Source organism: Dermacentor albipictus, chromosome 8 (genome assembly GCF_038994185.2).
Source record: "Dermacentor albipictus isolate Rhodes 1998 colony chromosome 8, USDA_Dalb.pri_finalv2, whole genome shotgun sequence".
NCBI classification, from domain to species: Eukaryota; Metazoa; Arthropoda; class Arachnida; order Ixodida; family Ixodidae; genus Dermacentor; species Dermacentor albipictus.
The window spans coordinates 76,665,796-76,717,567 of NC_091828.1; the positions used below are offsets into that span (position 1 = coordinate 76,665,796).

At 44.4% G+C, this 51,772-nt stretch overlaps 1 protein-coding gene across 1 annotated transcript; it reads right to left on the bottom strand.

The window, feature by feature from the left end:
- Positions 1 to 31,948: 31,948 nt before the first annotated feature.
- Positions 31,949 to 51,511, bottom strand: LOC135921068 (uncharacterized). Its single transcript, XM_065455388.1, has 8 exons — positions 51,365 to 51,511; positions 45,132 to 45,218; positions 44,438 to 44,623; positions 43,405 to 43,589; positions 40,846 to 41,167; positions 37,614 to 37,949; positions 35,404 to 35,619; positions 31,949 to 32,420 (listed from the first exon to the last, which is right to left on the bottom strand). The coding sequence occupies exons 3-8, from the start codon at positions 44,531 to 44,533 to the stop codon at positions 32,226 to 32,228; spliced, it is 1,350 nt and encodes a 449-aa protein (XP_065311460.1). The 5' UTR covers positions 44,534 to 44,623; positions 45,132 to 45,218; positions 51,365 to 51,511; the 3' UTR covers positions 31,949 to 32,225.
- Between the last annotated feature and the right edge of the window lie 261 nt (positions 51,512 to 51,772).

Here is a 51,772-nt window from a genome sequence, read left to right on the forward strand (position 1 = left end):
AAAAGCTTGCTTTCAGCACTCGTAAGGCATTCAAGGAGCATATTCACGAAAGATTTTAATTCACAATTTAGTGCTCTTTGCCGTAGGCCCCCCATTTTCCCTAATAAAACATCCAGCATCTGGATTGGCTAGAATTTGCTCTTACAAGTTCTCTCGCGGGATCCTAGTGCAAGAGCTTCTTGTCATTATGGGCGGTTGCTTCTACTAAAGGCAATAAAGGTCAAACAAATCAGTGTTTTAGTGCGATTGTAATTATATGGACACTGCAGGTGAATTTCTCCTCGTTGCCATACACACGATGGCGGTTTGTGCGACATCTTTGACATAGCGTATTGATATAAGATTGGGATTCACAATTTGAGATCCAGTAATAAGAACGAATGATTTGGTTACTTCAGGAATGTCAGCAAGCACTGCGCAGGAAGCGTTTTTTTTCAGTCATACATCTGCTGACAGGAATAACGAAATATTTCTTGTATTGAGGAAGTGCGTACAGCCTCAGACTGCTCGGCATGTGTTGCAATCTTGTTCGCCCCTGTTTTTGCTTAACTTGTCAACATGCCACAACCGATATTTACAAACATACATAGTTTTCACTAATTGCCACTGTTCTGACGCTTTCACTTACAAACATAGTCGCGCTAAGCATATAGTTTAGGTTACAAATCGCGTTCAACATCAACGCAGTTAAACCCTTGTGGCACGGGTGCTGTACTTAAGGCGCAGGAAGCAGTGGGCTCTTTGAAGCCGTGTCACAATCACCAGTGCTGCAACGCTTTAGGCTGGAGTAGTGTTTTTGGATTGTTACGGAAGCCGCGTATGTCAACGACCGTGGAAGAGCTTCTCCTACTTACCACCATTACTTTCCGTGATGACTGCGTGAACAAAGATATATTTTCACTATGCATACATATTTATGTCCTACGTGCATTTCACTTTCTTCGAGCAAGGTGGAAACACGAAGGGGTTTATAAATTTATTTATTAGCAAAATAAAGCGGCACCTGCGTTATGAGTATTGGTGGCGCAGGGCAAGGGAATGTCGCGTTGACATTTTGCACAGAAGCTAACCACTAGTGCTGCATCAGTCGGCGTTACATTGCCAATGCTTCCCAGTGCGACAAGTAGAGACAAACAAGACACACTCATCTCGGTAGCAGGCTTCCGTTGAACAGCGTGAGTGTCCATTCTAATTTCCCACGTCATTCGGCCGGAGAAACGGGCCGCGTTTTTTGTCCCCAGAGGAAAAAAAATCATGGGTCTGACAATGCCGTTCCACGTAGTGAAAAAGAAAGAGTAACTCGTGTTTTTTTTCTTGTGCTTAGAAATAACTGTCTGCCATCTGTCCTCGACGCTTATACCTAGACGAATTCCACCTTTTGTCAAAACACCGTTTCGTTTGTCACTGCAGAAAACACACATCACAGAGGACTATTCTTGAGAGCAAGCTGTGCCATAAAGCGGTTTCTTCGTCTTTTTATATGAGAACAGGAAAAATAAAGGGTTTATTTATCCGTCTTTCTTTTCTAATGGTAACCTAAGTCTGATATTATCGAGGTGGTGAGATCATCGCTGGAGTCTTTGTTCATCACAAAGGAATCGTTCTTGAGAGTATATGTAGTGTTATTAAAAGGCATGTAGGAGGTATTCGAAAGTGTGGAAAGAATTGGATTGCTGCCTGGCTTTTCTTTTTCGGCAAGCATAAATAATGATATGTTGAGGTAAAAACAGCAATGAATGTAAAATTTGATGACACAAACTCTCTGCAGAATGACATATGCTCGCTCCCATTTGTTAAAGCAAACATGGTTTTAAGATGCGAAAAAGCATAGCCTTCTATCGCCATCGCGGACGTACTTACCATAGAGCTGCATGGCAACAGAAATAAGAGGTCACTAAAGCCTGAAGGAGGGCGTCCGTGGTTGAATTTTTTGTCCACTACACCAGGGTGGCTGTTATTGGTGTAGTGCACAACGTCGCACAATAACTCGCATCAAGCTCAAAGTTGCTATGTATGCTCACGATAACGTTTGAAGGGGAGCTTTCCCTGCCAGCTCTCCTGCACCTTTCTCAGCGTGGCTGCTCAGTGTTGCTGTTTTGCCCACTACCAGACAAATTTAAAAAAAGCCCTTACGTTTCCCCAGTGGTGTAACTCCTGATACGGAACAGTGGTACGCTGTTGAGTATAGACAACACTGGTGAGGCGATATAGTAACGTGCTTCTTGCACTCAAATTTCTTTGTTCAAGCACCAATAGTCTATCCGGGAAATCGCCTGTTCCCGCACAGTGCATACTCGCAACATTCCGGGTTGATACCTTCCCTCGTAGGTATCTTTTTGCATCGTGGCTTTGCGCGCACCTTTCCGCACCTGAAAAGAAATGAAATACTTGAAGTAGCCAGAAACAGCGACAAATTTTTACTACACCAATGTGATCCGCGCAATAATATTCTAGGGCTTGTTATTCTGACGTTCATATTCTTTTATTGCACTAGAAATAACGCGGACACTCAAGGCGAATTTTCGCCGTCGGCATCTGTGTTGCTGTGTGGATACTCATGTATATGGGCATTTGTATTTTATATGTTCAGGCATGTTGTATATGCAAGGTAGATTTCGCTACTGTTCAGCCCCAATGGTTCTTCAAACCAGGTGTTTTATTTATCTCCAAATTATTACTCAGGATTGTGAGAGTGGCTGCCCACAATCAGACGTCATTAAGCATAACATTCACTGTGCATGTCTTATATTGTAAACATTCTCAGACTATTACATGTTTATGTTCAAAACAATATCAGTGTTAAAACCTGAAAGGTATGTAATTTACTTGTGCGGCACTTTAAGGGCATAATGGTGCCGATTATTCGAAGTCATTACCGGCCCTACGAGGTATGCTAAAGCTTTTAAGCGGAGAGGCAGATAAATAAGAGCCCAGGGTTCGCCGGCGCTCTGAGCCTCTTGCGGTTAAGCGGTTTGTAACGTTTTTGCCATTTTCATGATAGTCCTTCATCGAGGATGAGCAAGAAGACGTTCCGCTCACACAGCCTTCTAAACAAGGTCAGTTGTCTGCTGCAGCGCTCATTTTTTGGACGACGTGCTTTTGAATGCTAGGACAAGCTCGGTTGCTGGGAGAGCTCAACGCCGGAAGTTATGGATTCTGACAAGAAGTAAACTGTAGCCATGGGCTGCCGTATGAAGATGCGCCGTATATCGACTGAGAAGGCTTCTCCAAATCAGAGTGAGCAGGAATCCTTCATGGTTTCTTACATGCCGCTCTCTATGTCACAGAGCATCAGCTCCCAAAGCAGGCAACTTCTAACCGAATGTACTGAATGTGTGGCGCCTGGTCGAGATCAGTATTAGTGGTCGCAAGAACATCCTGACGATAGATATGAAAAATAGAGCGAAAGTGAACAAGTTCAAGACCATTCCGCAGTTGAGCGCAATCCCTGTCCGTCCTTTATTTCGCACGGGAAGCCGGCAATGACTGGTGCGATTTCCGACGTGGAGCTTGAAATCAAGTATGCCGACCTGAACAGTCTTCTGAGGTCATCAGTGCGAAATCTCGAGATTCACTGCTTGGGGAACTTCTGATGCGTCAAGTTGATATTTGCTTCTTCGACATTTCCAGCGTCTGCCAAAGTGACTACATATGGTACACCGTGTGCGCCGATTCGCTCCCAGTCCTCTTCAGTGCCGACGATGTCTAAATATAGGACACGTGAGCACTATTTGTAGAAGTGAATACACAGTGCTCGCGTAGTGACGGAGGACATAATACCACCGACTGTGATAAGTCTTCATTTAAATGTCCCAACTGTACCGGCTCTCACGAAGCGATTTCGAAGGAGTGCTTAAAAATGATACAAGAACTTCGTATTCTTCGAAGTAGGGCAAGATATCCAATCGTCACGTAAAGAGGCTACTCATTCTGTTAGCCAGAATGATTAACGCTAGCAAAAGTAGCGCCACAAAACCATTTCGGAAGACCTACATAGCGGCGGGTGGACGCCACGAGCACCTCTGCCTGTGCGTGCGTCAAATATTCGTTTCCACCAGCTGATAGAGACACGGAATGGCCTTTGCTGCCCTCGAGGCCAACGGCCATAGCAGCGGGCCTTATAGCGGTCCTCTGCGCCATGAAGCCTAGAATGATAAGACCAACGAAACCAGTGACACAACGGGCAAGCAAGGAGATGGACACAGTGAGAAGCGTTCAGAAAATTCAGAAGCACCTGGTCAAATTCATTCGCGTGATTCGCTGTGGTCTCACGAATCGAGCCGCTAAAAGTGCCCTGCAGAGGCTCACCGCCCTGGAGGCGCTTATGGTAGCTCTTGACATGCTGTTAACTGTTTGTGGATTTTTCTTGGCGCCTGGGCTTCTCACGCAGTGGAGGCCTCCACACCAGCTTCGTCTTAGCGCCTTTATCTGAAGGTTCACTTGAACTAGTGACTACAAGAAAGATATGGAATATGGCAGTCGCTTAATGGGTGACATTTCTGAATGTTTATAACCGGAATGTTGAACTTGCTTTCACCATTGTTCACCCATCTTTTTATGTCATCATCATCCGTCAACACACCTTTATGACCCCATTCCCCCTCCCCTTATGCAAAGTAACATGTCGGAGTGCGATGGCTCAGGCCGGCCTCTCTGCTTTCTTTCAAATAACTTCTCGCTTTTTCTCTCTTTAAGAGTGCCGCAAATTTTGTTGCAGGCGCGTATGTGACGTCCGCGTTATTCGGAGCCGCGTATAATTAATAAACCGCCCCAGAAGTTCAAGCGCATTGCTAAAGCATGCTTTTGTAGTCCAAACATTTTGTAGGTTCTTCATCACTGCCACCATTTGTAAACATTCTTCGTTTTTTCCTTCCTTTTGTGATCTCTTGAAAGGTAAATATATTCGATGACTAGAAATAAGAATACAACATCATGCTGCATTCGTTTTCACTTGGCATTGTAAGTGGTAAAAATGTTTCAAAATAAATTTTAATTCGCAGCTCTCATTTTTATCTCAAAGTGAAGAAGTAATATGAGGCATAAATTGAGCTAAGCAACAAAAACCGTAAACGTGGTCCGAGCATACTTTAGAAATAGCCTAATATTTAAATTGTATCTTTGATATTTCATTGACTCAGCGACTATTCTTACAGTCCACCGAAAATATCTTTGCACGAATAAAGCTAATGCGAGCTTGCCTTCTTATCCAAAAGTGAAGAGGTAGCATTCAGTGTAGCTTAAGCTAAGCAACAAAAAGCGTAAATAAGGTGCAAGCAAACTTTAAAAAGAGCTGAGTATTTAGGTATTACCTTTGATATTACAATTAACGCAGCAGCAATTATTATATTTCACAGAACACATCTTTGCCCCAGTATTGTTCTCAACTGCAGCCATATCGGTACGAATAAATCGCTCAGGCAATCCTGTGTTTGCGTATAGGTGAGTAGTCACTACAGTTCTATGATAACATCACGAAAACGAAAGCTGACTGAATAGAGATCGCCACTTCCTTTTATGAGCAATTAGAGTTTCATTCGTTTTAAAATGTGTGATTAGAAAGATTTGAGCAACGGCTAAATTTAGTGGAATCAAAGTAGGTTCTATGTAATAAAAGAAAAGAAAAACTAAGCTTTTCCTAGATGGCCCATTGCTTTATTTCCGTGCTAGAAATGGAGCTCTCGTTGTTGAATTTTTGTATATTGAACAAATTATTTATCATAAATTCTCGTATATTTGAGCCCAATGTATTGTAACTGCAAAAGCACTTTAGTTGTTTTAGGGCAGGCTCATAGGTATGCCGAACAAAACGTGGCAGCAGCAGCCATGGCAATAAAGAAACGCCGCTAAGCCAAACATTTCGCTGCGCAGATGGGAGCACGGTCATTCGCAATCGCTGATTTACAGCACTGTTGTATTCACAAGCATTCAGACATCCTGGCACGTGGACTTCACTCTCACCAGCACCGGCAATCAACATCACCGGAGACACCTGGGGACATCTCACAGTGCCACCACTAACATGGTCGCTTCGTGGCGCTGCTACCACTAGGAAAAAGAAAGGATCTAGATGGCCCCGTGCTTGACTTGGTAGCAGCAGCCGTAGCAACAAGGAAACGCTGCTAAGCCAATCCTTTGGTTGTGCAGATAGGAACACGGTCATCCGCAAGCGCTGATTTCCACCATCGTTGTGGTTACAAGCATTCAGTTATCCTAGAAGGTGGACTTTGCGCTCACCAGCACGTCAACACCACCGGAGACACCTGGTGACATCTCACAGTGCTACCACTGAAATCGGGCGCTCTTTGGTGCTGCCAGCACTAGAAAAAAAAACGGATCCACCTGGCCCCGTGTTTCACTTGGCAGCAGAAGCCGTGGCAGCAAGGAAACTCCGCTAAGCGGAAGTTTTTGGTTGTGCAGGTTAGTCGTCACACTCGTACGGCATCTGCCACTTCTGTTTTGTGACGTACGTCTGCAGCTGCCAAGGTACTCCCGCGTTTTTTTAGCGCTGCCTAATAAGTGAGAACTTACTCGCGATGTCGAAGCCCTCCGGCAAGAGACTGCACGCATGGGGGATAGTTTGCGCATGATCAACCAGTTTTATGAAGAATCTAGGGGAAATTCGACGCTGTGAGTGCAGAGAACAAGACGCTCACAAATAAAAACCAAATGCTGGTTACAAGGGTAGCGTACTTCGAACAGTATTTTTGCACAAACAATGTCGAGATCAAGGTTGTGCGGTGCACACAGGGTGGGAACTGTGTCGCTATTTCGCAAGAAACAGTTGACAAGATGTCGCATAGGCACTGTTCACCGCGTCTCTGCGAAGAATGATAAACATAATATAGCACGCTTTTGTTCACGCTCTAAAAAGCGGGAATTCATAAGTAAAGCCCGCGGGGTGTCTACCAACCGGGAAAAACGGTAACTCTCAGATACCTTTATTAGTCTGGTAATACTCATCGAACTTGTGCTTCTATAAGGGAAAATCAGCTGTGAGTTTATTGAAAGGAAACGAAGTAACAGAGAGAAATCATAACTAATCGTCTTTGATGCCGTCTGGAGGAGCTGCCAGGGTACATATAGTCAACGACCGTTTTTCCGGACGTCTAATAATTCGGACTGCTTTGGGGCACGGCCAGGTACCCGGCAGGGCCTATGCAAAAGAAACTCTGAAAGTTCGGATGCAAGAACGTTTCGCAGTCGGGTTTGCTGGACTTTTTGCAGTGAGCACAGATGTGAAATGGCATTAATCAAAGCCACCACCAGCTTCGCCTTTTTGATGACCTCGCCACCTCGAACCGGCGCTCTGGCACGCAGGTCCGCGGGCAGCCGTAGCCACTACCGCCACAAGGCTAGGCCTGGCTGCTTAGAGGTTCGCCCAATAAACTTCTTGCCGTTCTGTGCCGCGTTTTTCATTGCAAGAATTTGCCGCTGTGAGCAATGGCACCGACTCCACCATTGTGGTGCTCGCGATTGGCTTCGAAGCCCGGAAAGCATGGCGCGTTGCATAATGCCGGTTCCGAAAAGGTAGTTTTGCTTCACAACAGTCCTGCTAGACGGTGAAACATGCGCAAATGTATTGTGGTGAAGCATAACAAGCGTGGGATGAGACAATTGTCATGGAAAACAGTTTGTATTTCTTAATTATGCAAGCGTGCACCCGTCGTCTTTTGTCGCAGCACGAGCACCAATATGCCTAAGGAGTCCTCAGTGTTTTTTGTATGTCCCTGCGGCAAGTTTAGCCTTTAAGGGCGGTAAAAGAAATGCACTCATTTTTTTCCAACTGCCTGATTTTTTTAACTTTTCGAGGTCCATAGGGAGCGATGACTGTACAGCTGACCAAGAGGATGCTCCAAATGGTTCGTGGGGCGAACGTGCGGTGGACGCAGGAAGTACCGACGTATTGAGGAATGAACGGAAAAGGAAGCGTGCTACCGCTTCGTTGAAGGTTCAGCTAAAAAAAAAAAACGAAGTGTTGACTGATACCGAGATGCAAATATTCCTAATAGAAAGTAAAATAATCTCTTTATATCAGTGAAACCCTAATCTGAGGCATTGTGCGCGGGCTGAGAATATGTCAGGAGAGTTGAAGTTACCATCTGTTTAGAGAGAACCTCACTTGTGACAAAGTTTTCGGTCTCACTCCAGTGAGCTTGCTGTCAGTTGATAGAAATACCTCACCTTCGAAAATGTTTCCTTCTGTGTGCATCTTCTTTTTATTAATATTTGGGTACCTGCGACATAGGCTTTTACCTCTTTCTAAAATATTCTTTTTTTTCGATGTGCATTTTACTGACCCTTTCCTTGTATATTATTTTCGAATAACAGGAACACTAATCTTTACTGTTCTAACTAGATTAAGTTGTATTGTTTTATTTTTTAACAACCTTACAAGAGAGTGACACCATAGGCCAACAGTGTCAGCCCGTCTTGACATAAAACAGAGTTGTGTGTCACCCAGACAATTTTGCAAAGGCACTGAGAGGAAACTTTGAGAAATCAAGAAATTTAGAAGTGTCAACTTGGTAGACACCCTCAGCCCGGAAAGCACGACTAAGCACTACTACTCTCGGCTTCCCCCCACCTGCAGAGACCAAAGTCTTTACTAACGACCATTTAACACAAGACAAGACTGGTTGATTAGGCCCTGGACCTAAAAAGGCAGCACAACTGGAAATTCTTATGGACGGACAACTGCCGCATCAAAGCACGAAAGACAGAAGGGAGCTGCGTGTACGTCATTTGTAGCACGTGCGACATTTGGCTAATCGCCTCGCACCTGTCCAAAACTTTTTTTGATATCCAATCAAATAAATATTCCAGTGAATGTATTTTCTTGAGAAGAACTAAAACGTTCGCTAAGTAACACCAGGCTTACCCACAAATCCCTGATAGAATTTAGCATAGGTAGCCTCTCAAAGAACTATGATAACATAATAAATTTCTTTTCTCATGTAAATAATCCTTTCACTATCATTTTTCTCTCATAAATATGGCTTACAAGCACTGATAGTAACTTATTTTGTATTCCCGGATACACAATGGAAGTATGTCTCCGTAAGCAAGTTCGGTATTGTTGTTCAGCGATCCTCGTCCAAGACAACCAGCCATGTCCTCGTCGCAATGACCTGTATTTCTCTCGCCGTAACGCTGAATCTGTTTTTTTTTTGGAATTTGATAAATGTTTTTCAGTTAACGCTACAAACACAATAATTGGATCAGTGCAGCATCCCCCATCATCCTCTTCCGTTCGTTATTGTTCCCAACTAGATGCTATCTTCAACATAATTGCAAACGAAAACAAAAATGTCGTCATCCCTCGTGACAATTACATAAATAATACTAACCACTTTGATAGTCATTGCTCGAATTACACCAACTGCTATGCAGGATATGGCCTAGATTCATTATTAACCGTCCAAACAAGATGTCATCCGTCCGGATCTCACTGATTAATAGACCTTGTATAATCAAACTTACACCTAGAGCAATGTGCTCGCGTAGTCACTATTCCCTGTATGGACCACTATCTTTTGTTCATTCTATTAAAATGTGTAGAGTCACCGTACCATGGAAACATAAAGATAGCTAACCTTCGCACCACTATGTTCAATAATCAAATTGCGGAAATCACCTGGAACTCAATTCCTTCTAGGAAAGACCCAATCCTGCTTTTCCAACAATTTAATAACAAGGTTAGAAGCGTGTACTGAGAGTGCACGAGACTAACACAGACTAATCACTGGTTCTCCGCCCCTAGAAACCCCTGGATAACAGGATCCCTCTTAAGAAGTACAACTAAACGCGATAAACTTAACAAAAGACATTAAACGCCAAGCCTTTGATGTAATCATAAAGTCGCGGTACATAACTTATTTTACTACACTTACCAGACTCTTTAAAGAAGCCAAGCACTCCTACTTTGAGAAAGTGAGCGTTGAACACGAATAATACCCGCAGAACCTGGGGTACCATTTAGGGCCTTTCTTCACCTGTCTTCGCCAAACCCCACTCTGAACAAACTTCATGCAGGAACAACGGCAGTAGCGAAAGCCACTGATATCGCAAATGAATTCAATGATTTTTTCCTGTCCTAGACATGATCATTCACCAGACAGAATACCAAAGCCAGTATTCAGGCAAACGCTTAATTATGTTTACTTGTTCTAACACCACCCAAAGCACTGTCGGTTTCAATCGCTTGTTCACTAACTACAGGTCCCGGCTTTGATGATTTTTTAACCCTCCCAAATCTAATTTATATTGCTACGGAACAGTATTTGCGATGACGAAGGGACCAGCAGTGTGAAGACGGCGACGACGATTAGAGGCTAGCCAGGGCTGTTGCCTCTTGGAGACCGCCCACGCTACGGCGTATTTCTTTGTAAATATACTTGTATTTAGCTTTCTGTCTGCGTCTTCCTACGTAACTTATCTGGCGGAGGTGGGTGTTACCTGTACCTCGTCACGGAGCTTCGCAGTGGACGGTACGTCGAGCCTTTTTTCATGGCTCCAGGCGACGAGAACTCGACTCAGCCTCCTCCGACACTTGCTGCCACTTCGACGACCTACATCGCTCTCCCCGCTCCCACTTATCCTGGCGTATTCTCGGGCAAAGATGGGGAATACGACGAGGACTGTACCAGCCTGTACGAACACGTCAGCCGCAATAACCGGTGGGACCCTACTAACGTAGTCCAACGTAGTACTTTTACCTAGGTGGCACACCTCGAGATTGGTTTCGGACGCACGAAGATGAGCTCACCAGTTGGGATTCGCTTAAACAAAAGATCGGAGACTTGTTCGGCAACCCCTACGGGCACCAACTTGCCGCGCAGAAGACGTTATCCGGCTGTGTGCAGACGTCAACAGAACCCTACGTCACGTACATTCAGGACGTCTTGGCTCTGTTCCGCAATGTTGCCGCACACGTGACTGAGTCAGACAAGGTTTCCTACATCCTCAAAGGCATTGCCGATGACGCCTTCAACTTGCTCGTTTTCAACAACGTGGCGACGGTGGATGTGGTTATACAAGAGTGCCGCCGCCTGGAACTCGCGAAAAGCCGACATATCGACCAGCAGTTTGCCTGTCTGCCCAACACCCCAGCGACATCTTCCTGTGCCGACGCTCTTCGTCCAAACAACACTGGCGATGTTACCAGGATTGTCCGGCGTGAGATCGAGGCCGCCTATCCGGCTGCCTTTAACTCCAGCTCCTCCAACGCCCCGGCAGTCACGGTTTCCCTGACCCAGGCAGTTGTCCGCTAGGAGTTCGCAAACATGGGTCTTCACACCATCTGCTTGGCCCATCACCCTGATACCCACCCGGCTTCTTTGATTCCGCCCCGTCCCGCATCTTATAACCCACCACGTTTCCGCGACCCATCTGAATGGCGCATTGCTGAAAACAAGCCAATTTCTTTTCACTGCCGTAAAACCGTTCACATTTCTCGGCACTGTCACAGTGAGTTCCCCGACCCGGACTAATTATACTGGCTACTCTCGCCCCCCAGGTGGCCCTTCTCGTCCCTATGCCGCACACTCCGATAACGCCGCCATTGATTCTCCTGCGCCTAACCGCCCCTATTCTCGTTCGCCTTCGCCCCAACGACGACAGTCTCGCTCTCCCCAAACCCGTTGCTCCTTTTCGCCGACTCCCTTCGGACGCCGCTCCCAGTCGGAAAACTAGACGATGCAGCGCCTCGAGGTGACGCTGCATTGCTCCCTATGCCGCCAAATTCTCTGTTGACGTTGGCCACGGATCTGAACCTTCTTGACGTGCATATCGACGGTGTTTCTGCATCTGCTCTTGTAGACACGGGCGCATTTGTCGGTAATGAGCGCTGACCTTCGTAACCACCTGAAGAATATAATCACGCCGCCACGACGACTGTTGTCCATGTCGCCAATGGCGAAACAGCCCCGGCAATTGGTATGTGTGCCGCCCGCGTCTCGTTCGCCGATCACTCCACTATCGTGATATTCCCAGTCATTGCCTCCTGTCCCCACGACATCGTCCTCGGCTTAGACTTCCTCTCCACCCATCCTGCTCTCATCGACTATTCCGCCATTACTCTCCGCCTTGACCTGCCTGCTCTGGATCCCGCTGAACTACACCCCATTCGCCTCAGTTCTGTCGACTTCGTTCGCTTGCCACCTTCGGCACTGACATACGTTGATTAAGTGTCATCTCCACTAGTGCTCGACGGTCACTAGATCGCAGCTACTATGCGAGACGTCCTCCTTACACACCGGATCACAGAACGTCATACAGTTTTTTCTATTACGGCGAATTGCGTCTGCCTGCCAGTGGTCAATTTTGGCTTAACGACACAGGTGCTGCCACGCGGGATGTCTCTGCCCAGCTTTACTCAATCGAGCATCACTCAGTAGCATCTATTGCAGTAGACGACAATTCAGCCGATCCTCCTCTACCATCGCTGTAGGCAACTTGTGCCATCGCCGACTTACAGAAAATGATTGCGCCCTACATGCCGTCCGAGCACGCTCGTGAGCTGTCCCGCGTTCTCTTTTCCTACCACGATATTTTTTTACTTTAACGATCGTCCTTTGCCCCAAACTACAGCTGTTAAACATCGCATTATTACAGGCGATGCCCCTCCTATTCATCCCCGCCCGTATCGAGTGTCACCAGCTAAGCGTCAAGTTATTCACGCAAAAGCTCGCAAAATGCTTGCCAAGAACATTATTGAACTGTCATGTAGTTCATATGCGTCACCTGTTGTACTGGTAAAAAAGAAGGACGGCTCATGGCGCTTTTGCGTGGATAATCGGCTCCTAAACAGGGTTACCAATAAGGACGTGTATCCCTTACCTCGGATTGATGAAGACCTTGATTGTCTCCACGGCGCTCGCTATTTCTCCTCTATTGACCTTCGCTCTGGATACTGGCAGATTGCCGTGGACGATCTCGACCACGAGAAGGCTGCTTTTGTGACACCCGCCGGTGTTTATCAATCCAGTATGATGCGATTCGGTCTATATAACGCTCCTGCCACTGTTGAACGCATGATGGACTCCCTTCTTCACGGTTTCAAATAGTGTACGTTCCTGTGGTATTTGGACGACATTATAATATTCTCCGCAACGTTCGCTACGCACCTCGAGCGCCTCTCAGCAGTCCTTGGCATTTTTCGTCGAGCCAGTCTGCAATTCAACGCATCGAAGTGCCAATTCGGCCATCACCAGATTACCGTCCTTGACATCTCATTGACGAGAACGGAGTGCAACCGGACCCAGGCAAGATCCATGCTCTTACGCGCTTCCCTTTTCCAAAGTGGGTCAAGAATGTGCGCACCTTCATCGGTCGTTGTTCGTACTTCCGCCGTTTCGTGAAAAATTTCGCGGCCATAGCACGACCCCTAACCGACCTTTTGAATAAAGACGCCCCTTTCCAGGGGGCGATATTGAGGCCTCTGCATTCTTGCATCTAATCGACCTTCTCACAACGACTCCCGTTCTGGCCCATTTCCATCCTTCTGCGCATACCGAAGTCCGTACTGATGCCAGCGGTCACGGAATTGGCGCAGTACTGGCACAACGCCAGCGCGGCAACGTCCGTGTTATGGCTTGCGCCAGCAGCTCAAGATAAGACCGCGCGACCGCGCTTAGTCGCCACATGCGCACTTTAGCGGGAGTAGAACGCACTCCCCCCTTCTCCCGGTGCCTCGCGCGCGATGGGCTCCTCTCACCCTCGGAGCGCAACTAGTCGATCACTGAGCGTTAGTGTCTGGCCGTAGTTTGGGCGTTTCCGAAGCTCTGCCCATACTTATATGGCCGACCCTTTTCCGTTGTCACAGACCATCACGCGCTTTGCTGGTTATACTCAGTGAAAGATAGTACAGGAAGACTTGGTCGCTGGGCTTTACGACTCCAAGAGTATTCGTATTCTGTCACCTACAAATCTGGCCGACCACACAAGGACGCTGACTGCCTCTGTCGCTACCCGGTAGACGAGCCTGACGACGCTGACAGTAGTACCGCCAACGGTATTTTCTCTGTGTCTGCCTTCGCTAACATTGCCGATGAGCAGTTCCGTGTCCTACCGCTGCGAACACTCATCGAACGTCTGCGCTCTACACCTACCGACGCATCCGTTCGCCGATATGTCTTCCATGGCGGAATTCTGTGCCGAAGGAACTTCCTCCCTGACGGATCTGTTCTTCTTGTCGTGCCAAAACACATACGACAGACTGTGCTCTTTGAGATGCATGACGCACCCACTGCAGGACATCTTGGGGTAACCCGCACGTACGACCGCGTCCGCCGCCGCTTCTATTGACCTGGTCTCGCTCGCTCCGTCCTACGCTATGTTGCTGCCTGTGATCTCTGCCAGTGTCAGAAAACAGCTCAGGTGCTACTTACCGGTCATCTCCAGCCGATCACCATGCCTGTGGAACCGTTCTTTCGTGTTGGATTAGACCTCCTCGGTTCCTTTTCCACGTCATCCTCTGGGAACGAATTGGTAGCCGTCGCAACTGATTCCGCCACCCGATACGCTATCACGCCGGCTTTCCCTACGAGTTGCGCCACTGACGTCGCGGACTTTCTCTTGCGTGACAGTATCTTCCTTCGTCGCCCCCCGCGACAGCTGCTTACTGACTGACCGTGGTCATAAATTCTTCTCGAAAGTTATCGCCGACGTTGTGCGTTCCTGCTCCACTCAACGCAAGCTGACTACCTCATACCATCCTCAAATCAATGGCCTAACAGAGCTATTCAACCGTACTCTTACCGATATGCTGTCCAAGTACGTTTCCAAGGACCACCACGACTTGGACATTGCCCTTCCTTACGTCACATTTGCGTATAATTCTTCCCGGCATGACACCGCCGGATTTTCTCCATTTTATCTTCTGTACGGTTGCGAACCAATCTTGCCTCTTGAGACGGCACTTAATCCTGCTGCCATCTAAACAAGCGGGTATGCGCGCGACGCCATCGCCCTCGCCGACCATGCACGCCAGCTTTCCCGTACTCAACTGGCGGCCTCACAAATCACGAATCACCGTGACGTACACTTTTCACTCGGTGCGTGCGTGCTCCTGTCCTCACCCACTAGTCACGTCGGACTTTCAGTAAAGCTCCTCTCGCGATACACGGGGCCCTACCACTTGCTGCGCCAGGTGACGCCTGTGACGTACGAAATCGCTCCTGTGAGTTCAACCTCGTTCTCTACTCCGGCATCTAGTGATGTCGTGCATGTCAGTAGGCTCAACGCCTACAACACTGCTTCCGAGTCCGGTCCTTAGTCGCTCCGTGATGGCGCTATTGCCGCCGGGGGTAGAGCTACGTAACAGTATTTGCGATGACGAAGAGTCGAGCAGTGTGAAGACGATGACGACGATTAGACGCTAGCGCAGGCTGTTGCCTTTTACAATGTTGCCGTACAATGAACTCCCAAAGTACTTTTATCTGTGAAGGCGGAAGTATCCACCAGCGCAAAGTAAATTGAACAAGCCTCAGGCATTGACATTGAGACTCGTGCAAGTTGAGGCGTGCCCTAGTCCCGCCTTCTTACAACGGATCTATGCCTAAATTCAAACTTCAAACACTTGCACCCTTTGCTCAGACTTTGCCAACTTAGACCATATGCCCTGGCGGTGCCCCGCATTACCGGCTGAAGAAGTTGTTACGTCGTCTAATTGTGAGGCTGCCCTACACAGTCTCGATTTTCAATCCCTACTATCGGCTGTCCAACGAGCCTGCAGCGTGGCGGAGAGGCTATGTCTTTCTGTCGCAAGGTGGGAGCAGCCCGCTACGTGCTGGTGCATGTACCGATAGACGTAAAGTTTTTCTATCCAACCATTAAATAATAATGAAGCTACCCTCCTTCGGAGGGGATTAAGTGGATGCTGTTAGGTCATGGTCGTCTTCGGGTATTGTCAATCTGCATTCGTCATCAAACTCCCATCATCAGGCCATCGTGGTCACTCTATTGTTGTCACTCGAGCTTGGTCATCGACTTGTCGTCAGCCGTCGTGATTGTGTCATCGCTGTCATGCGATATTTGTAATAGGGCCGCCACCCCACTATCGTCGCCGTACACTCGTCGCAGCCCTGTTGTCGCCATGCTGTCGTCATTCCATCATCGTACCACCACCGTTTCCTCAACGTCATCCTTTTTTAGTCATTTCATCATTGTCGCTACGTGCTCGTTACGGTCATATTCATGGCAACATGTTCCTGTCAAACATCCCCTGTCAAGCATTCGTTGGTCTGACGCCGTTGTGGCCGCTCCATTGTCGTCATTCTATCTTCGTCACCTCTTTCTGGACATGCCGTTGTGGTCGCGCCATCGCCGTAATACCGTGGCGTAATTTCATTGCAATGTGGTTGCCAAGATGCAGTCGTCGTTATATCAATGTCAATAATTTAGAATGAGCTTCCCAATGTCATCATGCCGTGATCGTCATACTACCGTCTTCGTTCCATCGACGCAATTCCTTCTTCGACACTGCGTCATTGGCATACGGTCATTGTTACGTCACCATGCTCATGACGCACCATGTCATAGGAAAGCCGGCCGATAGCGGAAAGAATGTATGTCGCAGCATACGGCGGAAGCAACGGAAATCCCAGAATGACAGCTTTAGATTCTACATAAACGAACTTTCTTAATGCGGTGTGTCACTGCATTGTTTGAATACTAATGAAATTACCACGGACAGTCATCATGAGGTGTGTTCGCCCAGACTTGGTTGTTCAATCGCCCTGGTTGTGTTCCTTAATTTCTTCTCAAGCTTTTTGTTAAGCTCGAAGCTTCTGTACTTTATAGTAATACGGGTAGAATGCTAAGATTGAGCAATTTGTTTTAATGATAGCCGCAAAATGCCAACAATGACTTCGTAATACCTGTCGTATGTTATCTAACTCACTTTATTATTCTGTAACTTTTAACCTGATGATGCGAGTAATCTGTGAATAAGTGGGCTAGATAAAGGTACCCTTTCACATATGCTAATGGGTGGCTGCCAATTACGAATTATTGTATTCTAGCCAATTTGCCTGCTGCATAACGATTTTCAGCCCTTGTTTTACATATAATGCATTTCTAGCGCTTTAAAGAAAGAAAAAAAAAGAATAGGGAAAACGCAAGGACAGGTAAGGTGCTGGTATCTGTCCTGTTTTCCAGCGTTCTACCCTAGCGTCCTACGCTGGTACTTCTGCTGTTTTATAGCATCCTACCCCAGCTTCCTACATGTGTTTGCTTTTTTCCTGTTCTCCAATTTGTACTATAACAGTAAAGGGGTTGAAATGCATGAAATGTCGATTTTCCAACTTTCCCAACTATCCGCTTTAAGTACTACTCTTACAGTTTGTCGGCTAAGACTCTGACAAATTTGTAGCAAGAAATCTTCGACGTTGATAAACAGGGCGGCAAGTTTATAAGATCGCAACTAAAGGTCACTAGTAATGGTTCCCAGTCTAATAGCTTGACAACTTCTAAGCATGTAGTGTATTTTATTGGATAGATTGCATCGTAATGCTTGATGGCTCTGCTGATCGGTATTTTTAGGTGTGAAATCTGTGTAGATGTTCGCTAAAGAAGCCCTTAACCACCCCTAAGGCTTGGTGAAGGAACCTAGTCCGCGGGTAGCATACGCTTTTGTGAACATCTCAGCCAAGTCTTGCTGTCGTACGCGGCGCGTGGAGCTCGCAAGTGGATACCGAAGTCACCTTTCACTCAAGCGTTCTCTTTTCAACAGGAGCCTGCCTCCTTACTTTCTTAAGGAGGCGGGTTTACGGTTAATTTCGTAATAAAGCAGATTCCCATGCGCGCCTGCTATTGGCAGCTGTGGTCGACTGAATAACGCATATAACGCAGCCGCCGCAGGTTCCTGCCACAAGTCCACTGGCTAAGCGAACTGCGGCTTGCAGAGTACAACCGCGCTTGTCTCGTGTTGAGAGTGCTGTAAGCTCATAAATCGGAAATCGTGGCATCTGCGGTAACATCCAAAGTGAAATTTGAACTACGCACCACGATGACAATTATGAGAGCGGAGCCTTGGGAGCACGCCCTACTGCGCTGTAGCCTTCGCAGTGCAAGGCACTGAAGAAAGAGTGGGAGCACAGCAGAGGCCGTCTTTGACTGCCAATAACTCCGCTTCTGCTGAACGCACTCAAGTGCTTTTAGCTTATTTTACTTATTTCTGAAATGGACTATTTTCACTTCAAATGCCTTTCTCCACTTCGATGAAAAGTAGTTCAGAGGCCCTTTAACTATATTCAACTACGCTTCGCCTCTAGTCGGCTGTTATTTCTACATAATCGAATGTATTTCGTTAATAGATGAACATCGTATAGAGAGGCCTGTTATACTTCGCCGACTCCTGAATTGACGACCTGAATGTGACCCACTGTTTATTATCCCTTCCTAAATCTAATCACTTTTCTCGCTTGATTGAATTAAAGTAAGGCTTTGATTCTAATGGAGGTAGCTTTGCTGAATAATTTTACAGTAGCGAACGCAAGCCAACGAACCTTTAAAATTACATTGGTATATTTTTTACCTTTTTGAGTAATAATATGATGTTAGCACTTAACCGAGTCTGTCTTGCACTTGTCTCCTGAGGCGTGTAAAAAGGTCGCAACCTTTCGAATACAATATCCCTACCATTTTTCATCAAATCAAGTGAAATTTCATATTATCGTGCTATATTGTAGCACATATATGGCAAAGCCATTCAAATCTCATCAAGAGTTACACTTATAGCTTCTGTACCCTGTCTGCATGATTGGAGCGAGCGATATGAATCGCATTTACTGCCGGTTTCTTCGCAGACGACACGCCGCCGGCTAACCAGCGCCTCAGCACCGTTCATTGGAGTCGATTTTAATTTCTGTCAGCGTAACTGACACGCGTTTACGATAGAGCTTTCTCCTTTTCCGCGGAATCTTCTTTATGCGCATCTTGTCCATAGCACTTCAACTGTTGTCGCAGTCTGAGCGTACGATAAAGTGGCGGCAATGTGCAGCGTGGCGTAAGAAAGGAGAGACACTCAAGCTGGTTGGTCTTAATAAATAAAATAAACTCACAGGCTTTTTGTCTTGCCGGACTGGTGTAGTTAGACAACCATGTATCCCGATCGTGCGGTAGGCGTTACACTTACTTGCGCAAGAGGTACGTTAAAGGAACGTTAAAGGAAAACACTAAACAAGTCTGGACTGCTAACGCATACTCCAGCAACGAAATTATCGTTAGCTTTGAGGTGAGAGGTCGTTCACTAAAGGAGGAAATGAGCGTAAAATTTTAATTTTTTGAATAACGCTCCAGAACCCCAGCGCTGGTACGTCAGGGGTACGTCACCTTTTTATTTTTTTATATATTTGGGGTGTTGCGGCTGAGTAAAAGTTCCGAAAACATGCTTTTTGCAGTATTCAGCTGCTTTGGAATCCAATGAAGGTGCTCTTCTCAGACAAAAAACACAAATTCTAGGCTCAAGCAGACGCTGTAATAATTCACGAAGTCATTGTAAACTGATCCGTGAACTTCATTGCGACCTGGAGACGCGTTTTTTGTTGCTGCGTCTTTTCTGGCGTTTGACGCCTGCTCTCACAGGAACTGTTGCTTTAAAGATATCAAATGCGCGTAATATGCTAATACCGCTGAAATTATTCTTCACTGCCCTTTTAACGATAGCGTGGGCAGTGGAGAACCTATACATCTTTTGTGGGAAGAGTGTAGTGCAATTGGTCAGGGAAGGGCAGGGGGAGGGAAAATAGAGGAGGGACGCGTAGGCCGTATACTAACAGGGAACTTTCGTTGGGGGCACCTGCCCGGTGTGTCACACCCTGGCTAGGTCACACGGTGCGAGGGGGCACTGCGGCAACTGCAGGGATTAGTCGTATCAAGACACCTCGGCAATTATTTGAAGAGACTGCAGTGCACACTTAAATTGAAAACAAACTAATTTTGTGGAAGCAGAAATGCACAAAAATGTGAATTGTCACAGGGGGCATAGTGTACTAAAAATGAAGCTGTATAATGTGCGATTGGTGCATCTGTCACACTGTCAGGTAGAGGATCCAATTTTCTCTGTCAGTGGCTGTGTACCTACGCACATGCAGCGTTCTACCTTAAGCAAACAAGGAATACGTCAGCCAAGAGGACGCGTTTGAAATACCCCTTTATTAGGGTCTAAGTAGGGAATGTATAATAAATACAATATGTTCCGAAGGCCTACATCTTGTGTCATGCTAGCATCTGAACTTTCTTTCAACAGACATGGTTGAAGACATGTGTTTGTCCTGCCTCGTTTCCTTCTTTACCTTCTAAAGTATACCCGAGCACTGCTCAGACACACAATCACCTTGCAAGTATGCTCTTAAAACTTTTTTGTATGCTACGCGTGGGAAAATACCTTTTTACATACCTCATTTAGTCTGAAAACAGCATCTCCCACGTACGCCGACAACGTAAGCTCGTGTCATAATAAAAACCACTTTAATTTGCCCAAAACCCTGGGCTAAAGCTGGAACATCGTGTATTTTCTTGTACCTCGAAGTACTAAAAACTCACTTAGCGAGTGATTTCGTCGTGTGTGATAACATACCGTTCTAGGCTCAACCAGGCCAAATATGTTTAAGTGTCGACTGCAAGAATGTGATTAGGACACTTATGCACAGTTCTTCGTACACCTAACATCACCACCGCCTTATGCATATTACGTAATCTTTTCGATGGGTATTTACTAAACGCACAAATTTGATGAACTTGATTGCGCACGGGGCACCTTGGAAAGCAGAAAACAGTGGACATGTTTTGTGAGGCTCACCATCCTTTCGTTCAAGTAGTAAAGAAAAATGATGGCCATCAGGAAGCAAGCGACGAGGACGAAGGATAGAAGCACAGCGTGCCATTGTGTCCGAGTCCGGGCTAGAATCTTATGCCGCACTTGTCCGTAACCCTGGGGATCCATTGAACTGCTGAAAGTGAGATGAAGTAGTCAGGTCAAATGGCAGAAGTAAGCTTTGCCATATCATGCTGATTTTCGATCGGTACCCAGAAAAGCCATTTATGGGTACCGATCGAAGCCATTTGTGGAAAAGCCACGCCATTTAAACCCTTAGAATAAACCCACCAACAAAACCCGGTGGGGGGGGGGGGGGGAGGGATTCACGGACAGCATGGTCAGACCAGGAACTACGAGAAAGATGATGATGCTGGTCAGCATGCTTTGTCTAGCTAGCAAAGTTACACGACTTTGCTTTCATAAGAGGAGAGAGAATGGGCAGCAACATTTATTTCATTGCGGCCCCTGTCCGGAGTTAGTGCAGGACATTTCAGACATGGAGTCGCAATGAAATGACTTTCTTTCTGTCATGTGGCGCGAGAAGAGCGCGTGTATCTAATCACCTTTCACATTTGCACTTACAGCGACTGGAATGTTGCAAACATCAAAAACAAACTTTTTGTTTGAATCCTCAGTTGTATGCCAAAAGCAGCGTCTGCATGTCCGTGGACAAAGTAAATGTCTGTTGGCAATTGTTCACGCAAAAACAGTATTTCTTTGCCTAGATACAGAGCTGATGTTCTATAAATGTGTGGTTAGTTACAATGTTGATGCTTAATTTTGGATCGAAATGTCATATCACGGTATTCCAAATGCACTTCACGGCTGCATTTCATTGCCTGTGATGGCAGAGTGGTCTAGAGCAAATAAGTGTGTGTTTTGTTGACAGTTCACGGCACGAATTAGATCAGGTCACTTTCATACAGTTCTAAATGCATGAGAATTTGTATGTGGGGTGAATATATTACGTATTTGTTTGACAGTCCTTCAGAGGAAAGCTAGAAGGCAATATGCGATATAATGTACTAAGAGTCTCAAGCGGATATACCCTGGAACCAGCCTTCAGGTCCAACTTGTTTCACATCGCAAATCACAACAAATGAGCGATAGACTTTTCTACCAATATTACCAAAGTAAACTGTGGTGCTGTTATTATTGACCAGTCACGATAATGATGCGTACTACATGAACATGTAATATGTTGGAGTTATTGGCTTCTTTCTCACTTAGTGCTTTATTTAGAAGGCTTTGTTTTCATTTTATATTTAACCTCAAGGCCTTCATGCACATTACATAGAGCCGAGGAAGGTGCAGGTACAGATCAAGTAAAAAAAACAATTAAGTAAAAAAACACTAATAGTTACAAGGTAAGTAAACGATTTAGATACCCGTATTAGAAGGGAATAAATTAAGGAGATAAAATCAAAGTAGATACATTAAATTGAGCAGTGTGTACATAGTGGGAATTAACGGGCAGTGTGAGGCATATCATCGTGAAAGTACACTAAATATTCACCACTACTCTTTTGTACATATTTGTCGGTCACCTAATTATTTTCGCATAATTTAGGTCTCCAGTAGCGTTTTCATTGTTAGGAACGGAAATATTTCTGCATTGAAATCTACTGCAGTCGCGAATCGCCGTACGCTAAGAAAAGGAGACTCTCAGGACGTCTCTGCCTGAATAGGCTTTTAAGTGGGGAATCGTTTGCTTAAGAGTGACGCACGCCTTGGGCATTTTTTTAAATTTTGTTTTAAACAGGGAAATAGTTTTTTTTTACAAATCTTTAATACTCCACAACTACTTAGAGTTATTTGACATATTTAACATATTTAGCTTGATGAGACCACACGTTTCCACCTAATCGGGTTTTTCTACACGGCTTGAGACTCGTGGCACCTATGGTTAACTCTATGGTTAACTGCATCCAAGTGGCGCTATCTACAAAACAAGCTTGTCATTACGGTAAACAATTTCCAGCACTCAATAAAGCACTGGAAGTCACGTACAGGCAGCTTCAGACGGGAACCTACCCATGCCCGGCCTTCCTGCACAAAATCTTTCGTGACGTACAACCTCACAATGCGTGTCGCTACAGTAAGGATATAATATAGCTAGCCTTGCTAGATGGATGGATGGATAGATGATATGAGCGTCCCCTTTGGAACGGGGTGGTGGGTTGCGCCACCAAGCCCTTGCTATTATACTGCCTAATGTCCTAGTGAGGTTAAACAATAAAAAAACACTATGAACTCCCAAAACCAAATTTTCTGATCCCCTATTACGAACTGTGCTTTTGTATGTCGCCGCTTTTTGTCGCTTCCCTACTTTTCTTCAACCAATCCTCCATTCGCCTCTTACTAATCCCTATTGCGGACATGTTTACTTTTCCAATGCTCTCGCTGAACCCAAGGGCTTCAAGGAGGCCAGTGATGCCTAAATCGACAGCTGTGTAGACGTCTTGACATTTTAATAAAACATGCTCCATAGTTTCCTTTGCTTTACCGCAGCAAGCACATGCTTCTTCCTTCTTATATCTCGCTTTTTAGGTGCGTGTTCTAAGGCATCCCGATCTGGCTTCGAAGAGCAATGAGCTTCCCTTTCAGTTTGTTTCTTTCCTGATTTCGATTTTTTCTTCTTAAGTAGTTACTCACGGCAGGTTTCTTTTCCATTGCCGCCGCCCATGAAATTATCTCAGCCTCTCTGACTTTTCGCTTGACGTTCTTTGTTGCCATGTTGCCCACTCTACAGGCGGCATACTTGCTCGTAAGCTTCCTATAGCTCTTTTCCTCCGCTATGAATCAATGTGTTTCCTGTATAGATACCTCAACACTCTCACAGCTCATTTACCTTCCATATTGCTTAGTCGTTCTTCATGCTCGATTTTACTGTGAGCTTCCCTCACTTCAAAACTAGTCCAGCGCATATCACCATGCACAGCTTCATTCAGTTGTAGTTTTCCCGTGAGCGCCCAATGCGAGGCAACGCACTGACCTTCGGTTCTCCTCGAGTCCTGATTGTACCCCTGATTTAAAGCAAACAACCGTATTTCCAAAAGTAAGTCCTGGAACCATTACACATTTCCACATACCTCGGAGCACCTCGTACCTATTGTATCCCCATAGCACTCTGTGCTTCATTATGGCTGCATTTCTGTTCCCTTTCACTGTTATTGTTTTTTCCTGTGTCTCCATATATCTATTCCTTTCGTTTATCCATAAACCAAGGTATTTATATTCTGTTGCCCGATGTATTTCCTGGCGCTGTATCACCACTGTCCGTTCACTGTTTTCATTGAATACAACAACATCTGATTTTCTAACACTAAATTACAAACCTAAATTGCTGCTTTCCTGTTCACAGATATTAGGCAGGCGTTGCAAATCAATTTGCTTATTAGCTAGCAACACAATGTCGTCCGCATAAAATAAACCTAGAAGCTGCTGCTCTACTACTGTACCCGCCTGTTTTATGAGAGATAAAGCCGATATTACTTCCTTGTAGCACCCTCTCTGTCTTCACCATGTACATCACAAATAGCCCTGGTGTTAAAGGGCACCCCTGCCTCAGTCCCTCCTTGATATGAACTTTCTCATCGTTCCTCATCGCTTCCCATTCAACGCTAACAGTATTTTCTAGGCAAATATTTCTCAAAAGCTGTAGACAATCGTTACCTAAGCCTGCCCCTTCCAGAATATCCCACAAAATGTTGCGGTCTACGTTCTCATAGGCTCCTGTTGTGTCGAAAAAGGCCACATATAACCATCTGCTTTCTACTTTGATATTTCAATACACTGAGGAAGAACAAATAAGCTATCAGCTAAACACCTATACCTATTCTGAAGCCATTCTGAAGTCCTCCCAAAATGCCATTATTCACTGCCCATGCTTGAAGCTTTAATTTGATTGCCTGCATTGCTAGTCTGTATATTACCGATGTAATGGTCAGCGGTCTAAACGAGTGAATTTTATCTTTCTCCCCCTGACCTTTATGAATTACATTCATTCTACTGTTCACATGCTCTGGGGTTGCCCCCTGGCGTCGGTGGCCAGGACCCCCAAGGAAGAGGGGGACCGAGCTCTACGCAGCTCGGACGTTGAGGCACCGCTCTGGGCTGTCCATCGTGGCCGCGATGCATGGGCGGGGCATGGCCTCTCTGTCCCGACGTGGCAGCGGCCCGCTGCGCAATAACCGCGCGCCCTGATGGACCTCAAGAAAGGTATTCATCGATCCATCCATCCATCCCGAGAGATGCTAGCACATATCCTCCTTGAACAAAAAAAATGCTACCGAAATTCTGAGAATTGTCTACTAACGCGTAAGAATTCTTTAGCGTGGTTGCTACATACCTAATAACAGGTCGTCTATAGGGTGTAGCTAAGAATTCTGTGTCCAATAACGCTAAACTGGAAGGATCACAAACCGGTAATCCGCTACTATTTTCTGATGTTCGTATCTGTACCTACAGTTTCTTTCGAAGCTTCCATGTCTTGCAGCTCCTGCACTGCCGAACCGACCAAAACATTTGATAATACTTTAGCTAGCCATAAGTGACCAGAATCGCCACACCGATCCTTTACTTGCAATTTGTTTTTATATCAGAGTAGTATAGCCATCTCACATGATGAATGTGGCTATATAAAACAAGGAAAGCCCTGCTACATAATAAACGTTCTGACATGCAAACAAATAACGTAATATCACGGTTGCTTGTGCTGCCCAGATTGTAACACCTTACAGACCACAGAACATCTCATGGCTATTTCTTGCGGTGATTTCGCGTAGGAAGTTTTCTCGTTATACGAAAATATTTGGTATCAAAGGGTTGCTTCGAGACTTGGCACTCATGTGGATGTTCGTAGTAAGACCGGCAAATGAATCACAAAATAGACGCTGCCGTTCGCACAATAAGTAAATTAACAACTGGCTACTACATGCCGTCCCGCAAAGAAGGTTAGCTTACTGATTGACTTATCAATGGGGCCGTAAAAACAGGCGACCGGAAAATAGTGTCCCGACGCAAGCCGTGAATAGCGTTTCTCTTCTAAGCCTGTGTATAGGCACTAGGGGCAATGTTATGAGTCGATAATTTTCTAGGATATCACTTTTACAAGACGCGAATTCGTTACGTCAGCAGGCAGAAGAAGAATCATTCGAATGATGCATCGAACGGGACACTGGTTCACGGAAAACCAAACGCGTTCTCCAAATTTATTGATGAAAAACGCGACAGCCAGTTGCACAAGGGAGGGTGTTTAAGAAAACTGTGAATCTTGTTACATGGCGGAATCAAGATCACTCGAGACTTACCTAAGCGAAATCAAAGACGCCGACCGATAGGGGCCACTGCAAATGAATGAAATGTAATTCGTTAGGCCGTCAGTTATGCCAACAAAGGTGCTATTTATGATACTAGTTGAGGAGTGGCTTGGCACTTTCTGATGAAGAAGTCTGACTGCTCTAGAAGATCGATATTTTAATTGCTGATGTTGAGAGGTATCGTCGCCGTCTCTAAAAAAATATGGTGCAGAAATTTGAGTCCTGCAGAAGTTGAACATTTTAATCAATCATGAGTGTCACTTTTAATGGTACATGTTGCCCAAACAAAAAAGAAACCGTCTGTTTTTGTCAACAATGATATTATCATGAAATTTACACTGCAATAAGACGACACAAAGAAGACTCTTTAGCCGGTGACAGGCTTTTACTGGCCGTGGCTGCATGTTTTCGTTATCAATATACTTTTTACGTATGTGTTCAGGCTAAATGTCTATAATAGAAAGCAAGGTGTTAACTTGACCTTGTTATTGAAATAATGTTGAGAAAGCAGCGATGGAAATAAAGAAATGCTGCACCTGCGTGTGTTTTCCACAGATTGCCTATTCGTGTTCATTTATCTTGCGCTTTTTCCTTGCCAGCTTTTTATAGCAGACTCCCCGTGGTATCGCTTATTGATGAGAAAAATGGTTTGCAAGGTATATTTGTGCGGACTATGTATATGTTTTATAATACGAGAAGTGTAATGTATACAACAGAGTAGACATGATGCTTACCGGATGTACACATTACTAAGAGAGGGATGAAATCTCCTGTGAAAAGCGAAAGTTACGGAGAACAATTGTAAAAACAAAACGTACAAGTGAGCAGGTCTAAAGAAATCAAATTCCTCGTGCAACTGTTTTATGTACCACAATAGCAATGGCGCCAAACACCAGGAAAAGTCGCCCTCGTAACAGTATATGTAGTGCATGATCCCATGGAGGTATACTTATTGTACTGTGTAGGAAAGGGAGAAGTGAAGAAATATATGCGTTCTTAAGTAACAATTATTGCAGAGTGTATCGGCTAATGACAAACGACCTGACGCTTTCATTTTGCAAAAAAAGAACTCCGTTCCTTCTCCGGAGCGATTCAGTTATATGTCTGAATAACATGCCAGAGACTTCAACAGTGTGAGGTAGGAACGTGAGAGCTCTTTAAATGTGGCAAATCTACGTCCTTGCAGAATGACTGCACGCTCACATTGAATGTTCCAAAAAGGTTTAAATGACACGGTGATATTACGGAATATGGCAAATGAATGCAATAGATCACAAAGAGCGTTTTGTATATCATTCCCCAGATAATCATGTTAACCGAGTACTGGCATCAGCATATTAGAGTGCAGATCGCTGTTTCGTCAGGTAATAATTTCCGTCCTGTAATGTTAACTTTCAAACTAGGTTTCCCTAGTGTCTATGCTTGGATACAGGAGGACCACTTGTAAGGCTGTACTTTGCTGCGCACTCTAGTGCATATTGACTGCTTTGGTTGGCATAAAATTATACAGGCACGACACAAAGTCAGCAGTAACAGTGCTGATTAACTACTGAATATTATTAAACAGACAGAAAAACTTCTACAGCAAGTACCGTAATTTTTTTGTAGTTCTGATGTTTTCTGCATCGCTATATAATATCCGGCGTTTCGTCAGTAAAACTCATTTGTTAGTCAGCCGTGCTATTCTTTACTTTCTCTCGTCCCTATGCAACGTTTCACTAGCCGAACCTGGTCTACTTTACTTCCGGGGGTTAGCCCTAATGCAGAAATCGATATAAATTCAGGCAATCGCAGGCAAAATATCTGGATGCGTATTCATGAACCTTCAATTATTTAACTGCTTCCCGCAATTGGTTTTTCTGGCGTATAAGGTATCCCTACAACCGCGATCACTTGCTCGAGGCAGCGAAAGAGGCCCGGACCGCAGCCCTAGTTCCTTTGGGACTAATACATTTGTTTCCTCCTGCTTTCCCTGTCAGCGTTGCCTCAAATACCACGCGGTACCTTTATTCCAGCAAGCGAAGTTACAGCCACACGATATGGTGAAAACAACGGCACACAGAAATAGCGCTCTTAGGTGAACGCAATAATCGTTGCAACACCGCTAATACTTTAGGAAAACTGCGCACCGAGGATCGAAAAGCGAACTTATCGAAAGAAATTGGCGCCAACGGCTCTGATCCTATTATTGCGAAGTGTGCCAACAAAAATACCTGTTCGTGGAACCTTCAAAGGACGCGCGGTGGGAGGAACAAAGTCAGTTTGTCGATGCTAATACGCTACTATTCAACACTATCTGTAAACCGATAACGCGAAAAAATAGACTCGTAAGAAACTGCAAAGAGTTTGGCGAACTTATTTCCTCTAGGGAAATGCACTGCCCTGCGGAGGCAACGGCAACACGCGTGGTCGGCGGTCGCCGAGCGGAATCACAGCCCGCCGGTGTCTCGCCGATTTGATCGTCGAACCTGCGAGGGGCCGTAATTTCGATGTTCTTTTCTATTACTTGCGCTCATCGCCCATCGCCACTGGCTCAGACACGAGTCGTGATCGCTAGGATTGGGAGCTTCGTGCGTCAAGTGACAAAAACCGAAAAATGGGACAATCAAACGAACATTACAAAAGATTGGTCTCGAAGAGCTCCCCGAGGCCAGGCACGTAGCTGAACTTGTCGCTCAAGTCTGTGAATACGTTTACAGGCACCCGAGAGGGGGGGGGGGAGGGACATAAGTAGGGCCCGATTCGAAACCGTTCACATGAACTCGTATCTGGCGGCTCGATATGCTGGCGACAGCCTGCGTCGAGGGCGGAGACCAGTCTGGTTAATTGCCGCTGGCTTCAAACTACCGGTCCGAGCCGCCCATTATATGAGCGCCTTATATGGGTCAGGATGGCTAAATGTGCCGGGTACAGCCGAGTTGGCTCAGCCGGTAGCGTTTACATGAGCGCGACAGGCAGCTCTCAGCCCGACAAGTACACTAGAGGCATTTTTGTGTAGGCCGCACATGTGCTTGCCTAGAAACTCGTACGATGGACCCGTCTTGCTGGAAAGAATGACAACGTTCAAGGCTATTCCGTTACCCAATACTACGAGCTCGTTTTCGCGTGACAACACATACGTGATTACGAAGCTGTGCCGTTAAAGCGAACGACCGAAACTGTAGATGATGTTCGCGCAGGAACATATAGACGATGCAGGTCAAATATTTCAAGGCCTTGGAGCACATCCACTTGTGTGACTATCTTCGCAAAACCTAAATAAAAAAAGAGAGGCAAATCGTATTGACTGCATGACAGATTATTCTGGAGCCTGAAGAAGCCTAGAACATTTCCCCATTGCCTATAATTATGGATCGGGACTGTAAGCTTACCTTACTGGTAAGATAAATGGCGACCTGTAAGACTTACCCACGCAGGACAGATACTGGATGAAAGAGACTGCGAGCTGAAGATGTCAAAATCGTGACAAGCAAAGCTGTTGTAGGCTGCCGAGGCCTTTGATGCGTAACTAAAATTGATTAATTCTTTCCACTTGTATTGGCACAACCAACTACAAGCGAATATGCAAAAAATCGTACGGTAGTAGGGGGCATATCTAAAACTTCATTTTTATAAGGATAATAACATTATCGTATTAGTAAATTGATCGATAAATAAACACGAGATAGGAACCTGGATAGTCAGACTATTGCATTGTGAATACTAAAAAAGTAAGGTAAAGAAAGAAATTGTTCGCACCACTCCTAGAGAAGAGTGTCAAAACGTTAACGTTGAAATATTTTTTTATCTCACAAAAACATTAAATATGATGCACACATACGGAGTAAAAGAAAAAAGGCAAAATATCCCATACACCAAAACAAAGCTCGAGAACAGTGTTCTACTTCTAACAGTTTTATTTGAATTTCACTTGGAGAAGGAGCACTATAAAATTATGACATTTGGTGTGTATGCTTATAAATGCAAACCTTTTCGAAATAAGATAGCTGGACTTAGAACGCTTTGGCATCAACCCCGACTCTGTGTCCACAATGCTTATTTTTTCCTGCTTTCACAATGCGGTACCAACAACGCTGAGCATACGTTCTCATGCATGTACGTTCCGAGGTTGTGACGAAATGTCGATGTGAAAATCGTCGCCCGGGTGTCCTGGTTGTGGTCTTTCGTAAAATGGCTGGCACATTTCATTGAAACTTGCCCGAGAGTCAGGTGGATGACGATAATAATGAAGATTAGGAAGATGAAGAAGTTTATTCCAACAATTCCGTAAACTCACAACAATAACTCACTCCTGAAGATAGGCCAACAAACGGTTGGTAATATGCGGATACAAGGACGAACATATACTCCAACATACGTAGGAAACCATTCATAACTGAAATCAGGGCTCGTTTTGTGGGCTAGAAGTAGCTCAGACTTATCTGCCATCGTATTTACGTAACGGTAGCAACTAGGTTGATATTTGGTCGAATTATTGGCATGATATCTTAACAGAATCTAGAGCGGAATTCAATAACCTAATGAAGCAATAATCCAAGAGCGGCCTAACTCGCCGACTAGTACATGGTGTGGTAAAAAGTAAACGCCACTCCAAGGCAGCAAAACGGCAATGTTTAGCGCCTGATGTTTCGCCTTGTTAGTGTTAGCAATAATCCGTGAAAGTGCGTGATTGATTAGCCCCAGGAAGCTAGTCGACTATTGTGATAGCCGTGTTCCATAGGGGATGGTAATATATCGGCATCACTCGGTGATATCACGCTGTGTAGTGCTTCTCTCTCTCTCTCTCTCTCTCTCTCTCTCTCTCTATATATATATATATATATATATATATATATATATATATATATATATGACGCTTCGGCCAAGGGTCCTTTCAGGGCGGTCAGGGCGGTCCTTTGAAGGCTGGTTTCACGGAGACAGCGTCAAAATATTTACATTGTCTCTTTGTCTTTTTCCAATGTGCTTCTGGACTTGCTCTTTGTTCTCTCTCTCTTCTTGTTATATGACTAATAAATATTGGGACCTTCGGTTTCTTTTATTACTCGCTAATTACATAGCGAGATTCTCGAATCTAGCAGCGTTGATGCCTTCCGATCGCATGTGTAAGTTTAATAACCAGTTGCCTTCACCCAAAAAAGTTCGCGGAGATATGACGCCTGCGGCAGAGAGGATGTTCGATACACGCCGCTAAGGCCACGAGTGTTGGCGCTGGCTGAGACACCCAGGGCTAGTTGTAGCAGGTAAACATAAATACTGCGGTAGCTCAATTGGTAAGAACATCGCAAGCGTAATGCGAAGGCGGGGGTTCGTATCCCACCTGCGGCCAGTAGCTTTCTTCAGCGCCCCCTTTCCAGTCCATTTATTTATCATTTCTTCTATTCAACTAGTAAGTACAAGAAATTTCTCTTATGCTATGCTATGCTTGCAGTCGCACTCTCGAAGAAGCGTGAACCCCAGCCGAAACGTCAGTGCGGTCCTGATGCTTTTTCTACGTTCTTTAACTCCTTGAACCATTTCTGTGCCAAATCCTGTAATTCTGTGCTTCGCTGATGAACACACACACACACACACACACATATAATGTTAATGAGTAAGTGGTTGCGTTCGAAGTTGCCATACAGGAAAACAACTAATAGGTAGGCAGGAAAAGGAGACTTCAGCGCAGACTTGCCATTCGCGAAATAATGCACTGTCAGCAGATTTATCAGAGAAAAAGCAGACAAAATACGAAAAAAATTTACTCTTCATCCGGCCATCCCGGCCATTCACATTTGTTGACATGTATACACGTCCAATTCTAATGATTTTTTATTCGTAATGAAACATTTTCATCACAATTTCTATGTGTAGCAGGCGTCACAATTTCAAAGGATACACTTGTCATTTACATACAATAACATATCAAGTTCAGAAATCACATATATATAATAAGTATCGGTGGGCACTAGCTCCAAGTTCCGACTACGTTCAGGTTTCCTTGAAACACTCTTGAAGGAAACAGAAGACAGCAAGTCTGTTCACAGGAAGTTCTCTGGCTTGGAAAACAACTCAGCGAGGCAATTGTAGGATCACCCTATGGGATTCCTTCAAGCTCGCGGGCCTGTCGTCGCGATGGCAGCCACCAAGGACGAACTGCTGTGGTGACCCTCTTCGGCCTCACATTCCCCGCTGAAGTCGTCTAGCTGAGAATCGAACAAGGCCACGGCAGTGTCTCCCATAGCGTCGTCGAAAGCCCGCTGCATCCGCAGCTGCATTTGGTGGGGCGAGGTGTACGTGGCCAACTGCGTAGCCGTCCGAATGACATTGCGTTTTATGCACTCGTCAGCTCTGCGCACATGCGGTACGATCTTGAACAGTTACACATGTTTTCCGCACAATGCTTATGGAAATCTTGCGCAATGAATATGGAATCGCTATCGATTCTCTTAAAGTTTTACACAGATAATACAAAATTATTACGAAATCACATTTCGTTGAGGAATGATGCAGAACCTTGCACGTATTGTGAGCGTCATGATAGGGAAGCTGCATCGTGACTTTTCTGTGGACCTTTCTTACACAGCTTGTCCCTAGAAGTGTTGTTTATTGTGAACTACAATATGTGAAGCTGAGCAGAAGTGCAGCACACATTTCATATTATCAATACGAATTGTGCCTTTCTATCGTATGACCTATAATAGTAGCGTTTCACATCGTTTTTCATCACGTTATGAAGATAGCTATATAAACTTACTCTCCAATCCTCCAACTATATCATCATCTATCGACCACCGCCATAAAGGGTCCTTATGTGAACGTAAGTTCTTGTAATAACTAATAATAAATAAAACACAACAAAGCTATAAAATGAACCTTCCTACTTGCAGAAATCAGTGTTGTGATGAGCACGGCGAATAGCAAGTTTATGCAGTAAAATGGCAACTCACCCCACAATCGTTATTCGACATTGTGCGATAGTGTTTTACAGCAGCGGCCTATAGAAAAGCGGTTAGAACACAAGATAATAAGTGTGGTACATTCTTAATTGAAATTACTTTTCGCAGCGCTAGTTCTAGCATGTTTGTAGGTGCGTATAGAGCCTTTAGCACATTCATCACTAGACCGTTAAATCCTTCCGTGCTATCCTATCATTCATAGATAACTGAAAATAACATCATTGCTGCAAGCAATCAATTGAGAATTTTCGCAAGGATTTTGTTAACCATTGAACTTTTGAAAATATGTTTCCTTTCTTCAGTAATTCCAACGTTAGTGGCTAAATGTTTAAGAAAATCCCTAAGAAATCTAATGTTCTTTCTTCTTATGAGTTCAAGTTCAGAGAGGAATACTCAACTGACATAGCCCTAGTCTCTTTAACTGAGTATATTGCGAAAATGAGGGTAATTTTAGCGGCTGTCTTTTAACGTGACTGTCTTAAATACTCTCAATGTTCGCTATATACCGATGACTCGATGGTACTGAAGTTATCTATTTGCATTTCAGCCCTGGTAATATAAATGGACTATCATATTGCAAGGGTTTGATGAGTGGCGCAACAAGATTAAACTGCAAGTGAACCTTATAAAATCAAAATTTGTGACTTTCAGCTTTCGCCAACGTCTCACAAATACTACACCTCCTGTGTAGATTGAGCAGCATCAACTTACCGCGACTGACTATGCAACTACTCAAAAGTTAAATTAGACCGCAACCCTCAAAGCCCATCATCATGTTCCATGAGTTAAAAACAAAATGGCTTCCGGTAGGTGAGACCTCATCAGTGCACATTCGCATTTCAACCCTTACACAATACTGTCGGTCTATTAGTACACTATCTATTACCAAATAAAGTTTGCGGTATCGTTTTGGGGAAACACATATAATACCCACATCAGCTGATGCCAATTCATCAAAAATCAAGCCATCAGGGAACTAACTTAGAACTCTTTCGGTGCTAACGCAAGAAAACTGCTCATAGCAATAACGTGCTCACCGCATCTCAATTAAGCACGCACAATTTTGGCAGCTTGTATTGCAAGCTAATAAGCAATGAGCTCGCAGTAAAGCCAATTTCAGCAGCATCTTCAATTAATTTTATAATTACGGTATTTGCATCTACAAATTTATATTTTGTCCAAAGGGCGCACTAATATGGTAAACGGACGTTTATATCTTGCTTAGAATTATTTAAGGAACTGTTTGCTTTTATTGCAAGGGAGTGTTAGACCACTATAAATTTAAACAATAATATTATTATGATTTTATTATTTTGTTCTAATTGCTCACTCTGCATCAAGTATTATGTTGTTCGTGAGACTTTTCTTCTAAGTTGGCGCCCTTGCTTACTTTCACATATATATGTATATGTATATAATTCTTTTTATGCTGGTGTGCCATTGTATAGGAATACATCTATGTGTTTTTCTGGTTATGCTTGTCGTTTGCGTGGAGTTAATGTTCGATATACAGCTGTACATATTCGCACCTTCGTCTTTTCTTTACTTGTTACTTTTTCTCATTATATTTGTGTATTTCCCTTCAACTTATTGTCTGAAATTTGTCCGTTTTTTACCTGTACTGTAATGTCATGGTATTGCTTTATTTTCTTGCCATATAGGCATTCCTCTCACCACCTCACCTTGATCGAAGGTCTCCATACAGTCTGACTATGGGGCCACATTTTGTATTTCCTATCTGTCAGAGTTTTGAAGGAATAAACTTGTGTACTTGTAAACTTATCTGAATGTTCTTTAAACGACCTGGCTTACGGTTAATTGTCAAACTTCAGCAATAAACACGTAGTTGTTCGTTTTCCTCGTGGTGGTGTACCTTATGCGTGTGCGCTCACTTTGCAAATTTTCTTCTTCCCTATGCATTGTTTCATAATTGGTGAAATCAAACATCCTCTCGTACATTAGACACGATCCGCAATGTGCAAGTTTTTTTAATGAGCGTGTGCTGAGCAGTGTTTGGTATATTAAATGCACCGTTCGTTGTTCAATAGCTTGAGAGTGGCGCTGTCACCAAAAGCGCCAAGAGTTAGCTTGATCATCGATTCGGAGCATGCGCGATGAACTAGGATACCCTTTCTCACCATTTCAAAAATATATTCTGAAATCGAATGAATCGGCAAGTTGCTGATCGAGCGCAGCCAGCTAGTGCATAAGGACTACCAAGCTGAAAGACTGCACACAAACTATGTTTTGCCTTTTAGTCCATGTGTGCCCTTGTGCATTGACTGGCTATGAGGTAAAGGTGAAGGGGCGGTGGTGCCAAGTGACGTACTCTGTGCCATGTGACCCCGTCAGAATCTTCTACGACGTCCAAGACTGCCAACGTGCACTCGTCGTCCTTGCTCTTGTGCACATTCTTCGCACGACACACTTCGGTGTGGCCCAGGTACTCCGATGACTTGTTCCATGAAGTGGCGCCGAATTCCGGCGTTGTCGCGTTGTTTGTGGAATCCAAGGCGACATTAGCCAAAAAGGTGTCCACTCGTGCCTACGCCGACAGAGTGAGACGTGCAGTGTTTGTTGAGCCCGCGCGTTTCGGCAGCCATTTTGACGTCAGAAAAGAGAGATCATTCAAAGGTCATGGCCTGTGGTATCTAAGCACACTAAAGAGGAAAAAAAGTTTAGCTGTATGGTATATCACTTTCTCTACAATAGCAATAACCCACTCCTACCATGAGTTGAGGCCTCATAAGCAAGAGAAAGTGTAAAAGTAAAACACAGTGGTAACGCCAGCTGGAATTTGTTGCACCAGCTCACCATGACGTCATACATTTTGACAGCGTGCTAAGGCCTAGGTAATATGTAATGATGACAAGGGGAGTAAATTTCATTCTAAACGCGAGCTAAATATTGATCTAAGTGTTTCTAGAATTTGCCATGCTCCGTAAGCATATAACGGTACGAATACTTTTGGAAACTGCTGACTCCACACTGACGTACGAAGGCTGAATTTCCGGCGCTAAATTAAAAAGAAAGCTATCACGTTTGCTTTGCTAGTTAACCTTTTAAGGGAGAATCAACGAATTATTGTTTTGAAAAAATATATATAGTTTATCAATATAATCTGACTTATTTTTCCTCTTAGTGCCCCTATATCACTTCGCATGAACGTAGTTGCTCATGTAAAACTAAAAATTTTCCACCTGCTGTGTCCACGCGGCAAAAACGTTAATGCGATTTGCTGGTGGCGTGAAGTAACGAGTGATTTCATGTAATAAGTTAGGGCGATATTCACAGCCTACGTTTCAGATCAGAGAAGATTCCTCATGGCTCGAGAACTGATGGTCAGTAAGAGAGGACGAGAGGAGGCGCGATAGAACTGTAGTCATGGCGTTCTCTTGCTGAGCCCCAGAGGGCGAGTTCCGTTACCTTAGGAGTGGCAGACAACTAGAACGCTTGTGTACTGCGGTCAGAATTTAGTTTAAGGAACTCCAGGCTACCTAATTTACTTCACCGCGTTGTCAGCGTGTTCAATATGAGCCGGTTGTCACACGAAATTAGAAGAAGTGATTCAGGTACAGCGGAGACACAAAAGTGAGGAAGTGGTACGTCTCGACTGACTATCTTTGTTGTCGCGGCCCCGCTTGCTCTCTCCATGCACATCATGTCAACAAATTCCATGTCTGAATACGTCTACTCAACAATATTATGATCGAAGGCCTAGATTCCCGGATGCAAGAGAGAGACACGAACTCAGGGTCAGAAGGCTTTGCATCAATCAGAAATAAGCAGCTTTCTTACCACCATAAACAGAGCGTCCCACTACGGCGTCCAATAAAGCCCGTGAGTTTACTTTTAACATTACTCCGAGTGCATTCAATTTCAGTTAAATTGACCCACGAAGGAGGTCATGTTTTTGTTGAGTCAGCGAAATGGTCACTTTGTGCAGCAGCAGTTTAATTAATGGACTCAGGCCTTCTTTCATAGCTTGGAGTAGTATGTCGTCGTTGCCAGTCAAATAAAATATGACAGTTCTGGGCGTCGTCGTTGGTAAGTGGTTCACAGACCTCAGTGCTATCGGCTTCGCTGACAAAACTCTCAAAAACTATATCGGCCAGGGCACAGCGCAAGTCGTCACTGCAGAGCAGGTTGCTGCCGTCGCTGTCGATGCCCAGGGGAGCGGCAGAGCTCTAAACACTTTCAAATTTTTAGCTACCGCTGAGAGGATGGAAGGGGGTGGCTGGAGTGAGGGAGGTCGATGGAGTTCTAATAACCCAAACGGCATACATTCGCGTTCGACGTAACCGAGTTGTGTGCCTATATCTATGTATGGTTTTTTTTTTCTGGGACTTTCCAGTGGGCTCATTATTAAGCATAAAGCCGACTTTCGGCGCTCGAAATCACGAGACTCCATGGTAACTTAATTTGATTTGCTCGCTTTTTGCAATCACGAATGCATGTGTGAAGGCAGGTGATAAATAAAAACTGCTCAAGCTTTAAAATCAGCGGCGTCTGTTAAGAGACAGTGCCGAAAACGCTCACGGATATACTGTAGGCGAATTTCTGTCTGTGCCTGATGCCGTAGTCCGTCCGCACCCGAAGGAATGCGCTTGCCGCAAACTGGTGGAGCCCGCTGCAGGAAACTCTGCCATCGCAGCGTTGCAGCTTATGCGTCGTCACCAACACGTACGACAGGTTGTCAAGCAGTGAGTTTGTCAGCCCGTAGCGGCGCACAAGATCCCTGACAGGTGGCACCGTCAGCATGACACCCATATTTCTGCTCTTAAGGCCCCGCAGGAACACATGCAACGCATTTTTGCTCGTTACGCTCTTTGTGTCGCAACTGTCGCGTGGATAGTTCCAGTAGACGTTGACTCCCTGCAAGGCGCACAGACCGTTCAATATAGCCGATGGACGAAGAAAGATCAGCTTGTTAGATGCAACTATAGGAGATAAAAATGAAATCCAGCATAGGTAAAATACTAAATTGCTAATGTTGAATTAAAGCTAATTCCAGTAATTAGGATGGCAACAGCATGAGAACAAGAGGAGCTTCAACTTAGAGCTAACAGATGGTTCAGGAACAAAAACAACAACAAATATAAAATTTACCTCTCCCTTCCAACCTCCTAGCATAATCTTTTAGGCGTACAAAGGGACCTAGGACTACTATAGTGAAGAACTGCATCGTAAGGTGGCACTCCTCACGATTGTTCATAGCCAAGATCTTCCCGATTTACTTTACGCACGCCGCGAACAGGCACCACGCCAGCAGAAGTATAGAGCTGAACAACTTTTGAATTACATTAGATTAGATTGTCTCTACTGCTGCACCTGATGCACTAAGCACGCTCCTGTGATACGGCATCATAATCATCACCATCATCGTCATCACCACCACATTTTGTGAACACTAGCAGAGCGAAGGTCTCTCCAGGCGATCGCCAATTACGACAGTCTAGCATTAGCTGATTCCATCTTGCAGCTGCAAATTTCGTAGTTTCATCAGCCTACCAAATTTGTGACCACCCTAGAGTTTGCTTCCTCTTCATTGGCACTCACTTTTTAACTGTGATGGTGCACCCGTCATCTACCCTACGCATTGCACGGCCGGCCCTGCCGCATTTTTTTCTGCTATTCTCAACTTGAATAACGGCTATCCCTGTTTGCTCTCTGATTCACAGCGCTCTCTCCTTGTTTCCTAACGTTACGTCCAACATTTATCATTTCATCACTCTTTACACGGTTCTTGACTTGTTCTCGAGGTTGTGTGTAAACCATCAAGTTTCCTGCCCCGTCTATTGCGCCGGTGCAATGCAACGATTGCAAACTTTTCAACGACAGCGGTAAACTGTCAGTTAGCATTTCGTAATATCAGCCGTATGCACTGCAACCCACTTTTATTCTATTGTAAGTTTACTTCTCATGATCACGACCACCTGTGAGTAAGTGAGCTAAATAAAAGCGCTCTTGCGCCAACTCCAGAGGCTCACTGGGAGATGAGGAATTTTTCTCTTGTAAGGCTTTTGAAAATTACCTTTGTCTTCAGGCTAGTAGTCTACAACCCTACTCTTACACTTTCGCTGTCAATGTCCTCAATCATTTGTTGGAATTCGTTCTCATTGTCGCTGAACAGGACCATGCCACCTGCAAATCGAAGGTTATTCAGATATTTGTTGTCGATCCTTACTCCGAAGCCTTCTCAGTCTAATTGCTTGATTAGTTCTAGACAAGCAGTGAATAACCTTGGAAAAATTGTGTCTCCTTTCCTTCTGACAGGCATTTTTCTGCTTTTCTGGCGGAGCAGCAGGGAAGCTGTGGAATCTCTGTTGATTTTTGCCAAGATACTCACGTATGCCTCCTGTAATCCTCAATTACGCAACGCCTCCTTCGCTGCTGCTATCTCTACTGAATCAAATGCCTTTTAACATTCATTGAGTCATATAGAGAGGTTGATTGTACTCCGGACATGCCTGCAATATTTGATTTATAACATGCAAGTCATGCGTTGTAGAATACCTGTTCCTCGGGCCAGTATGTCTGTTTTGTTGATTAAATTCAAGTGTTTCCCAGACTCGATTGGAAATTATCTTCCTGAATATTTTATACAATAATGAAAGCAAGCTAATGCGCCTTTCGTCCTTTATTTCCTTAACGTGTCCCTTCTTGTGGATTAGTATAGTTTTGGCATTGTTCTAACTATCTAGCACACTGAGGCATTGCTTATAAAGAACGGCAACCTTTTCAGGCATATCTACTCCATGTTTGATTCAATCGGCTATTATTCCTTTTCCTGTCGCTTTTCTTCGGAAAATGTCCTGCGATCGTCTCCTAACTTCATCGCTAGTGATAGCAGGAGCCCCTGCATCCTGTTCATTTCTACTTCGAAAGAGGGTAGCGAGGCTCTGGGTGCTGTAAAGGTGAATATAGAAGTCCGCTCTTTCATTATATCATCTAAATTGCAGCTGGCGTTGTCCTGCTTATCTTTCGCGGCATACGTCTTGCCTTGTCGTAGGCCAAGTTTTCTTCTCACTAATTTATGCTACGGTCATTTTGCTGCTTCTTCAATCTTTCCGACGTTATAATTTCAAATATCGCTAACTTTTTTGTTGTTTATAATCTTTGAGAGTTCAGCGAATTTTGTCTCATCTCTTGACTTAGACGCTGTCATGCTTTGTCGTTTCTTTACTAGGTCCCTTTGCTACGTGGTAGGGCTTGCATACTGGTCGCCTTGATGCCTTGCCTCCGACTTCAATTGGTGCTTCTTAAATGAGCCTAACCTGCCGTGGTTTTTGTGGGGCTATGGTTTTGGGCTGCTATGCACGATGGCGTGGTTAAAGTTCCGGCCACAGCTGCCACATATTGAAGGGGGCCCAGTGCGAAAACACTCGTGCACTTGGAGTTAAGCGCACAATAAAGAACCCCAGGTCGTCGAAGTTATTACTGAGCCCCCTGTACGATGTGGCTCATAATCAGATCATGGTTCTGGCACGCAAAACCACATAATTACATATCCTAGTTATCCTAACTATCCTATCAAATATCCTAGTTACGGTTTCATTCAATGATTACCACTATTTTAACTTTATATTCCTGTTCTAAAGCTGCATTTCATTCGGCAAGCTATGGCAATTCGAGTACGTAGAGCGCTTGAAGTCAATACATCGCAGAAGAAGCGTGGTCACGCAACCATACAGCTGCTTTCGAAGAAAGCATTGCTAGGGCCCCTTCAGAGTCAGGAAGGTCAAAGGGGTTCACAAGTGGTGATGCTTACGTGGAAGATGCCGTTGAAACGATGGAGCGAAACCGTGACGGACGCTTGCCAGTCTTCGTTAAGCAGCATGCTCACGTACGCTTGGCTGTCGGAGCGCTGGCCGCCGAGAGTCACATATATGGGCAGGCTGCCGTCCCCCGCTGTTCCGAACTGCTTCGTGTGGTCCACCAGCCGGTCGAACTTCTCCTTGTCGAAGGCGAGTGTGCCCCGTCGGCCCATCCTATGGTCTTTGGGCGTGCCAAGAGACAGGCTTTCCCACAGAAGAACGTTGCAGTAGGATATCGTATCGGTCTCCACGTATGGCAGCAAGAGATCCTGTGTTCTTCATAACGATATCGCAAGAAACGCCACGTGCTTAGGGCAACTAGCAGTGATAAACAGGGTTACCAAATTATAAGGGCAACTTTCCTTACTAGCTGCGAATTGGGCTGTGAAGCACAGACGAATTGATGGCTTGGAGCTAGATTTGTCCGTGTGTGTTTGTTTTCTTCGCACACGCAGGGTGGTACTAAAGCCCACTTTGCCTAGTCAGAATTCGCACACGCAGTCAGGTGTTCGAGCCCGCAATTTGTTGCTCCGTAACAAAACCAAGCATTGGCGTTTCACTGGTGTCGCCGCCTACATTCGCTACAGAAAGCGCAGAAAGGAGCCATGTGAAAAAATTGTTTCCAGGGGAGAGCATATGGTTGGCTGCTTGAATCGTTGCCTAAGAGCCAGGAAGCGGTGGCATCCGATTCAGCGGTGACGTCGTGTGTGCGTTTATTTTACATTCTGCGTATCTGCTTTTGTGGCACTTATGCCACTCAGCAAGACCCAAATAAGTCAAGCGCAAGTTATAATAAATACAGAGCAGTTTACACAATCAAGCTCCTTAGTAAGGCAAAAATAAAAAATAAAACGAGCTTGCAACAGCTTTGCTGCAAGTCATTACGACCATCTCGCAAGTAGCATTTCAACCAAGAAGTAAATTCTGTGACGCTTGTCGAAGTCACCTCGTGGTGCTCCCAGCTGCTTCATCAGCCCGCTGCTGAGAATCTTCGGTTGCTTGGACCGAGCCCAGAAAGCATGCAGTATCGCAGGCAAAGTCAACACCTTCAAACGTAGTGAACAGGTGCTCCACACGGCTCCAATTTTCGACTACATTTATTTTCAGTTTGTGTAGATTTGTCCAAATACATTTTCCTCTGTGCCCAACACATAGTTTACTCTCTAATAACAGGAGAACCTTTACGTCAAGTTAGGTATTCAAATTCAAATTGCTTGTTAATAGACATAGCGAATATCAAAATATACATGCTTTGGCGCAAAAAAAATCTTAAATATTTTGGGACGTTCAGATGAAAATTGCCGCCCATATTTCGGCATGATCAGACAAAATTGCATCTACGTGCTAACCAAGTTCTTCTAAAAAGTGTCCCCTACCTTAGTACAACTGCTCAACTTCACTTTACTTCCACAGGCCAGAACTATTGTTGCGGCAAGATGACATGACGTGTCACAAACCATTCACTTCAAGTGCCACCACAAAACATTCAACATCAAGCTGTACGCACCATCACTTATAGTGCAATGCACTGGTCAATCCTATTACAGACTCAGAACATTTGCCATTTACGGAGCCTGTTGTTTCCAACCTAGGCATTGTGACTTACTTGAAAATTGTCAAGTCCCAAATTTCGCGCGTGGTACAGATAATTTGCACCGCTATCGTAAAACAACCAAAAACATCTGCTTTTCAGGGTTCTTAGAATTCCGAAAAAGCAGGCAGGTTAATCCTAAGTGATCAAAATATAGAATGTGTTATCACCTTATGTTGAGGCCGCGATATGTTTAACAGCTTAGAACGACAGGAAGGTAGACAAGTTGGCTGAGAGTGATTGTGCGGAAAAGTACAGGCGTGCAGGGCATGAACACCAGAAAATCACGAGCGGCACGTGTGTCCTTTCCTTTGTGACTATGTTTTCTATGTCTGTAATTCAGTACCAAGTAGCTAATGTTTAATAAATGTTTAAGTAATCAACATGTCGCAAAATGAATTTTCAAATTTTTGCATTCAGGTCAACTTGACCATTATTCTCCCATTCTTTGCTGCCAATATTTTACCCACTGCATTTTTTTTCTCGTTAGAACATGTAATAAGATTCTTGCACGATTCTGGATCCAACCAAGTCACTCCATTGTAGTCGTAACTATATTTTGCAACGTATTATAAATGTCCAATGGTAATTTTAATGTGAGTGTTGTCTGATCGCACAATATGCCAATCTTAAAACAGGTAAATAGTTATATTTAAAAATAATGTTCGTTGTGCAGTTCAAGTAAATCAGAGCTCCTAGAATAAAAAAGCTTTGCTGAAGATCTTTTACACGAAATAACTGTGTAAATTAGAAAAAAATATTTTGACTCATTCGTAACGTGTTTCAGAAGAATTAATTGAGTACGTGAAGGGACGGGTTGACGCTCAGTTGCATACGTACGCTACTTTCTAGAATTCGGTATGGTTGAATTCCGGTTTTTCAATGTTGGGGTATATTGAAAGTGGCGCTCAAAGATTCTCACCCAAGGTTTAGGACGCAGATAACCGGTCGGACGGAGGTGGCCGGTCTCCGGCGGCTGGCTGTCGAATAACCTGCCGGCAAGGGCGCGCTGTCATTGGACGGCTGCCAGTCCTCATCTTCAAAGCTCGGCAACTTGCTAGGGTACCCGTTGCACATAACTGTGTCATTCACATCTTCCACACAAGCCTGTTCGCAAAAGTAAGAATGAAATACTGTGGTTTCGCTAAATGTTCGAAGGAGTGAGCGCAGTAATTATCCTAGCAGGATGGTTGGTAAAATCACAGTGTGTTATACCCTACTTCTCTGTACTGCCAAATGGTCGTGGAGCACCAAATCGAACGACGCTCAACCAATGAGCCAGAAGACGTGATCAGCCACTGCCACAAAAAAAAAGTGTTTGACCTTATCTGATCTGCCCAAAAGAACAGACGCTCATTAAAAACACTAATCGCAGCGATTGCTTGCAGCACGCACCATTTAGTCTTGCCCTCAAAGAGCGGCGTTTTATGCTTAGTTGTGAAGTCCATAGGTGACATAATAGTTCGCCAGAGATTGCGCCTGGTGTTTGGTGCAGTGGTGAGTTCATACAACAGGTGAGATTAGTCTGGCGATCGAGGCCGTCAACTTCTGCCAGTCTCAGCATATGGTGCCTCTGAGTATTTTCACAACAGCTTTGATTGAAGCACGTACTGCATCGCGTCACTCATAATGGCACGGTCGTGAAGCACATGGCGAAAGCAGCCTTAATATTATAGTCATTACATTGACTTTTTCGTGCATAGCTTTTGGTACTTTAGACCTGCTCATTCCCAAGGTAACGTTAAAGTGAAGTGCGGAAACATTCGTGTCACGGAAGCCAACAGTTTGTAGATGTATATGTGAACCCATTACGGTTCACGTAAACGCGTGAAACTCGACCGCTTCCTGATAGACGCACTTTCACACAACAATGGTTCTTGATTCTATGCGAATAAAGCCTTATCCGGAAAGCGTTACTGTGGAATTATGTGTGATTCAAGCGTGTTTTCACTCACCATTGGGGCTGTCACGTTCATTTTTAGACGAGCCGCGTCGAAATCAGAGCGCCTATGTGATAGTATCAATATCGCCACAGGCACGATCAACAGCATGAACAGCGCCGTGCTTAGCACCCAGGCATAGTATAGCAAGCCGTGCGTTCCAATATCGCTGGTCTCTTCAGCGCTTTCGTCATCTTCATCCTTGTCGATTACTTTGCAATTAAAAAGAAATCAATTTGCATTGAGTACCGCACTTGCTCTCAAATATTTACACAGGTGCTTAGGTGATATGATTGTACTCTAGAGTGAGGTAAGCTATTTTGAGGCTTGTTTTTTTCTCCTACGCAAAGATGAAACTTTTTATAAACGAGGACTTAATCAGTAAGTTGCAGGTAACTCAGCTTCGCTAACTTGCTGCCGTGATATTATCAGAATAAAATATAAGATGATTTTTATATGCCATGAAGATTCGGAGAGCTTTAGTGGCGCTTGACGTGGGACGCACACAAACACACACACACACTGCTTAGCAAGGGCAGTTGCACAAATTTGTGGTCATCGGTAACGTTTTATTTCTGTTTCCTAAACGTGATGTCATTCGCCTCAAAGTATTTATCTGACTCCAGAATGGCTCCCACCAAAGATTGCAGCCAAATGTTTTGCAAACATGCCGGATACGGGATTGCGAAAAAACGAAAAAATTGCTTACTTCGCCGGCGCTTTCAACGACAGTGCTGCGAACTGGGGCTGTCTGATATGACGGAGAATCATTGCCCTCTTCGCCGGCTGGTGCCACCTGGTCGTTTAAAGAGGCATAATAAATACAGAGCAATAGAAAATATAGCTCTTCGTTGATTGCTGTTAGTGACCGAAAACATGGTCTGGCGCACCGATAACAGCCAAATGAGGCGTCTCCTAATAACTTACGTAAATGTTCTCGACATATTATACAGCTTTCATTTTGTTTTCCCGAGTCCGTCAGCAAACGATTACACGGTTACATTTTAGGTGAATTACCTAAAGAATGAAACTGTTAGGTGCAAAAGCCACTGTTAAGCAGTCAAAGAAAGAAAATGGAATGAATTATGCAAAAAGATTAAACAGGATGGGATGTTACATAGAGCCGAGTATACTGCATCTGAGGTCGTCAAGCTAACTCAGCTGCTTCCTCGCAGGATAACGAGGCAGATGACGCTACTCCACTTGAAATTTGATCAAAATCACACTTTATTCTCCTCCGAGTTGGAAGGGACGCCAGGCAAGAATCTACAGTGGGTAGCTTGACATGGTCTGCGCTCCTGGTTATATGGCATATGAGTAAAATAGAAGACAGGAATAAGAACTATACAGAAGTGCACTAAACACCGATATGAAATGTTCAGACACGAGTGGAATGTGACGCATTAGATAGTATTTCCTTGCATTCAAACTCTACAAAGGAAATGTGAGCCCACGTGTACAATATCGGAATTAAACATATATCACAAAAATACAGAGTGCCCACATGAAACCTCGCTCATTTCAAAATGAAAAAAAAAAACTGATACCGACAAGCCTGCGGTTTGTTGCATCATGCAAAGTGAAACTTTAAAAAAATATTTTCGAAGCGATTGTTCTTGTTTTTTGTAAGGTGCTGAATAAATTTCAAATGTGACACCTAAAGATATAGCCTAAGGTGTGCTGTGGTATGCGGAAACGAAGTCACCCATAGCTGTATAATAAAATTTTGTGCATGAATTTCTACGCAAACCACCAGACTTTTTTAATTCATTATTATGATGCCACAAACTTCAGGTATCACTATATCATAGTTTTTTACTTAATCTTTAAATCAGGAAAGTTTCATGTGGACACCCTGTGCAAAGAGGTAAATACCCCTCATACAAAAAATAAGAAAAAAGAAGAAATATGCTCGTGTGAGAGCTCACCTGATTAAAAAGTGCATTCGTTAGATTATAATGAAAGAAAAGGAAACACGAACAACAGTAATTAATGAAATAAAGAATATAATTTGCCATAGTAGCACATTGGTAATGGAACGTCATGGTGTATTTTTGCTTTTTCATATAATCGAGCTGCACGCTCATAGGGTTCCCTCTTTTTGTTTCCACGCTTACTATGCAGGAAGGCCCGAGTTTCACGAAGTTTGGAATCTCCGCGAGCTCGGGCGACGCCCTCGTATGAATGAGCAATACCAAGAGAAAGTTCAACCCTCGGCACTCCTGCAGTGTCATTGGCTTCTCTAGACTGACTCATTGTTTATCATTACTTGTGCTTTATTACCTCAAGAGGAGCCGAAAACGGATACACGTTGTCAAAGCATGGTTCCGGTCTTTCATTTGTTTATCGTTTGTTTATCCCGAAGTGCAGTTACAGAAAAAAAAATAATTTAACGTATTCGAAAGAAAGAAAATGTTGACGTGGGAATGCACCGCGCCTGCACCATTCGCATTCGACGGTGGATAGACAGATAATGCCCGAAAGAGGAGATACGCCTATGATCCACCCCAGAAAGATGCGGCAAGCGGCTTCAACCGAATGTTTAGATAGACAGCTGGACAGTCGTGCTATTGCGATATTTTGCTGGTAAGAAATAAGGGCCACATGCACATAGCATTGCCCAGTTTTCAATGTTTGAAACAAGAAAGCGGCTTGCGCAGGGTACGCTCGCGTTGATATACGTGGTTTTATTTTTGCATATCATTGTCTGCAGCTTCCGCGCTTTCCGAACTATCCTTGTTCGCCGACTGCCGTCGAACAAAGCCAAGCAAGCGAAAACGTTCAGACATCCTGCATAGAACCCCCGATCCCTCAAAAGTCCTGGTAGGCAATTTTAACTGCTTGTGCACCCGCCACACTTGTTTTTAAATACGGTACCCAGTACGCTAAATATTTTTTTAGCACGATGTCAGAATGGGAGCGAGGAGAACGAGAGATATATGGCTATTACAGTAAGGCCATGGTTGTTTTTCTTGTCTAGCGATTCTTGGGCGACATTGTCAATGGGAGCACCAGCAATACGTGATGACACAACCATCGCCCGTCTTTTTCTCAGTTGCTTCTTGACGCAGAGCTGTGCTTCCTGCCTACTTCTTCACCCAGCAGTCTGTTCTGCTTCCATACAACTGGACAGAGTGTTGATTTCAAAGAATGGAAACCCTGTCTAGGAATTACAGTGGCCAAATTGGCGAGGCTTATTTGCAAGAACGGTCTATCGTTAGCCAGTAAAGTGTGTAAGCAATTGTTGGTTGGCTTGGCCAGCGCTTCTCTTATGAAGCGTCCAAGCGCGCGAATGAAGTGTGGATGTCGACCCAGACACCAGATAATGAAGTCATTTCAATGGAGCACAGAGATTGCCTTTCCGACTTTTTTTTTCATATTTTTTTTGCGTTGTATGAACATCTTACAGGCATTCAAACCCTTGAATAATTACTGACCAGCCTCGAAACAATCATAGTAATTTAAATTTCTACGAGCCTGCATTGGTTTCATCTGCCGGCAGGCGTAGATGTCAAGTCGTCGTGGCACAGATGGTGGTCATGTGGGACGTACTTAGCGACGTTCTGACACACGTTCAAGCTTGCCCGGTCTGATTGCTTTCTTTGCTAAATCGCAACATCGCCTTCCGTATTCTCGCAGCCATTGTCGTCCGCCATATCTCTAACGTGTTCAGGTGAAGTGCCCGTTAGGCCGCTTTTGGTTGTTCACGGACAAAAAAAAAATGCTGGGACGATCGTCTGGAAGAGCAACAGCATTGTGCTTTTGAACCCCTAAGGACCACTTTTTCGGCTAATGGTGGTCAGCGAACGACGTGGTTCGCATCCACCGCAAGCACAATGTTGAGCCATTACCAGCACGTTGTATTGCTCGAAAACCGTGGTGCTGGTGTTTCTGCACGTTCCGGGCAGCCCATGAATTTGAGTTTTCATTTTAAAACGTGTTTACTTTAGAATGTACACCTTTCTTTTTAATGATAATGGTAAGCTTCCAGTCCGGATCTGACAATGTCTGCCGAGTGCACTCCAACTCATTTTTATTCTTCTGTAAATTTCCTGCTTATGATCAGGGCTCCCTGTGAGTAATTGACCTAGGTAAACCTACTCCTGCACAGACGCTAGAGGCTGAATGGCGATGCTGAGATCATGTTACCTTGCTTGGTTATTTACAATTATCTTTGTCTTCTGCATGTTAATCGTCCACCTTGCTCTTACTTTCTCACTGTTAAGATCCTCAATCACGTGTAGTAACTCGTGTGCAGTGTTGCTGAACAGGACTATGTCATCTGAAAACCAAAAGTTGCTGAGATATTCACCGTCGATCTTTACTTCTAAGAATTCCCAGTTTAATAGCTTGAATACTTCTTCCAAGCACGCAGCGAATAGCATCGGAGGAGATTGTATCTCCTTGTCTGACCCCTTTCTTTATTGTTGTATTCATATGTTTAATATGGAGGATTAAAGTAGCTGTGGAATCTTTCTTCATATTTCCTAAAATATTGATGTACGCGTCTGTATTCGTTGAATATGTGATGCCTATATAACTGCTGGTGTCTGTACTGAATCAAATGCCTTTTCGTAATCTGTGAAAGCCATATTGAGAGGTTGATATTACTCTGCGGATTTCTACCGGTTCTGTCATATGTGGCAGAAACTTGAAGACTGACAAAGAAGCTCGAATCAAATTAGGGACCGCGCAAATTGCGGTGGAGCAAAGGATGTTAGGTGTAACGTGAAGAGGCAGGAAGAAAGCGGTGTGGATCAGAGAGCAAAGATGGATAGCCGATATTCTAATTGACATTAAGAGAAAGAAATGGAGCTGCGCAGGTCATGTAACGTGTACGTTAGGTAGCCTATGGACCATTATGGTTACAGAATGGGAGCCAAAAGCAAGGAAGCGCAGTCGAGGACAGCAACTAGGGAGGGAAGGGGGGGTTGAAATTAAGAAATTTGCAGGCGCTACATCGAATCGGCTGGCGCAGGACAAAGGTAATTGGAGATCGCAGGGAGAGGCCATCATCCTGCGATGGACAAAATATAGCCTGTTGATGATGATGTTAATTTTAAATGTCAAAATGATTTGCCCAAAACATAAACAGTGAAATATATCGGTGAGAAATCAATAACGCTGCTAAGTAGACTATGCATGTTTTTTTATCAACACCATGCGCCCATGGTAGGAAGATATGATGAACGGAAACTGTTCCCAGTCGGAAGCCCAACGCCGATGAATAGGACATCGGAATTATATTCATTGTTGTACTTAAGTTCGGTAGTCTGCTACGATGTTACAAGGGTGCGGAAGAATGTAGCAGCTTAGCAGGCAAGAGTGCCAAAACGTTATGATGCTATGCTCGTACCTCACCGCCTTGGGCGTAATGACGTCACTACACACAGCTGACAAACTAAACAGACACGGTCTCTTAGAAAAGCTATCATGGTCAATTAGTTAGGGTGCTCTGACGCATGTTATTACTTTTTATTCTTTGAAGATCCAGAACTTCTACTTTATACTAAACATTTAAATGTCCCAAATAGCATGACAGTCCATCTTTGAAATGGATGATGTCCGGCTGGCGTTTGCGATTAGAAAAAATTTAAAATTCCAAATTCTGCTGCGATTATTCGTAATCAGAGAAGCATTTCTGAGTGTGTCGAACCAAAATTCAAAACAATTGAAATACGGTAAAAGCGAATCATTGTTATCAAGCAGTGAAATAGATAGTGGGATTTGATACCCGCGTTAGTATCGTGTCTTCATTTAGTTGTGACTTGACTGTCTAGTGTCCGGAGTGGGAAGTGGTTCTTTTCTTTCTGTTCCTTTTCTTAAGCAGCGCTTAAAAAAGGAAGCAGAATATGCAGTGTCCAGAATCACAGGACCAACACATATTTTAAATGGAGTAATTGGGAATGATGGGATTTGAATGGGGAAAGAATAGCGTGATTATCGCTGCTGTGAAGTCTCGAATCACGACCAAATAGTGCTTGGATCAATACAACTAGCAAAGCAGTTCATTGGAAGACGCAATATATGACAGGGCGCGTTAAAGGGGCAGCTCGCGCCATTTAGATTTACGGGCGGTTGTTTTCTTTTTCCTGTGCGGAAAGAAACTGCAGAGGTCAATGGACGGCATTGTTCAATTCCAGAAGTGCATAGCCAATGGCAGTCGGTGTGGTTGATACTTAGGCGACTGCAAAATTAATTGTTAGAACACAGGTCAAGTTATCATTTTCATACTGGTGCAGCGAGCGCATAATAGTGTTTAGTGCAACGTTAGACCTAAAAAGAAATAGAAGTCAATACATAAATTGAGCGCACATTCACAACATACTTTTCAGTTTGTTCTATATTATTGGAAACACCATATCATGAAAGAATTTTCTTCCAGTGTAAGTTATCTCTCATGTTTACCTTCTTATTCTCGTGGTACTATTATTTAATATATGTCGAATTTACATCAATTCTGTGAAATGACATTGAGCGCACGAATACGTTCACCATATGCAGAAAATTTTGCAGTAACACATGAATTAGTTTCCTCAATATTGGTTCATTTCACTTGAGCTTCTAAAAAAAATTCCAACTCTTCCTCGAATATTATGACACAGACCAAGCTGTGTGAATTTAAACGTATATATCTTTTATAAAAACAAAAGAATACCTGAGGCGGCCTGAGGGAGTTCCTTGCAAAATGAATATTTTATTGCTGTAAATAACTGACGCAAACTGTGATCGCCAAGCGGAAGCGATGCGCAACAGCACCAACGTGGCTGTGACCGCTAGTCATTTGGGTGGCCTGCTCATGACGGGTGCATCCCAGCCAACTAGGATTCAAGACTGGCTGACAGCGAATGGGACCCGTGAAATGATCCCCTTGATAGAGTAGTTGCAACGAATATTACAGAGAAAAGCAACAAGCTAGTAAAAAATGAGTTTTCCCAAAACCTGTTTTCCGAGTGGATCCGCGCTGGTTTGAGGCGCCACGACGTTTGAAATTTTCCTGGCGGTACGGTCCAACAAACGCGACGGCGTGTTGTCGTAAAAGTATATGCCAGGATCATTTTCTCCCTGCCCGTCAGGATACAAGGCTGGAATATGTTGGCCATTTCCTGCATAGACAGAAGGACGCGGAACCCCTGGTTGATATCTGCATCACTTACAAGTCTGTGCAACCGTGCCTTTGTGCCAACAAGTAAATACCGAAAAGGTAAGGGTAATGAGGACAGGACAAGAATTGTACAGGGTAATAGCACGAAAAAGGAGGCTTTCATTTCGGAATGATAACTGTGGGAATTAAAAGAATTCTTGTGCGATCAGTTGAATTGAGCATCCAGCACCACACTAGACGCCGTC

Excerpts from the sequence above, each read along its gene's own strand:
- LOC135921068 (XM_065455388.1), bottom strand. The coding sequence starts at position 44,533 with ATGCTGTTGATCGTGCCTGTGGCGATATTGATACTATCACATAGGCGC. Across the intron at positions 41,168-43,404 it reads ATCTGCGTCCTAAACCTTGG|AACACAGGATCTCTTGCTGC; the intron begins GTGAGAATCTTT and ends ATCGTTATGAAG. Across the intron at positions 37,950-40,845 it reads GTTTCAACGGCATCTTCCAC|GGAGTCAACGTCTACTGGAA; the intron begins GTAAGCATCACC and ends TGCGCCTTGCAG.